The sequence below is a fragment of the Camellia sinensis genome, unplaced genomic scaffold (genome assembly GCF_055761805.1).
Source record: "Camellia sinensis isolate YWXY unplaced genomic scaffold, ASM5576180v1 Unanchor12, whole genome shotgun sequence".
In the NCBI taxonomy this organism is placed as follows: Eukaryota; Viridiplantae; Streptophyta; class Magnoliopsida; order Ericales; family Theaceae; genus Camellia; species Camellia sinensis.
The window spans coordinates 7,496,810-7,568,898 of record NW_028128998.1 but is presented as its reverse complement, the minus strand read 5'-3'; the positions used below and the strand labels follow the sequence as shown (position 1 = coordinate 7,568,898).

The 72,089-nt window shown below is 35.1% G+C and overlaps 1 protein-coding gene across 3 annotated transcripts; it reads left to right on the top strand.

Annotated features, from left to right (window-relative positions):
• Positions 1–38,960: 38,960 nt before the first annotated feature.
• LOC114259923 (uncharacterized) lies at positions 38,961–46,265 on the top strand. 3 transcript variants are annotated; one of them, XM_028199941.2, is made up of 7 exons: positions 38,961–39,178; positions 40,799–40,942; positions 42,662–42,729; positions 42,860–42,910; positions 43,031–43,090; positions 43,516–43,965; positions 45,814–46,265. In XM_028199941.2, the coding sequence occupies exons 1-7, from the start codon at positions 39,055–39,057 to the stop codon at positions 45,850–45,852; spliced, it is 936 nt and encodes a 311-aa protein (XP_028055742.2). In that variant the 5' UTR covers positions 38,961–39,054; the 3' UTR covers positions 45,853–46,265. The 3 variants fall into 3 exon arrangements, with proteins under 3 accessions (XP_028055742.2, XP_082767852.1, XP_028055743.2); XM_082911726.1 differs by lacking the exon at positions 45,814–46,265 and adding an exon at positions 45,148–45,495; XM_028199942.2 differs by lacking the exon at positions 45,814–46,265 and adding an exon at positions 45,064–45,495.
• Positions 46,266–72,089: the final 25,824 nt, after the last annotated feature.

Sequence of the window (72,089 nt, the reverse complement as noted above, 5' to 3'; positions counted from 1 at the left end):
TCCTCCAGATCTTCTTTTTGGTTCTTAAGGTTTATATCTGGGGATATTTTTTTTTTCTTTGATGTTTTGATTGAGTTTTCAACTCATGTTTTAAAGAGTGTACATCAAAGGTTTTGTTTGTTCTACAAAAGAGAGAGAGTTGTTCTTCGGTGGATTCTGAAGAATTCGAGCCTGAAGCTTTAGTGGATTCCGAGGTGGCTCATCGTAAAGACAATTCCGAGATGAAGACGGGTTGGAAGAGGCACATAGAGGTTGGTTCAATTAGGCGTGGATTCGCTAAGTAATTGAGAGTATACCTGTGTAATTCCTTTAAATCTTCTTAGTGGATTGTTTTGTGGTTGTTGCCCGTGGTTTTTTTATCACAGTTGGAGGTGTCCAATTGTGGTTTTTTCTACGTAAAATCGTTGTGTCTCTTTGTTTTGATTGTTTGATTGGGATTGTCATATTCTGCTTAAAATTGATACATAATCACAAATCAACATCTAGGGGATTTCTAGATTTTTCAGAAGGGAGGGAGGAAGAATTTTTAAACTTTTATTTATTATCTAAGTGTATCATAAATCATAATTTTATCTTAAATGATAATTTGTGAACAAATATATAAAAATATTAAGTTAATTATAAACTTAAATTAATAAAAAGTACTCAAATAATTGCATACATTGAACAATTTATTGGTTGCAAATAGAATCACTCTCGCTTTATAATTAAGCAGCCTCAGTATGAGGATGTTTGGGAAAACCTATATTTGCACATTTTTTTTTTATTTTTTATCTTTTTAAAAACACATCATCTTTTTATTTTTTTTATATATCATCGTGTCATATATATATATATATATATATATATATTAAAAATAGTATTTTTTTCCATACTTAGGTGGCACATTATAAGGGTTAATTTTTTTCTTAGAGAAGTGCGTCAGCATGTATTTTCTTAATTACATATAGAGTTCTATACAAATCTAAATCTAATTTAAATTATACTAATTTTACCTGTTTTATATAGACTTTATTTGACAAAAAAAAAAATCATATATTTTTCATGATAAATTGAAATAATCCACAAATCCAATACCAATTTTGAGTTTCATGTTTTTCTTTTTAATTCTTTCAAGGGTATTAGATTTTTTTTTTTAATTTTAAATTGCCTTTTTTTTTCCTTCTTATTTTTCTGTACATTATTCTATACCCAATAATAATTCTATATTATTTTATGTAACGCCCCCAAAATAATATAATAAATCCAACTCAAAAGTGGAGGAATAATAAAAATAAGGTACATTCATTCATTATAGTTCATTTACAAAAAATTAACACATGCGTTACACATTCACAAAAATTCATCCTGAATCTACAGCATGTGTTGAAATGTTAAGAGAATTAAAACTAAACATATAATCATATGCCCTATAGGCTTACATCTTTTCAAGTCATTGCTTAGTTATATAAAAGTGAGCCTAGCTTAGTACATTTAAAGCCCTTGGCTATACAAAATAATTACACAAAAGAAAGAAGCTCTTGCTCCCAAATGTCACTCCAATCTATTGCCTTTGTGGAGGCATATCCCCAACATCTGAAAATGGTTCCCAAGTAGGGTGAGGCAAAACCCAGTAGAAACATACTAACACAATATATGAGATTTAACAAGATACAAGTACAATGTCCATATATGACGCCTTTGACAAAACTTTCACATTTTATGTAATAGTAAAGTACCAAGTTCATATCTCATTCCAAGTACCAAGTTCGTATCTCATTCCATTTCCTTCAATACATTTCAATTCATGAGTTTATTTCATTATTTTTCAACAACCCAACTAAGACTACAACTCAGTGGTTATTTAATCAACATATTAACCACACAAAAACTTCAATTTGCCATTTTACAGAGATTTCGTTCGCGGGATCGGCACGTATGCATTCATAAGATTTTAGGACTTCACCCTGGACACTCCGGCCAATTTAATTTTCAATGGAGTCTATCCCCTATCTCCTCTCAAATAATGGAATACATCCCCTTTCTCCTCCCAAACATCATACATATACAATGTATTTCATTCATAGTCATATTCAATGATAGTGGTTAAGGGATTAGTTTCAACTCACTTAATCCACATGCAATGTCTAGAAGAATCATGATTATCCTCCACCGATAGCCCAAAGCAGATATTTCTAAATAGATATACAATCTCTATAACAAATAAATTATCAAATTTCCATAGGTGAGTGATTAAACAAATTCATCAATACTTTTCCCCAATTTCACATTTTTCATGCCAATTTCATTATTTATACAAAATAATTATTCATGACATTTTAGGGCAAGCTCCCCATTTTCCAAATATTAACCCAAAGGCCAAAATCCTCTATTTTAACACAAGATAACCTTATATCCAAACCCCATAATCATTTACGTAACACAACATAGAAATCCCTCTTTTCAATTTGAATCCAAATCCTAAGTTTACTTAAAATATCTCCAAATCTCACCATTTTCACACAACAACCTATAACTAAGTTAAAATCTATATTACGGTGTAGAGAGTCCCTACCTCAAGTGTAGAAGCCGAAAGGAAAAGTGAAGAAACCTCAAAGACGCCCAAACTCAACTTTATTTGGATCGAATGAGCGCCCACGGAATGCTCTATCTTTTTATCAAAGAGAGTAGCGTAGAGAGATCCCTAGATCTAGGTATATTTGAAGAGAGAAGTCGAATTTTAGATAGAAAGGGAGCTGGTCTAGGGTTTTTGAGTAAAAAGATATCAAAAAGTGATGTAAAAATGAGCTGCTGCAAATTGATATACACGAGGCTCGCTCGAGCGCAAGAGTTGTCTCTCGAGCGACCAGACACAATAAGTGTCCTCGCTTGAGCGCAGAATACAAACTTCCAGAAGTTTTACAGATAGAAGATCGTTGCTCAAGCGCAAAAGTTCTCGCTCAAGTGAACAATACCCTCCAGTATCTCTGCAGACTGAGAAAAATACTGGAAGATCACAAAGCTCGCTCGAGCAAAAGAAGCTTCGCTCGAGCGAAGAAGCCAAAATCTGGGCAATATCAATCTACACCAACTAGCAACTAACCTGTTCCAAACATGCCCAAGACATTCCAAAACTCAAACTCAAAGGGTGAAAGGAGGAAAAAGACATAATAACAATATGAAATTATGAGACCCGAGTCCGGAATACAACAAAGGTCGGGTCAAAACTGGAATCGCTATATTTTATATTATGGATTTGTCGTTTAAATTTTATAGTGATTCTATATATGAAATTATACTTCATTTTCTACATTATTTTATGCAATCACAACTCTTAAGTGGAAAAACCTACACAATAATCATACTCTCGAGGAACTTCTAAAGTTTGGATTTTCCACTTGAGTTACTTTTTGAATTGTTAAACAATAAGTTCTTTTATGTTTTGACATCATATTATAGATGATTAATCAGTTCACACATTGAGAAGTACCTATCGTTTAGATGTTTTGATTATTTTTTCTTTTTGAATTTAAATATTGTTATGTGATTCTTTCTTGGTTAGTCGTTGTCGAATTTCTTTTATATAGTTAATATTTTAATTTAATTAAGAGTGTTTATTTTACAATTTTATAATTTAATATATATATATATATATCATATAAAATCATTATATGATCATCAAACTTCAACATATTTATATTTAATTTTTTTAACAAATTTTATATAATTTCTATTTCTACATATTTTTATTTTCCAAATGATCATAAAAGAAAATTAAATAGTTGGAATTACTTTTAATTTTATATTACTAATTCTTCTTCTAATTTAATTATTATTTTTAATATCAAAATGAGTATTTATTTTACTATTTTATAATTTAATATATATCATATAAAATTATTATATGATAATTACACTTTTACAATATGATAGAACTAAAATTATCAAAATACACAAATAATTTAACTAAAATTAATATATATATATATATATATATATATCTAAGTTTTCAAGTAACAATTTGATAAAATGATAGCGCCAATATTATCAAAATAAATAATTAAAACTACACTTTAATTTTAATTTAAAATTAAAATTAAAATTATTTTTTTATAACACACATTATACCATCAAATATTTTTTTTTTTTTAAAAAATTAACACTTGTGTTGCATGGGTCAACTGCTAGTATATATATATATTATTAAAAGTGGTGTTTTTCCATATTTAGGTGGTACATTATAAGGGCTTGTGTTTTTTTTTTTCTTCTAAGAAAATCATGTCAACAGGTATTTTCTTAATTACAAATAGAGTTTTACACAAACCCAGACCTAATTTAAATCATACTAACTTTACTTATTTTATATGGACTTTATTTGACAAATATTTTTTTCCAAATATTTTTCATGGTAAATTAAAATAATCCACAAACTCAATACAAATTTTGCGTTTCACGTTTTTCTTTAAATCTTTCAAGGAAATTAAGATTTTTTTTAATGCTAAATTGCCTCTCTCTTTTTTCTTATTTTTTCATGTACTATTCCATACCCAATACTAATTCTATATTATTTTATATTATGGATTTGTTGTTTAAATTTTATAATGATTCTATATATGAAATTATACTTCATTTCCTACATTATTTTATATAATCACAACTCATATGATGAAAAACCTACACAACAATAATATTCTCGAGAAAGTTCTAAAGTTTGAATTTACTACTTGAGTTACTTTTTCAATTGTTAAACAATAAGTTCTTTTATATTTTGACATCATATTACAGATGATTGATCACTTCACATACTGAGATGTATCTATCGTTTGGATGTTTTATTATTATTTTCTTTTTTTGGTTTAGATGTTGTTATGTGATTCTTTCTTAGTTAGTCGTTATTGAATTTCTTTTATATAGTTGATATTTTAATTTAATTAAGAGCGTTTATTTTATAATCTTATAATTTAATATATATATATATATATATATTATTAAAAGTAACTTCTTTTTTTTTCCCATACTTAACTGGCACATTATAAGGCCTTCATTTTTTTTCAAGAGAGCCACATCACCATGTCTTTTCCATTTACATATAAAGTTTTACATAAACTCAATTTCAATTATAATAACTAATTTAATATGGATTCTATTTAAGAAATACTTATTTTTCACATATATACACATTCTAAAGTCTTTTTTTTTTTTTTTTTTTTGTTAAAACAACCACATCACTATACTTTTTTCCTTTTCATATAAAGTTTTACACAAACTTAATTTCAATTATAATAACTAATTTTATACGGATTATATTTGAGAAATACTTATTTTTCATATATATAATTTAAACTACTTTCCTAATAAATAGTTTTAAAATAGATATTAAAGAAAAATCAATACTCAACATAATTATAGTGATTCCGATTTTGTCCATGTTGTCTATTGTATTTCGGACTCAGGTTGGTATGGTTTAGAATGGTTATTCATATCTTGTTTCCTTTGTCTCCCCTTTTATTTTGGTTATTGGGTTGTAATTGTGCATTTGGAACAAGTTGGTTGCTTGTATTTCCAAACCTGTGATGCCCAAATTTTGGCTCTTGCGTTCGAGCGGGATTCACAAACTTTGCTCCTTTGCTCGAGCAGCCATTCTTGCGCTTGAGCGGGACTTGTAAACTCTTAGTATTTTTGCAGACCTGCAAATACTGGAAGAGTGCATCAGACGCTCGAGGGTCAAGTCTCACGCTCGAGTGAGGCCCTTCGTCTGCAAAACTTCTGGAGATGTGTGTCCCACGCTCGAGCGTAATTTCTCACACTCGATCAAAACTTTGTGTCTGACGCTCGAGCATCACTTTCCACGCTCGAGCGAACTGCGTATATAACAATCCGTGAAAATGTCTTTTTGAATCACTTTTTCATCTCTTTCTCCTTCTCTTTCTAAAACTTTCCAAAGACCTAGATCTACACATTCTCTCTCTAAAACTCATCTTCTCTCTTAGATTTCATCTAGATTCGTTGATCCTTTCACCTTGGTGCCTTGAGAAAAAGATAGAGCACCTTAGGAGCTCCGTTTTGATCCGGTTAGATTTCGATTTCAGCATCATTGAAGCTTAGTCCTCATTCCTTTGGTCTTCTAACTTGAGGTAGGGATCTTTCTACACCTTCATATGACCTTTAGCTTAGTTATTTGTCATTTGCGTAACAATGGTGTGATTTGGGGATGTTTTAGGCAAAAACCTAGGGTTTGGGTGTAAAATGGAAAGAGGCATTTTGGGTGAAGGTGAAATAAATGATTGTGGGGTTTGAAAATGATGCTGTGTTGTGTCTAATTTGATAATTTTGGCACTTGGTGTAACGCCCTCAAAATACATAATAGACATAATCCAAAACATGTATCAATGATCGCATGAATCAGAGCAAATAGTCCTTTAATTACATGAAGTTAATGATTACAAAAGAGTTTGACAGAAGTAAATGCCCTATTGGCTTACACCTTTCCAAGCCATAACTTGGTTACAACAAAAGTGAGCTTCGCTCATTACATCTTAAGCCCTTGGCTTTACAAAAATATACAATCAAAAGAGAAGCTCTTGCTTCGAAAACTTCTCCAACGCTATTGCCTTGGTGGAGGCATGCCATCATTACTTGAAAATGTTATTCCTAAGTAGGGTAAGCCACAGCCCAGTAGAAATCATCTAACACAGTATATGAAATTTAGCAAAGGTATAAGTGCAAGGAGTGTATATAATGTCTACGATGAAACATTCACAAATTTATATATTTGAAAGATACCATTTTCAAATCTTAACCCATTTTTCTTCGATTCATATTTCGTTCACTTATCTTTCTCAATTCATGCGTCAATTTCATAATTTCTTTAACAATCCAAACGAGGCCATAACTCAATGATTTTCAAATCATACAACACATATACATTAACACTTCAAACTTCCATTTCACGGATATTTCATCCACGGGCAGCTGTCAAACGGGATCCATGTAAATGTAGGCTATACAAGCACTACAATTGCCATTTTACGGATATTTCGTCCACGGGCTAAGCACCCATGTATATTTCGGGACTTTCACCCAATACACTCCGGCCAACTTAATTATAATAGAGTCCATCCCCTTTCTCCTCCCAAACAATCATCCATACATGTGCAATGTATTCAAACATATAATCAAACATGGAGTACATCCCATTTCCACTCTCAAACAAACATACATATACAATGTATATAAACACGGTCATATTCAATGACAACCATCAAAAGATTAGTTTCAATTCATCTAATCCTCATGCAATTTCTACAACAGTCAAAGCTATTCTCCACCGATAGCCCAATATAGTTATCTCTAGACAGATATTCAATCTCAAACAAATAGCTTATTCAAAATTTCCAAAAAAATGAGTTAATACATAACCGATCCCACCATTCACATGAATACCCTCTTAATTTCACATTTTCATTGTCAATTCCAATTATTTGTACAAGATAATAGTTTGACCCAATTAGGGCAATTTTCTCCTTTTTCCCAAATATTAGCCAAGAACCAAAATCATCAAATTAGACATAACACAACATCATTTTCAAACCCCATAAGCATTTATTTCACCTTCACCCAAAACCCCTCTTTCCATTTCATGCCCAAACCCTAGGTTTGTTTTAAACATCCCCAAATCACACCATTGTTACACAAGAGGCAAATAACTAAGCTAAATATCATATGAAGGTATAGAAAGATCCCTATCTAAAAGAGAAGACCAAGCAAAACAAGAGTGCAACCCCAAGAACGCCGAAACCCACTTCTATTTGGTTCAAAATGAAGATCTTGACGGGCTCTACCTTTTTCTCAAAGGCACTAGAGAGAAAAGATCAATAGATCTAGATGAAATCTAAGAGAGAATGTGAGTTTTAGAGAGAGAATGTGTAGATCTAGATTTTTGGGAAGTTTGAGAGAGAGAGAGAGAAGAAAAAATTATTCAAAATGTCATATTCTCGGATTGTTATACATGCAGTCCGCTCGAACATGGAAAACCCGGCTCGAGAGTCATACACAAGGTTCCGTTCGAGCGTGAAAAGTGGAACTCGAGCGTAGGATATGCACTTCTAGAAGTTTTGCAGACAAAGGGCCCCGTTCGAGCGTGATACTGGACGCTCGAGCATCCAATGCACATTTCCAGCATTTTGCAAACCTGCAAAAAGAAATATTAAGAGTTGACGAATCTCGCTTGAGCGCAAGAATGGCCACTCGAGTGGAGGAGCAAAATTTGTGAAGCCTGCTCAAGCGCAAGAATGGCTGCTCAAGCGGAGGAGCCAAAATTTGGGCAACTAAGGTTTGGAAAAATAAGCAACCAACCTGTCTCAAATGCACAACTACAACCTAATAACCAAAATAAAGGGGAAGACAAGGGAAAGGGATAAGAATAACTATTCAAAACTATACCAACCCGAGTCCAGAATACAACAAGTAATGGGTCAAAACCGGAATCGTTATAACCTCTCCCTCTTACAGAATTTCATCCCCAAAATTACAAATTAAGTTTACAAATATAGTTAAACCATTCCCAACAATATTATTCTTACAAATTCAATACCATGACCCATCTTTTAGTCATCCATTCTCATCGACTCGCTGCACAAGTCCCATATTAAAATGAAATTTACAATTTCCAAAACATTTACAATGCTTAACCAAAACCCGAATTTACATAGCATATACAATGCTTCCAAAAGTGATACAACATCCATAATATTCCATATTCTCAAAACATAAACAATGTTTGTAACAGCTCATGTTTCCAAAACGCTCATAACATATACAATGTTCTCTGTAACGCCCTCAAAATAATAACATTAACCCATCAATATAGACATGCATTGATATATAAAAGTTCCACATTCTTCTATTCATCAGAGTTTCATTACAAAAAGTATTACATGTTAACGACAAAAGCAAATGCCCTAAAGGCTTACAGCTTTCCAAGTTAACACTTGGTTACAACAAAAGAGTTCTAACTCATTTACACATTAAGCCCTTGGCTTGGATATACATGTAATGCATCAAAAGAAATATGACAACAAAAGTGTGTCCGCCTCTAGCCTCCCAAGCTATGTCCTCGGAAGTGGCATGCTACCTGTACCTGAAAATGATATTCCCATATAGGGTGAGCCACAGCCCAGTAGAAATACACTAAACCAAATATGAACAATGACTAAAAGATTAGCAGTTGATAGATGGCCAACATAGATACTTTTCCTTATCACACTTTGCGATTTCATGACATACAAGTCCATATTACAGTCCATTTTCCATTTCTTTTCAATTCTCAATTTATAACCACAGCTCAGAACCTGGCCAAACAACTCATATGAGACAGTAACTCATATCAAACACTTCCCATTTCATAATAGATAAGCATACTAGCTATATAACACACCAACAGATAAGCATACAAGCTATATCATCACTTCCACAGATATGCATATGAGCACTATCACACTTCCAATGACAAGCATATGAGCTCTGTCAATACATCACTAGATAAGCATATGAGCTCTATCTACAGAGTCCATTCCCTATCTCCTCGCAACAACATCCGGTTTAGAGGTCCATCCCCTATCTTCCCCTAAACCGCAGAGTACATCCCCTATCTCCTCCAACACAACACAATGCATATAAACAACAATTATACACATCATCACACAATACATAAATTTAATATACTCTTTCAATCGTCAATCTCAATGACACATTCCAGTGATTAGTTTCCGTTTGCCTAATCATCATGCATTGTCTACAACAATCAAGACTATCCTCCACCGATAGCCCAAAGCAGTTATTTCTATACAGAAAATAAATGTAACAATGGATATATAATCAACATTCCAACTAGGTGAGTAATAAATAATCCAACTACACCCTTTTATCCCATGACTTCCCAAATCAATTCCTCATTTCTCATAATTAATTATGCAAATTAATTAACCAATGTAATTAGGGCATTTTTCATAATTTACATTACAACCCTTAGGTTCCATTTTCATTAATGTCTTAACATTAATTTCACATTTTTCCATGCCAAACATGCATCTAGGTTTTATATAGTTAAAACCCCAACTCTTGTAAATTTACACAAAAGCCCCCAAACTTTCACAAATTACTAAACCAACCCCAACATCTCAAAATACTAAAATTTAAAGACAAAGCTCATAAAGAGGAGTAGGATATCCCTACCTCAAAGTTTGAGCTCCAATGGAGATGAAGACCAAAACCAAAAGGCTTCAAATTCTGAAATTTTCAGATTAAAATGTAGCCCTCGACGATCAACACAACTTTCGTAAAGACCAAAAGTGAGCAAACAACTCCTACTAGATCAAATCTAAGAGAGAAGGGCCAGTTTTAGAGTGAGAAGCTCTGAAAATGGCTTTTTGGAAAAGTAAGAGAGAGAAAAGATCTTGAAAAAGTGATACAAAAGTCGAATCTCGCTTTTAAATAAGAGTCGCCCCGCTCGAGCGTCAAACTCCCCGCTCGAGCGGCACTCACAGGCTCCCGCTCGAGCGGCCAATCCCCCTCTCAAGCTCCGGATGCACACTCTCAGCACTTTTGCAGACAGGTCTCCCGCTCGAGCGTCCAACTCCCCGCTCGAGCGGAACTCACACAATCCCGCTCGAGCGGCCAATCCCACGCTCGAGCGTCGAGCACTGCACAGGAAATACTGGATGGGTGAAACTCCCGCTCGAGCGCCAAAACCCCCGCTCGAGCAGACAGGTCAAAATCTGGGCAACTAGTTTTGGTTTCTAATCTCAACCAACCAGTAACAAACCTGCCCAACACATCCTATAACTCAAATACAAAGTAAGAAAGGATGTACACCAGGTAATAATCAACTACTATCATCCACGGACACATGTCCGGATCACTGTACAACAAGGGTAAACCCGGGATCGCTATATTCTCTATATTTTAAAACATATACAATGCTTATACTTTTCATCATCATAATCGAAATCTCAATACAAAATTACACATTAATAAATAAGTCCGGATATTTTTCTCAGACTTTTAATTCACGCTCCCAAGTTGCTTCCTCAACTCCGTGATGTTTCCACAAAACTTTAACTAAAGAAATTGTCTTCCCTCGCAAGACTTGGTCCCTCCTATCCAAGACTCTCACCGGTCTCTCCTTATACGGAGGCATCCTCATCTACCTCCAAGTCGGTCCAATCCAACACGTGCGATGGATCCGACTCATACTTCCGAAGCATACTAATATGAAACACGTCATGAACCCTGGAAAACTGTGGCGGCAACGCCAACCGATAAGCAGCCTTCCCAATCTGGTCAAGGATCTCAAAAGGGCTAATAAATCGAGCGAATAACTTCCCACTCTTCCCAAATCTCATCAAACCCCGCCTAGGTGATATTTTCAGGAACACATGGTCTTCCACCTCAAAAGACAAGGGTTTCCTTCTACGGTCGATGTAACTCTTTTGGCGACTTTGAGCCGTAACCAACCTCTTACGAATAAGTGCTACATTCTCCGTCGTTTCCCGAACTAACTCTTGGCCCAACAAAGGTGCATCGCCCACCTCGGCCCAACACACTGGAGACCTATAAGGTTGGCTATACAAGGCCTCAAATGGTGCCATGCCAATACTCGATTGGTAGCTATTGTTATAGGCAAACTCCACTAAGTGCAGGTGCCTCTCTCACAACCCTTTAAAATCAAGCACACAACCTCGAAGCATATCCTCAAGGATTTGAAGAGTAAGCTTGGACTGCCCGTCAGTCCGAGGATGATACGCAGTACTAAAGGTCAATCTTGTGCCCAAGGCACTCTGCAAACTCTACCAAAATTGAGCTGTGAAACACGGATCTCTATCCGAAACGATCATTATAGGGACCCCATGCAACCTCACTATGCCCCTAATATACAAGTCGGCAAGATGGTCTACTAAATCACTCACGCGCATAGGTATAAATTGCGTAGACTTGGTTAACCGGTCAACTACTACCCAAATGGCATCACTACCCCGTTGAGTCCTCGGAAAGCCCACAACAAAATCCATTGTGATATGCTCCCACTTCCACTCTGCTATAGGCAAGGGTTGCAACAAATCCGCTGGCCTCTGATGCTCGGTCTTCACTTGCTGACAAGTTAGGATATTCGACACAAACACTGCCACATCTTTCTTCATACCTCACCACCAAAACTGGCGACTCAGATCATGACACATCTTTGTGCCTCTCGGATGCATCGCAAGGCGTGAATAGTGAAACTCTCAGAGTACTTCTTCTCCGCAACACTCCGGCACAAATAAACGGTCCCGGTATCTCACACTCTGGTCAAGATATACACTCAAGCCCCGTACTATTTTCCCACTAGAGATTTTCTCCTTGATGGCTTCTACCACAAGATCACCCCTCTGCACTTCTAATGCTCGGTTCACAAGTATAGGTTGTGCAACCACAAAAAATAAGGCCGCAAATTCAACGGACTCACCAAGGTGTAAATCAAACTCTCCAAGAGTACCTAACATTTACCATTCCCGGATGGCGATACAGGCCACACTTCTAATAGACTTCTTACTCAAAGCATCAGCCACTGCATTGGCCTTCCCAGAATGATAATGTAACTCAAAATCATAATCCTCTATAAACTACATCCACCTCCTTAGTCTCAAATTCAAGTATTTCTGGGTAAATAAGTACTTCAGGCTCTTGTAATCAAAGAACACTTACAATTTCTCACCATACAGATAATGCCTCCAAATTTTCAAGGCAAATATCACTGCTGCTAACTCTAAGTCATGAGTAGGGTAGTTCCTCTCGTGTGTTTTCAACTGACGTGAGCCATAGGCTACTACCTTTCCCTCTTGCATCAAAACGCAACTCAAACCTTCCCATGAGGCATCGCAATACACAGAATAGCCTAAACTCCTCTCCGGGATAATTAAAACTAGGGCAGTGGTAAGTCTAACCTTAAGCTCTTGGAATGACTTCTCACAAGTCTCGTTCCACACAAACTTAACTTTCTTCCTCATCAGTCTAGTCAAAGGTGAGGCTAGCCTAGAGAAATCTTTCACAAATCTCTGATAATACCCAGCCAACCCTAGAAAACTATGAATCTCAAAAGCATTCTTAGACTGTGCCCAATCTTGCACTGCCTCTATCTGGATGAATCTACCGTCACCCCTTCCCCAAATACCACATGGCCTAAGAACTTAACTTATTTCAGCTAGAATTCACACTTCTCGAATTTAGCATACAACTTATGGGCTTTGAGCAATTCAAGCACTACCCGCAAGTGTTTCCCATGCTCCTCCTCAGAAGGTGAATAAATCAAAATGTCGTCCACAAAAACGACCACGAAACGATCTAGGAACTCATGAAAGATCCTATTCATCAAATCCATAAATATAGCTGGAGCATTGGTTAGCCCAAAAGGCATTACTAGGAACTCGTAATAGCCATACCGCATACGAAATGCCGTCTTTGGGATATCCTCCTCCCTTACCCTTAACTTATGGTAACCCGATCTCAGTTTTATCTTAGAGAAACAACAAGACCCTTTCAACTGATCAAACATGTCATCTATACGAGGCATTGGGTACTTATTTTTAACAGTAACCCGGTTCAACTTTCGGTAATCGATACAAAGTCGTCAGGCTCCATCTTTCTTCTTAGCAAAGAGGGTCAGCGTTCCCTAAGGTGATGTACTAGGGTGGATAAAACCCTTATCTAACACTTCCTGGAGTTGAACCTTCAACTCACTCAACTCAGCGGGTGCAAACCGATATAGTGCCATAGAAATCGGTGCCGTGCTAGGCACTAAATCAATAGAAAACTCAATCTCTCGATGGGGTAGCAAACTAGTAAGGTCTTCAGGAAAGACATCGGGGCATTCACAAACCACCCTTGGCAACTTAACCTAGCCTTCATCACATTCACTACTCAAAAAGCTAGCAAGAAGACAACTAAGCTCACTCCGCCCACGCGGATCATATACCGGTGATAAGACTCTATCCACCCAGTCCCCCAAGAAATGAAAACAATCCCCGATCAAGGTACATACAGTAACCCTCTGATGGTAGCAATCTATAATAGCCCGGTACGACGATAACCAATCCATACCCAAAATAACATCATAACTAGTCATGTCAAGCAATACAAATGCAAATGGAAGTCGACGACCAGTGACCTCTGTGTCACAACCCCGACACCCCTATTTCAAGATAACCTAACCACCAATAGGTGACTCTACACAAATAGGAGATGCTAACTGTGCCAACTTCGACCCTAAAACCGATGCAACTGTAGACGAGATAAAAGAATGGGATGCACCCGTATCAATCAATACATTAGCAACTAAATTGCAAAACAAAAAGGTACCTCTCACTACTAAAAGAGCAAGAACAAGGTCTAGCGTTGTGATAGCAAGCAAACGCCATGTTGGCCTCTAATCTACCTGCTCACCCCTCGAAGCATAAGCTTGCTGCACTGACTAAGCCAAAGAAGCTCCCTGATTGGCCCTCGAGGCCTGTGCTAACTGTGCTGACTGGTGACTCTGTGTCTGCCTCGAAGTAGACGCACCAGATATGCCACCACACTGTGGGCAAGACTTCTTTAGGTGCCCCGCCTAGCCACACTGATAGCAAGTGGGCGGCTGTCCTCTACCCTGACTTTGGCTCTGAGAACAAGCCGACGATGAAGCTGCTCGCTGCCCTCCTCCTCTTTGCAAGCAAGTTGGAGACTTGTGACCCAACTGGCCACATTTAAAGCAAGTCACATTTCCCTGACCACAGCTCCCAGAACACGAGCTAGGCACTGAAAAGGTAGACCTCGGTTAAACTCCCTGGGACTGCTGAGGGTTAGAATCCCTCTACCTCTTACCTTTCCCCTAATTGTCTTGACTTCTCCTGGAGCCCCTCATTCTTTCGTCTTCAACCTGCATGATAGTTTCAATGGGCCACCGTTTCCATAAGGCGCCCATAGTCTTTAATCATAGACCTGGCCACTCTGAACATGAGCCTGGTCCTTAACCGCTTCTCGAACTCTAAACAACGGCGCTCCCCAGTCGCTACCAACTCAGGTGCAAACCTAGAGAGGCTAGTAAATGTGGCCTCAAACTTGGCCACAGGCGTGTTCAACTGCTTGACGTGAGAAAATTGATCCCTCAACTTCTCCCTAACAGTGAGAGGCAAAAACTTATCCTGGAAGGCGATGACAAAGGCCTCTCAAGTCCCTCCAATGCGTCCCCGCACATACTTCCACCACAGACCCGCATCCTCTTTTAGCTGGAAAGACGCCAAGGTCACCCTCAACTGGTCGTCATCGATGCCAAGTGTAACACCTGCATCCTTTAATCCATTAGAGAGTGTATTTAATTCCTTTATTTTCATTTTTTTGGTAGTCTTTGGAGTTGTTGAATGTTGGTTTTGGAGGAATATAATCCGATTTAAACTTGTTAGGTTTATTTGTTTGCGCTTGTTCTTGTCAAAACGTTCCTTGGGAACTTAGAAATTCTATTCTAGGGTCGACACCAACCTTCCTAAGGGTCGACCCTTACTGTTGGTGAAGTTTCTGGAAGTGTTGCTGGAATTTAGGGTCAACACCAGCCTCTTGTTGCTGTCCACAAGAGTCAACACCAGTCTGGGAAGGGTCGACCCTTGTATATTGAAAAAACTAGGTATTAGTTGCTAGAATTTAGGGTCGACCCTTCCTGTCCAAGGGTCGACATCTTGCTCGCTACCAGCATTGTCTTTTCTTGTTGGAGGGCCGACACCACCACACCAGGGGTCAACCCTTGCGTGTTTATTTTTAGATTTGTGGGTCCGAGTGGGCCCTACCTTTGAAGGGGTTTGGGCCTATTATTTTATTAACCTTAGGGCTACTTTTCTACTACTATAAATAGACCCTAACCACTTCTCTCTCATTATTTTTCTTCTCCTTTCTCCTCAAGGTTGTGAGTTCTCTTCTCTCTCTCTAAAACTCAAACTTTTTCACTTAAATCTCTAGATCTACTCGCCTAAAGTGATCTTTTCACCTTGGTCCTTTGAGAAAGAGTGTAGATCTCGTCAAGGGCTTCATTTTGATCCGAATAGTTTGTGGTTTCATCGCCAGTGAATTTTGGATCGTTATCTCTTGCTTCAAGAGGTAAGGGTTTCTAGTTCTCTTTCAGCACCCTCATTTATAGATAGATTTGTGGTATTTTCTTTATATAAACACAAAAGTTTATATTTGTATGCATATTGTGACGAATCATGAGATTGGGGGTTAGGGTTTGAAGAGAGTTGGGTTTACTTGTTGGGTTGTGTTCTTGGGTCATGAGTTTGGGTGAAAAGTAATAGAAGAGTTGAAATAAAATATGTTTTTGTGAAAAGTTTTAATTTCTCTTAAAAACCCTAGTTTGGCTTATGAAGATAGATGATGGTTTTGTTTCAATTGATAGTAGAATCATTAAATGGAGGTTTTAAATTATACATGTATAAGTTTAATTGAAATTTTAAAGAATTTGAAAACTTATGTAAAAGTTGCGATTGAACCCCCTCAATGTTGATATTTTAAATTAAGTTATAATATGAAACCAAACTTGGGGAAAGAAATTACTAATGGTAACAATGATGTGAGAATTGTGATAAAATAATGAAGTGAATATTTAAGACTCTTATTGTATTATGTTGAATTGCATTGAGTTATGTTAAGACTCTTATTGTATTATGTTGAATTGCATTGAGTTATGTTAATTTGTATTAAGTCAAGGTTGGGTTAAGATGAGTGTGAGTAACAATAAATGAGAGATTGTGAAATATGACGATGTTACGTGAAGGAGTTGTATCAAAGAAATTAATGTTAGAGATTTAATTTATAGCCTCACATAGTAATTGATAATTGATGTGTTGTGAAAATTGATTTGGAAGACTTGATAATAATATGGAAGAGTAAAGAAGTAGTTTGAACCCAAGAATTATGAACACGTGAATGACTTGGTGGGTAATAGAAAAAGGTGGTGGAACATAATGTGTACTTGTTATGTAAATGGAATTTTAACTTATGGTGGATGCGTTTTGAACTAATGTGTTACGGGAATAATGGATGATGTGTTGGCTTTGCCCACTAATCACAATGACAGATGACTTGATAAAATTTATGGAATGTAATGTTGTTCCGGGGTCCGTTTCCTGCCGTATTTTGAGCTGGCAAAGCGTGGTGCTTGAAATAGGTTCCGCCTTCCTTCCGGAACAACACCTGGTAAAGCATGTGGTATGTTGGGATATGTAGAGGTTCCGCATTCCTTCCGGTTTGTGACCGGTAAAGCGTGAGGTTCCGCGTTCCTTCCGACTTGTGATTGGTAAAGCGTAAGGTTCTGCCTTCCTTCTGGCTTGTGATCGGTAAAGCGTGTGACTCATGGAGATGACTTGTTAATGGATCCGGTGTTTAATATGACATTGTTTAAAAGAATGGAAAATGAAATGGTAATTGGATTAGAGGTTGGTGATGATGGACTCGCCAGATTGCTTGTGACTATAAGGGAAAAATCATGAGTTTTGTTTTGTAAATAATTGAGACATTGTGTTAAAAAGGGTTCGTTATTCTTGTGTTATGTTTGAACTCTAATTGATAATGCAAATGCGGATGTGATGTAGTTTTGATATGTTGGATTTTAATTGATAATGCAAATGTAGATGTGATGTAAATGTTATTGAATATAGAGGAGATTTGGATTTCTACATTGAGGAGTTACAACAAATATGAATAGATTGGTGAGAATAGCGTGTATGTGGGATGCTTTGGAGTATTAAGGGAACTTGAACTTGAGGTTATGGAGTTTTAATAAATGTAATGAGTAGAAAGGGAAAATGGAATTAAAAAGAGGAATATTATAATGGAAATTAAATGAGGAATATTTTAGAATTGGTTAATAAATTTAAAATGATGTTGTTCCTTAAACATATTTGTTTTCAAAAATGATTTATGGTTTTCTAACGTAAGGGATAGTTTTTGATGGTCGAAGGTTTTTCCTTAAATGTTCAAATAAATTTCAAGAAAAAGACAAGCTATTTATGATATTTTAAAGTTACAAAATGTCACCGTACTATATGGTATCACCTTGCATACATGATCATTTCTATCTATAGGATGATTATTGTTTTAGAACTATGAGATTCCTACTGGGCAATTGTGCTCACCCCTTGTTCTTTTATTTTTTTTTACAGGAAGAGAATTTGGATTGATTGGTTGAAGGATTAGGAAGTTCATCTATCTCGTGTGTGATCTCATTGTACTTTGATGTTTGTAATTATTTAATCGTAACTCTGTAGCGGGAGCTTGGCATGTATTATTATTATTATTATTGTATTCATTATGAGAGAGACATGCACTATTATGTTTCTATTACTCAAGGATAATAGATATTTGTAAAAAAAAAAAAATTTGACCTAATTTACAGGCTTTTGGTAATGTTTTTGAGTAATTAAAATTAGGGCGTGACACCAAGCATCTCGAACGTCTTCACTATCTATTCAAGCCACTCATCTGTCTTCAGTGGCTCCTTTGGGTCACCCAAAAACTCATCCGGATTCGACTGGAAAAACTCCTTTTTCAGAAAGAAAGGCCCTGCCTCAGCTACCTAGGCCTGGACTTGATTCTCAGCTCTGAGAATGTCCATCGATTCCCTCAATGCTCCGACCATTTCGTGGGCTAAGGCGCCTATGCCCTGTTGACCTACTGGCTCGGCCACATTAGCCTGACCAACCCCCTCTTCCTGTGCCAGAATTTCATCCGGTATGGGCACCTCGTGCCTCCTAGGCCTACCACGCCTACCTTCATGACCACGTCCTGACATCCTAATGAAGGTAACAAAGAGGTTAGCACATTCACAAATGTACCGAAGCCAACTCACTCGCGTCCTAACACATTGGACAATAGTAATTCACTCCACATAAGCACATAATCACGTAAACACATACGAATTTCATTTCCGGATAATGACCGTCCCGCGGCGTTGCTAGATTTCTAATTAGAAATAGCAGTGATCAAATGTCTTTCTAATAGGACTCCTAGAATCCGGTAGACCCAATCAACATCCTAGAAATTTAATCTCATACCCAAATAATCACATAAGCACATATCGTCCATACTTAAGTCTCTAACAAACGAGACAAACCCATTGTGGTACTAATCACTTCTCACGTACCCAAAGTATTCAAACCCGGTATACTCTGATACCAAGTTGTAACGCCCCCAAAATACACAATAGATATAATCCAAAACATGTATCAATGATTGCATGAATCAGAGCAAATAGTCATTTCATTATATGAAGTTAATGATTACAAAAGAGTTTGACAGAAGTAAATGCCCTATTGGCTTATACCTTTTCAACCCTTAACTTGGTTACAACAAAAGTGAGCTTCTCTCATTACATCTTAAGCCCTTGGCTTTACAAAAACATATAATCAAAAAAGAAGCTCTTGCTTCGAAAACTTCTCCAACACTATTGCTTTGGTGGAGACATGCCATCATTACCTGAAAATGTTATTCCCAAGTAAGGTGAGCCACAACCCAGTAGAAATCATCTAATACAATATATGAAATTTAGCAAAGGCATAAGTACAAGGAGTGTATACAATGTCTACGATGAAACATCCACGAATTTTATATATTTGAAAGATACCATTTTCAAATCTTAACCCATTTTTCTTTGATTCATATTCCGTTCACTTATCTTTCTCAATTCATGAGTCAATTTCATAATTTCTTTAACAATCCAAACGAGGCCACAACACAATGATTTTCAAATCATACAACACATATACATTAACACTTCAAACTTCCAATTCACAAATATTTCGTCCGCGGGCAGCCGTCAAATGGGACCGATGTAAACGTAGGCTATACAAGCACTACAATTGCCATTTTATGGATATTTCGTCCGCGGGCTAAGCACCCATGTATAATTTCGGGACTTTCACCCAAGACACTCCGACCAACTTAATTATAATGGAGTCCATCCCCTTTCTCCTTCCAAACAATCATCCATACATGTGCAATGTATTTAAACATATAATCAAACATGGAGCACATCCCCTTTCCACTCCCAAACAAACATACATATACAATGTATATAAGCACGGTCATATTCAGTGACAACCATCAAAAGATTAGTTTCAATTCACCTAATCCTCATGCAATTTCTACAACAGTCAAAGCTATCATCCACGATAGCTTAATATAGTTACCTCTAGAAAGATATTCAATCTCAAATAGATAGTTTATTCAGAATTTCCAAAAAAATGAGTCAATACATAACTGATCCCACCATTCACATAAATATCCTCTCAATTTCACATTTTCATTGTCAATTCCAATTATTTGTACAAGATAATAGTTTGACCAAATTAGGGCAATTTTCTCATTTTTCTCAAATATTAGCTAATTATCAAAATCATCAAATTAGACATAACACAACATCATTTTCAAACCCCACAAGCATTTATTTCACCTTCACCCAAAGCCTCTCTTTCCATTTCATGCCCAAACCCTAGGTTTGTTTTAAACATCCCCAAATCACACCATTGTTACACAAGAGACAAATAACTAAGCTAAATATCATATGAAGGTGTAGAAAAATCCCTACCTCAAAGAGAAGACCAAGCAAAGCAAGAGTGGAACCCCAAGAACGCCGAAACCCACTTTTATTTGGTTCAAAATGAAGATCTTGACGAGCTCTACCTATTTCTCAAAGGCACAGGGAGAAAAGATCAATGGATCTAGATGAAATCTAAAAGAGAAGGTGAGTTTTAGAGAGAGAATGTGTAGATCTAGATTTTTGAGAAGTTTTAGAGAGAGAGAGAGAAGAAAAAATTATTCAAAATGTCATCTTCTCGGACTGTTATACATGTGTGGACTCGCCCTTTTTCCGCGCTCCGGCCTTTCGGAAAGGGTTTGAAAAGAAGGTCTCATAGTTCAGACTCTACCTGTGGTTCTAAATCTAGTCTCACCAGTGCATTGTGAAACTGATAAACACCAAAAAGCCCAATCCGGCAAATCATTTTGGAAAATTGATTTTAGATCAAATAATGCCAAAACTTGACTGCTTTGTCAGATTACAGAGTCGCCACCTAAATATTTTATTTTTGGAGAAATTTAGGAAACCCTAACTCATGCCAAAGGCCACGTGTTCGTCATCACCAAAGTTGCCTCGGCTTGGGAACTTAGGTACGAGAGGGAAAAGTCCTGAAATGAGCAACCCCGCTCGCTCGATCAAAGATCGGCATCTACTAAGCATGATATGGTGTTTTATAAACAAATGTGTTCTTATTCCGGTTATTTAGCTAACATTATTATGTGACACACACATAAGCAAGTATAGACTAAATTGCAAGAATTGGAACAAATCAAGTCAAGTTTATTTTCGAAAATGGTTTGAATTTGCCACCCTCAAGTGGGCTTAAAAATGCGGATTTGGCACCTCTAGTGGGCTTAAAACATGATTTGCCACTTCGCAAAGTGGGCTTAAAACTTACATTTGTTAAATCGTTCTAATTCAAACAACAAAACCCTCATCCACAGGCATTCATGCAATTTATCACGTAAGCACATAGCCTCATGGTAAGCATGCGAAACATGGCAACACGGCAATCACACTTATGCAAGCATGTTAAAGCGTAAAACTTACCAAGTACTCCAAGCCAAAACAAAAACTAGTTAGAAAGATGCGCAATCCTAACTATACAAAATGCCTAATGCAACACATGTAATATGCAATTAACAGGCTCGGCTATTTAACATGTTATTTGCAACACTTTGATAGCATGCTTTGAAACACGTATTCAAAGAAGTATTGAAATTACGATGCAGTTTGAATGATGCACCAAGCCTCGGTGCATGCAAGACAAATGTATGAATGCAAGCATGCAATATGCTAATCAAAACACGTCCCTAATCTAACCATCGAAAGCGATTAAATAAAAGGGAGGAAGACGTGGGGTTGGAAGACATGCACAAACGCACGCACACTTATTACAACATTATGCCTTCACGAAGGAGGATCCGAATGAATAAGCTAAGCTAATTATTACAACACAAAACTAATTAACTATTCTAGCTAATCAAATATTATAATCCAAATTAAGCTAATTAATTACAACACTTGTATGAATGAATTAGCTACAACTAACTAATTAAACAAAGCAAGTAAATGGCCTCAAGGGCGAGGGACTCATGCATGCTTGGTTGGTTTCCTCCTGAAAATCCACCGCCTTGCCATCGGACACCTCTGTTTGCACTTGCTTGAACACCAACAGTGCTGCCAACTTCCAAAAAATCTCTACTCCAATTCAAGAACACACTTGTGTAAAATTTCATTTCTGGTCGGTCAACTACCAATGGTGGCTGCCGGCTACTACTGGTGGTCGGTAGGCTGCTACTGGTAGCCGGTCAACCGCTACTGGTGGCCGGTCAGCCACCCCTTCCCTAAACTTCTCTTTTTTGCTGCAACAAAGAGTAAACAGAGGCAAAACAGTGTATTCTCAAGGAGTGTATGTATTGTTACTCTTCTTATCATCACATAAGCTCAAAGGAGTGTAGCTCTTGGCTCTTAAGCCATCAACCAAGCATTTTCATGCATGATGGCCAAAGAACTAAGCTTGTACAAGCTTAATGAGTGCAAAACAAGACTCAATCAAAACCACAATCCTATCATGTATGATCAAGGTAGTGGTGACCAAGAAAAGTGACACGTTTCATCACTTTGAGTATAAAACGTCTCATTTTTCTCGTGTTCGAATTAACATCCGATCTGAACACATGGAATGCAACACAAAGATGCTTAATCTTGCCTCTTTTACTTTGTTCATTTTGTTTACACATTTTAGCTTACCAATCCATTCTTTAATTGATTAGTCCAAAAGGTGAGTGTCCTCTAATGGAAAGAAGGCTTAAACCACAAGTACCTTGAGCATGAAAGAGGCCTCATGCTGTCGGTAATGAACTCCCGAAGGAATTAAACCATTAGGCATGAGGGTCTCAATTCCACACTCAAGCCAACAAGGGGTTCAAAGCCACTTTCAAAACAAATGAAAGAATGAAGAATAGAGGGAGATTGTAGAGATTTCAGTGCTGAAATGGAGTGCAAAAAGACACTAAAACATACAAGCAACCCATGCAATTCAAGCTAAAAAACCTAAAACATTAAACTAGTGAAGAAAATTGCACTACAACCATACAATACAAGCCTCAAAGGACCAAACCGGCTCAAAACAAAGCTAAAACTAGTCAAAACAGTAGCAAAAACATGCAAGAAATAAGCTAAGTTAAGCCACAAAAACATGTTACCATGTGAAGCTAACTAGGCATGCAAGTAAGACACAAGGAGGGGAGGCTAAACCCTCCACTTTTGGACTTCAAAACATTTTTTCCACTACTAAAATAATTATGAATTTCAGTGGTTTAAAGGCCCAAAAAGTTTGATTTGAGTATGCTAAAAGATGGCACAAAAGGCTTCACAATTAATCAACAAGAATGGTGGACTATCCCTTAACACAAAATAGCCTCAAACCACCATTTTTAAATCATAAAATCAGAGTTTTTTGTAGTTGAAAACCAACTCAAAAACAGTGTAAAAAGATGGCAAAACAAGTTGTCAAAACAAAGCTTACAATGTGAGTCTTATACCTCTTGAAGTATAGCACTAAACAGGCACAATTTCTGGCTCAAACATCCTTCCAAAGCTTAAATTAGACCCCAAAGAACCTCAGCTCAAAGGTGAGAGTGTTTGGTTAAGGCTTGGTATACAAAGGTGAAGAGAGACAAGGCTTTAAGGCACAAAACAAGAGGAGAGAAGGAGAAATTTGATCCAAATTTTTCTAACCCTCCAAAATGGGGAAGGACACCCCCTATATATGGAAAATCAAGATTAAAGCTTGAATTCATCCCTCCATACACGTGTATGGAGATGCACTTCAGTGAACAACAGCTGGCAAACAAATATCTGAAAAATGAGAAAAATGACCGCCGGCCATCACTAGTGGCCGACCGGCCACCACTGATGGCCAGCAGGCACAAGCCATGGCCGATGGACTGTGGGGATGGCCGACAGGCCACTCTCTCCTCCAAACTTGAAACAACAAACTCTTAGTCCACGACCAAACACAAAACAGACAAGTTTAGAGACTCAAAGGCAAGGCACTCAACCGAGAACTTTAGGCACTCAAAACGAACACAAACATACAAAACCATCGAGTGTTCAAGCGATGATATCCAAGTCTTGAGGACGGCCAAAAATAGGATGTCTACAACACGCAGTCCGCTCGAGAATGGAAAGCCCCGCTCGAGAGTCAGACACAAGGTTCTGTTTGAGCGTGAAAAGTGGCGCTTGAGCGAAGGATACGCACTTCCAAAAGCTTTGCAGACAAAGGGCCCCGCTCGAGCGTGAGACTGAATGCTGGAGTGTCCAATGCACACTTATAGCATTTTGCAGACCTGCAAAAAGAAATATTGAGAGTTAACGAATCCCGCTCGAGCGCAAGAATGGCCGCTCGAGTGGAGGAGCAAAATTTGTGAAGCTCGCTCGTGCGCAAGAATGGCCTCTCAAGCGAAGGAGCCAAAATCTGGGCAACAAAAGTTTAAAAAAACAAGTAACCAACTTGTCTTAAACGCACAACTACATCCCGATAACCAAAATAAAGGAGAAGACAAGGAAAATGGATAAGAATAACTATTCAAAACCATACTAACCCGAGTCTGAAATACAACAATTAATGGGTCAAAACCGGAATCATTACACTTGGTTAATATTTGGAAAAAATTGGGGAGTTTGTCCTAATTGGATCAAACTATTATTTTGTATAAATAATTGAAGTTGACATTGAAAATGTGAGATTAGAAGGGTGTTAGTATGAATGGTGAGATTGGTTATGTATTATCTCATTATTTGGAAATTTTGAATGAATTATCTGTCATGAGATTGTATATCTGTTTAGAAATATCTGTATTGGGCTATCGATAGAGCATAGCTTTGCTTGTTGTAGAAATTATATGTTGATTAGGTGAACTGAAATTAGTCCATGGTTGGTTGTCATTGAATATGACTATGTTTGTATACATTACATATGTATGATTATTTGGGAGTGGAAAAGGGATGTGCTCCACGTATGATTATGTGTTTAAATATATTGCATATGTATGAATGATTGTTTGAGAGGAGAAAGGGGATAGACTCCATTATAATTAAGGTGGTCGAAGTGTCTTGGGTGAAAGACCCGAAATTATACATGGGTGTCGAACCCACGGACGAAATATCCGTAAAATAACAATTGCAGTGCTTATATAGCCTATGTTTACATAGGTCCCGTTTGACGGTTTTCCGTGGACGAAATATCCGTGAAATGACAGTTTGAAGTGTTTGTATGTTGATGATGTGATTGTTGAACCTTCAAGTTGTGGTCTTATTTGGATTGTTAAAGAAATTATGAAATTGACTCATGAATTGAGACAAATAAATGAATTGGAGGAAAATCGGATAATGATTTGAGATTTGACGTCTTATGAGAATATAAATCGTGGATGTTTTAATCATAGACATTGTATACAGTCCTTGTACTTATACCTTTGTTAAATTTCATGTACTGTGTTAAATGATTCCTACTGGACTGTGACTTATCCTATTTGGAAATTACATATTCAGGTGTCGGTGACTTGCCTCCACCAAGGCAATAGCTTGGAAGGACATTTTGGGAGTAACAGCTTTCTTTATTTGAATTGTATATTTTTGTAAAGCCAAAATGTGTATGAGCTAGTCTCTCTTTTGTTGTACCCAAGTCAATGCTTGGAAAAGTGTGAGCCAATAAGGCATTTATTTACATGAACTCTTTTGTAATACCAAATCTATGTAATGAAAGGATTATTTACTCTGATTTATGATGTTATTTATAAACATTCTAGGATGTATTTATTGCATATTTTGGGGGCATTACAATAATTAATCTTTTTTTTTCTTAATCTAACCGCAACATACTTATATTTAATTTAAATTTATTTTTTTATAACTTCCATTCCTACTTTTTTATTTTTATTTTTTTATTTCTAACTGAATAAAATAAATAAATAATTAGAATCACTTTTAATTGTATGTTACTATTTTTTTTCCAATTTAATTATTATTATTAATGTTAAATTGAGTGTTTATTTTACTATGTTATAATTGAATATCATATAAAATTATTATATATTTATTTTAGTTACACATTTATAATACGATAGGGCTAAGATTATTAAACACACATAAATAATTGAAATAAAATTATTATATATATTTGTTTAAATAACACTTTTATAAAATGATAATGTTATGATTATCAAAATAAATAATTACAATCATTTTTTAATTTTAAATGCTTTTTTTTCTCCAATTTAATCATTGTTTTTAATATTAAAATAAATATTTTTATTTTATTATATTGAAATTAAGTACAAAAGTATCATATATATATATATATATATATATATATATATTTAAACTACAGTTTCATAGCTTAACAAAACAAAAATTGCATGGCATATTTCATAATATATTTTTTAAATAGTTCTATGTATATATTATTTTTTTGTAATGCATACATTGCAACATATTTCTAAAAATAATATATATAGGCATATATGAATAATTTAATTTAATTTTATAAATTATTATTTAAAAAGAAAAAAATTTAATTCGCACATCGTACAGGTTAACTACTAGTAATATCATTATATGATAATCCAATTATAACATATTTACATTTAATTTTTTGAATAAATTTTATGTAATTTCTATTTCTACGTATTTTTATCTTCCAAATAATTATAAAACAAAAATAAATAGTTAGAATTAATTTTAATTTTATGTTACTAATTCTTCTTCTCATTTAACTATTATTTTTAATATCAAAATGTGTATTTATTTTAACATTTTATAATTTAATATATATTATACAAAATTATTATATGATATTTATACTTTTATAATATGATAGAACTAAAATTATCAAAATACACAAATAATTTAACTAAAATTAATATATATGTATATATATATATATATATATAAGTATTCAAGTAACAATTTTATAGAACGATACCACCAAAATTATCAAAATAAATAAATAAAATCATGCTGTAATTTTAATTTTAAAATTAAAATTAAAATTATTCATTTATAAAATATTATACCATTAAATATTTTTTTGAATTTCTTAATTACATATATAATTCTACACAAATCAAACTTAATTTAAATTATACTAACTTTATCTATTTTCTATTTTATATGGACTCTATTTGATAAATATTTATTTTTCATAAATTTTTCATAGTAAATTGAGATAATCCACAAATCCTTACAAATTTTGCTTATCATTTGTTTCTTAATTCCTTCAAGGGTATTAGGATTTTTTTTTTTTAAATGTTAAATTGTCTTCTTTTTTTTTCTTCTTATTTTTTCATGCATTATTCTATACCCAATATCAATTCTTTATTATTCTATATTATGGATTTATCATTTAAATTTTATAGTGATTTTATATATGAAATTATACTTCATTTCTTACATTATTTTATATAATCACAACTTACAGGAGGAAAAACCGGCACAATAATGATATTCTCGAGGAATATCCAAAGTTTAGATTTACTGCTTGACTTTGAATAATAATTTTTTTAATGTTTTGATATCATATTACAAATGATTAATCACTTCACAAACTAAGATGTATTTATCCTTTAGATATTTTCATTATTTTTTCTTTTTGTGTTTAGATATTGTTATGTGATTCTTTCTTAGTTATTCCTTATTGAATTTCTTTCACATAGTTGATATTTTAATTTAATTAAGACTATTTATTTTTCAATCTTATAATTTAATATAAATTGTGAAAGGTAGATTTTTTCTCTACAGGGAAAGTGAGATGAAGTGTTCATTCCTTTACTCTGCACAGAGAAACCAACTCGTTAGTGATCACTACCAACCAAGGATGGTCGAGAGGACCCTCCAACGGTTAAGTTAGAATGATGACCAGTTGTGTGTGCCAATTTTCGACCACACTGCCAACTTAGTACTCAACTGGAGAACACCGACAGAATAGGTTAAGCCCGAACGACCTGCAACAGAAAGAAGAGATTCCGGCGGTGGCTTGTCCACCCAGGGACACTCTGACGATCAAGTCCGTACTCAATATCTCTCAAAGATAACCAATAGTGCTTAACTCACTAAACAGAATATCAAAAGCATCAAGGACATCCCTTAGACCCATGAGGGTGCCTCTCTTTTATAGCCAACATAATCCTAGTCCCAATAGAAGCCTAGCTCCAATGGACTTAGAATTACTGCTAATCTTGGACTCCCAGTAGAATTAGAATAAACTCTCTAAGAGTCTCATCTTTATCCAAACTGAAGTCTTCTCCCATTCTAGGACTCTTGTCCCTTATCCGCTTTATCTCAGATTCCGGTATTGCCGCAGAATACCTCGGCAAACATGATCTGCCCACGTAGCACCTCGGCTAACAACCTCGGCCACGTGGACTACCCAAAAAATATGTCCCCACAACTGCCCCTGGGTTTTATTACCTTGGCAAACTGAGGTGATAGAACCTATATTATCTCTTTCATCTGGCACGTCGGCTAAGCTTGCTTCATCATTTTATTGCTGAAGTCAGAACTCGTCGGCTCAATATGACCTAAACCTATAGTCTGCTTTCATCAAGGCTTTGGAACCAACAACAAAATTCGTTCAAGTTTCTCAGCCGAAACTGTCCTTCTAGCCGAGGTATTTGTTTCATTAAACCAAGAACTTCAAGAGTTTTCTTCATGCGTATGAGCTGGCACGTACAATTTTTTCAACCGTTTCTGACACGCATTTTTCCTCTACTGAGTTATGTCTGATACGCGTCATTAAGTCGCCTTGCATCTGCGTATTTTGATCAAAATCTCTTCACTCTCTCCGTCTTTTCACTTCTGTATCTTCGTTTTTATTTAAACTTTCTCTTTCAAATCCTCTATTGCTGCTTTTGCGAAGCTGTCTGCAACCAGTTTCACTCTCCCCTCTGGCTAGGCTTTTGCTGCACTTCCTTGCTTACGGCCACCGTCTGATCCCGATGAACTTTACTTCGGCTTCATTGCTTTACTCATTCATGTCTTTTGATCATTTAACCTGTATCTTGAATTTCACCATGTACTGAACATGTACTGTCTTTATACCTTGTACTTTTTTTTTTTTTGGTTACTTATACAATTTATTCTTCAATGTCAAGCTGAAGTGCCTTCTTTCCTTTTCTGAATGCATTTTTTAATTTCTTCTTTCAAGTGTTTTGAATGTTTGCCCTTTTCTTAATGCCTTGTATGATTCCATACTTAGAATACGATTTGCATGTCTTCAACATACACCTTAACTGTGCAATCTCCCCAGGTTAACATACCTTGGACAAAACTTCCGACCTTGCTTATCTCGGTCTCGGTTTAACACTTGAAAACATTGTAACAAATATTTTCACAAGTGTTGCTTTTACTTCTTAAGACTTCTATCTTCCATTATCTTCCAAGTCTTTGTAACATAGTTACCTGGGCACGTGTATAAATACTTCTTTTACTCATAACCTTGGATTTAACTTCAACTTGTAAATTTTCTCAAAATTTCAACAAGTGTTAAATCAATCTTCTTTCTCGGTTTAACTTCAACTTGTAAATTTTCTCAAAATTTCAACAAGTGTTAAATCAATCTTCTTTCTCGGTTTAACTTCAACTTGTAAATTCTCTCAGAATTTCAACAAGTGTTAAACACGATCTCGGTTTAACTTTAACTTGTAAGCATCATCTCACTTGTAAACTTTTCTCAAGTTTCAACAAGTGTTAAACATCATCTCTGTTTAACTTCAACTTGTAAACTTTTCTCAAGTTTCAACAAGTGTTAAACGTCATCTCGGTTTAACTTCAACTTGTAAACTTTTCTCAAGTTTCAACAAGTGTTAAACATAATCTCGGTTTAACTTCAACTTGTAAACTTTTCTCAAGTTTCAACAAGTGTTAAACATCATCTCAGTTTAACTTCAACTTGTAAACTTTTCTCAAGTTTCAACAAGTGTTAAGCATCATCTCGGTTTATGAACTTCTAACTCCCAAGCATCATTCTTCAGTCCTTTGCCCCCTAATGTGAACTTAAGTTCCACTTGGGTTCTCATTAGGCACGTGGCTTTGACCTTGATATTGCTCTATGGGGAGGGGATCTGCCCCCTACATGGCTTCCACATACTCCTTTGTAGAAAAAAGTCTTTAACTCAGGCTGTGCTTTTCTCTTCTTGGATTTAATCATCTAGGCCGAGATGTTGCCTTCTGGAATCTGGGATCTGCTCACTTTAGACTGAGCTCTTCTTTTCTCGGACCTAATCATCTAGGCTAAGATTTTGCCTTCTGGAATCTGGGATCTGCTCACTTTTAGACTGAGCTCTTCTTTTCTCGGACCTAATCATCTAGGCCGAGATTGCATCTTCTGGGATTCTCCATCGCCGACCTCCCGCAAAGGCCGGTGAGAATGTCCCTTGGTCTCGCCATGTTGAGGGATTGCAGGAATTGTTTTCTACCCCCTTTTCTGGGCGTCTTTCTTGGCCGCTAGAATCGGCATATCTTGTAGCGAGAACAGTGGCTGCACGACGTTGTTCTGCATCAGGAAATTGACGACCGTTTGCAGGTCCGCCAATTTGTCCGCCATTCCCTTTATCTTGTCGTCCCTCCGCAGGCATTTTATCCTTCCATACCTAGAGGTCGTCCTCGTTGAAATACCCGCTCCGGTCCGTTTTCTTTGGTTCGTCGCTCTCCTGGCCGACGTCATTTCCTTCGTGATTCTTATCATGAGTCTCTTCGTTGCAATTGACTTCTTCGACGTCAGAGTCAATATGTTTTCCATTCTTAGTAGGGGTGTTGTCCTCAACCTTCTCTTTCTGTTCGTCATTGGCCAGCTATTCTCCTTTCTTTCCCACAGACGGCGCCAAATTATGTGTGTCAATTTTCGACCACACTGCCAACTTAGTACTCAACTAGAGAACACCGGTAGAATAGGTTAAGCTCGAATGACCTGCAACAGAAAGAAGAGATTCCGTCGGTGGCTCGTCCACTTGGGGGCACTCCGACGATCAAGTCAGTACTCAATATCTCTCAAAGATAACCAATAGTGTTTAACTCACTAGACAGAATATCAAAAGCATCAAGGACATCCCTTAGACCCATGAGGGTGCCTCTCTTTTATAGACAACATAATCCTAGTCCCAATAGAAGCCTAGCTCCAATGGACTTAGGATTACTGCTAATCTTGTACTCCCAGTAGAATTAGGATAAGCTCTCTAAGAGTCTTATCTTTACCCAAACTGAAGTCTTCTCCCATTCTAGGACTCTTGTCCCTTATCCGCTTTATCTCGGATTCCGGTATTGCCGCAGAATACCTCGGCAAACATGATCTGCCCACGTAGCACCTCGGCTAACAACCTCGGCCACGTGGACTACCCAAAAAATATGTCCCCACACCAGTCATATAGTATTTTGTTAAGAAGAAAGACTTGTTTTTCTTCTGTGTTACCTCTTTTGCTTTTCCTTGTTCCCTCTTTTATAGTGTTATTGTCTTGGGCCTTGGCCACTGGATTAGCATCTTCAGTCTCGTTTGTCTGGCCTTTCAATAGTGAGACTGGAGTAGGATGGCTGTGGGTCCCACCCACAACACGTTTGGTGTTGATTTGGGAGGTCGACTTACTAGTGTAAGCATGTCACGCACCGAAAATTTACACAATAAAGACTCACCAACTTCCATTGTTTAAAGTAAACGTAAGTAAATCACAAGATTAACATCATCATCAAATCTCCAACATTTGTATTCATTAATGATCACGAGATTTACAAAAGAATGTTCCACACGCGGTTATATATTCAACATTCCTAGAATATGAATTTATAGCATTTAGTAAGGAAGTTTAGCACGAATTAATGCCCTCAAAGGCTACAAATTCCAAGGCTTAAGCCTAATTACACAAAAGTGGTTTCAAACCCGTACACACATAAAGCCCTTGGCTTGTCAAAAATAATTACAACAAAAGAAAAGAGCCTTGTGCTCTCAAAACATAACTCCACACCTTTAACATAGCAGGATCATCACATTATTTCCAGCACAAAATCCCATAGAGGTGAGCACAATGCCTAATAGGAAAACCTTAACAAAGTATATACATTTTATGCAATCTCATGAGATGAATGCATATGCCAAACCATGTTTAAAAACATATATCTTTATTTTTTGAAAACTTTTGTGCACAATGCAATCTTGAAAATTGAACAATTCAATCATTTATGATTCAGGTAATCTCTAGGTTGGTATCTGCAAATAGGCATAACAAATGCTACCAAATCCCCACTTTACTGGTAGCTAATCGGACGGCACGTGCAGTGGTGGAGCCATAAAATTAAATTAGAAGGGGCACTTATTAATTACAATATCGAAAATTTTTACCAAAATATTTTACACAAGTTTTTACGATTGATTTCGAGAAACATAAAAAAAAAATAATGTTATTTGTCACTAGTGTATTATGGACAATATAAAAAAATGTGGATATAAGTCTTAAAATAAATTATATAATGATAAAAAAATTTATACAAAATTTGATTAAAAATTCAATATAATGGTAATACCACGTTATTATTAATATGTGATATCACCAACTAATAGTACATAAACACATAGAGAGTGAACCTCACATGTCAAATGTAACTAACAATCCAATAAATTTCATATCTTTATAGTGAGATTACTTATACTTGCATGTCAATAATAATGACATCACCGTTACATTTAAAATTTTTCATAGATGATATGGTTTATAGTAGTCTTTTCATTTTCAATTAAAATAACCATTATTGTTTTCATAATTTTTAAAATGTCATTAACATTTCACTCTAATAATATTTTGGTAATTTTTTTTTATTTAAAATAGTTTCTTTATGTTTGCAAAATTTAAAAAAAAAAAATTGCAAAATCTAAGGGGGCACGTGACCCCCCGGGCCTTCATTTCCTCTGCCACTGAGCACGTGATACCTCCTCTACCCGTGTTTTCGGTCATTTGCCATGGATACTCAGGCCAACTTAACTAATACCAACTACACCCTCTATCTGGACTTATCAATGTATTTACCCTAGAAACAAATCAATATGATATTGTTTCACAAAACAATTCATTTCCCAAAACAATACCTTTTTCCAATACAATGTTCAGAATCAATAGTATCCATGACAAAAATGAAATGACTATGCAAATGCCCAATGCAATAATAAGGTTCCATGTAGACATCTCAACAATGCCAATTCGAAAGGGTGATAATAATTAAATCACGTGACAATGCTATACAATTCTATATCAAAGCCTTGGAATTTCTCAATTATCCACACAATCCTCCATTGTGATCAAATTCCACATCTCTCATCAATATAACATTATAGTATTTTTTTTTCCCCAAGAGACAATATAACAATAACATTATTCATGAAGGCTTCTCATGTTGATCATCATTTGTAGCATTTATTCTTCCACAATACCAACAACAAGCTCAAACTTTTCAATTTCTACAATTTCTCATGAAATCTCTTCATTTGACACAACTATAGAATTTCCTCCATCATTTCCTCATATGGTAAATTATCAAGCATCAATTGCCAATCTCACAACTTTTTTCCAAAATTCTCAAATTCTAGAGTTTTATCAAAACAAGGTTTTTGTTTCATTTTCGAAAAGATTTTTCCAAAACCACACCCACATCTTATAACATACTCATATTCTTAAGAGTTTTGGGAAAAATAAATGAAATCAACTCCATTCATAAACTAGGGTTCCACAACCCAAATTCATCACTCAAAACATGTATAAACTTGCAAAAATGTATATATAACTCAATGATTATCCATACCTCAAGTTTTGGAGATGAAGATGATGAAACCTTAGAAATCAAAGTCGACAAAAACACGATCCGCTCGGTTATAAACGTAGCCCTCGCCGCTCTCTTCGATTTGGTGTAAAAAGCCCTCTCAAGTTCTTGGTAGAACTTGCTAAATCTTAGAGAGAATATTGAAATTTGGTGTGTTTGTAGAGAAAAGGGAGAGCAAATATGGATATAGAGAGAGCGAGAGTTGAAAAGTGGTCAAAACGCCTCCCTTTGGATCAGTTTTGAGAAAAAGGGCATGGAAATCGAGACTGATGTGCCGAAATTTGCACGAGCAGAATCCCAAATCCGCACGAGTTGTTTGGCATTGCTCTTCACGAGCAGAATGATCTAGGGACAGCGCAAAAATTTCACCTAAATCCACTTGAGTGGTTCCTAATTTCGCACGAGCAGAAATTTTGCCCGTAAAACCCCCTCCACTGAGTGGTTCTGCTCGAGCGGTTCCACCAATCCGCACAAGCAGTTTTGCCAGGCAACCCAAAAAATAATTTTACACCCTAAGGCAAGTTCTAACCTCCAAAGTTCAAAATTTTCAACTCGAAAACATTAAGAGGGGTTAAGTAAGAGTAGAAGGAAATTTCAACTACTTAAAACTATGAATGAAACACCAAAAGAAGTACATATTATTCCACTTGTAGCACCTGTATCCTTCAAAGCTTTTGGGAAGTGTATTTGAATCCTTTATTTTATTTTGGAAATCTTTGGTGTTGTTGTATCTTGATTTTGGAGGAGTACGAATCGATTTAAATACGTCGGAATTGTTCGTTCACGCTTGTTTACGTTGAAAAATTGTTTGGGAACTTAGAAATTCTATTCTAGAGTTGACACCAGCCCTCCTAAGGGTCGACCCTTACCTATTGGTGAAGTTTCTGTATGTGTTGCTGGAATTTAGGGTCGACACCAGCCTTAGTGGTGTCGACACCTGCTTCTTGTTGCTGTCTACAAGGCTCAACACCAGTCTGGGAAGGGTCGACCCTTGTATGTTGCTGAATCTGGGAGTTGCTTGCTGGAATTTGGTGTCGACACCAGTCTGGGAAAGGTCGACATCTTGCCTGTTGCACTCTTTGCTTTTCTGTCTGAAGGATCGACACCTCTGCTGAAAGGGTCAACCCCTGCGAGTTTTTTTTTTTCCAGATTTCAGTCCGGTTTAGGCGCTACTTTTTTAGGGATTTTGACTTGATCTTTTGGGTTTACTTTGGGAGTTCATTTTACTTTGACCAAGCATTATAAATAGGTCCCTCACTCAACCTTTTCTTTACTTTTCTTCTCTTTTTCCCTCTCCAAACTGTGAGTTAGTCTCTCCCTCTCTAAAATCACTTTTGCTTAAAGATCTTTAGATCTACTCACTTGGAAGCATCTCCTTGCCTTGCTCCTTTGAGATTAAGTGTAGAGCTTGTCAAGAGCTTCGTTTTGATCGGGGCAAGTTGTTGTTTCGTCGCCGTCGACTTTTGGGCTTTTTTCCCGTCTCTCTCTTCTAAGCTTGACATAGGGATCTTTTCTGCACTTTCATATATATTTAGCTTAGTTATTTGTATCTTGTGTAACAATGAGGTGATTTGGGAGTTTTTAAGGCAAACCTAGGGTTTGGGCATAAAATGGAATGAGGGGTTTTTGGGTGAAGGTGAAATAAATGCTTGAGGGGTTTGAAAATGATGTTGTATTGTGTATGATTTGATGATTTTGGCACTTGGCTAATATTTGGGAAAAATTGAGGATTTGCCTTAATTGAATCAAATTATTATTTTGTATAAATAATGGAAATTGACATTGAAAATGTGAAATTAAAAGGGTGTTGATATGAATGGTGGGATTGGTTTTGTGTTACTCCATTCTTTGGTAGTTTCGAATGAACTATCTGTTATGAGATTTTATATCTGTTTTGAAATAATTGTATTGGGTTATTGGTGGAGGATAGCTATCATTGTTGTAGAAATTGCATGTGAATTAGGTGAATTAAAACTAATCACTTGTACTTGTCATTGAATATGACTATATTTATATACATTGTATATATATGGTTATTTGGGAGTGGAAAGAGGATGTACTCCATTATTTGAGCTTGTGATTAAATACATTGCATATGTAAGAATGATTGTTTTGGAGAAGAAAGGGGATTGACTCTATTACAATTAAGTTAGCCGGAGTATCTGGGGTGAAAGTCCCGAAATTATACATGGGTGCCTAGCCCCGCAGACGAAATATTCGTAAAATGGCAATTGTAGTACTTGTATAGCCTATGTTTACATGGGTTCCGTTTGACGGCTGCCTGCGGACGAAATATTCGTGAAAGAATACATGGGTCTCGTTTGACGGTTGCCCGCAGACGAAATATCCGTGAAAGAAAAGTTTGAAGTGCTTACATGTTGATAATGTGGTTCTAGAACTAATAAGTTGTAATCTCATTTGGGTTATTGAAAAATGACGAAATTAGCTTATGTAATTAAATGAAATGAAAGGAAATGGCTTAATGATTGAGTTTGGAAATTGAAGACCATACAAAAATGTGGATGCCTTTATCTTTGACGTTGTATATGCATAGTGTACTTATACCTTTGCTAAATTCCATACACTGTGTTAGATTATTTGTACTGGGATGTGGCTCACCCTACTTGGGCATAACATTTTCAGGTAATGATGGCATGCTTCCACCAAGGTAATAGCGTCGGAGAAACTTTTGGAAGCAAAGGCTTCTTGTTTTGATTGTATATTTTTTGTAAAGCCAAGAGCTTAAGATGTAATGAGCAAAGCTCACTTTCGATCATAACCAAGATATGTCTTGGAAAGATAAAAGCCCATAAGGCATTTAATTTTCTGTTATTAATTTACATTATACGTTGTAGATTCAGAATGAACGTTTATGAATGTATAATGCATGTAATCCCTTTTATAATACGAATTCTGTTATGTGAAGGTGTACTGATTATGTTATATTCATTTCTCTTATGAGTTGGGTTATTTGTATTATTTTGAGGGCGTCACACCACTACATAAAACAATTCAAACCCGAGACATCACAGAGCGGCTTAGTAATTCTGCTCGGTAGGGGGATTATCTTGGCTAAGAAAAGTGTGGAATTAGGAAAATAGTAAGTAGATTGGGTCTACCTGGTTGTCCACCTGGACATCCTCCTGGACGTCCGGCCGGTTGACCGGAACAATTTTTTTTTCTTTAGCAATTGCAACTTGTTATTTTTAAAAAATAAATTATATTTGTTTTAGATATTTTTTTAATATAGAAATTATTTTTGTTAGATTTTTTATAAGAATAATTTAACAATCCTATCACTAACCATCTTCAACATTATATTATCAAAACAAACACAATTTCACCTAATCTCCTCACTAACAATTCACACATTAATAATTTCTTCACTAACTATCCCCTTACTGACAATCTCATCCAATTTAATTCGCCAAACAAACGTGGCCTTAATGTAAGGGCTCTGCTAACTACCAGACTTTGGTCAGACAAGTGGCCAGGTTGTTTTGATCCTTTATCGTTGGATCATCTTGCTGTGCGCGTCAAACAAAGTTGCCAATTGCTCCCTCCGTTCGATTAAGATCATCAGATGGTTGTGTCGTTTGGGTTAGCTGAACCTATGCCCCTATCTCTGACAATTGCGGTTCTCACTGTTGATTATGAATAGATCTAAGGGCATCCCTGCATTCTGCAGATTTTCTTCTAGAAGGCGATTTTACTTAGACTTTGGTTACGTAACACTGTCTTTTCGTCTTATGGACCTATCGATGATCTAAGCTTTTCTCTCGATTCGTTCTATTGGGCTAGGCTTGGACTTGGGCTTGAGTTTAGACTTTGGGCCAATGTTTTTACCTCTGGACTTTCGGTCAATGTTTTTATCCCTCCACACACACATACATATATATTGTATAAAACAATTATATGATAATTCAACTAACTCTCCACATATATATCATCTAAAATTATTATATGATAATCAAACTATAACATATTTATATTTAATTTTTTAATAAATTTTATATAATTTATATTTCTACATATTTTTATTTTCCAAATGAATATAAAAAGAAAATTAAGTAGTTAGAGTTATTTTTAATTTTATGTTACTAATTCTTCTTCTAATTTAAATATTACTTTTAATATCAAAATGAGTATTTATTTTATTATTTTATAATTTAATATATATCATACAAAATTATTATATGATAATTACACTTTTATAATACAATATAATTAAAATTATCAAAATATATAAATAATTTAACTAAAATTAATATATATATATATATATATATATATAAATATTTAAGTAACAATTTTATAGAACGATAGCGGCAAATATTATCAAAATAAATAATTAAAATCATACTTTAATTTGGATTTTAAATTTAAATTCAAACTATTATATAATACACATTATACCATTAAATATATTTTTTATAAAAATAATACGTGCATTATACGAATCATTTGCTAATTTTTTTTTATTTATCAAATGTCAAAAAAAAAAACTATCACTTTGCTTGGTTTAAGTTTTCTAAAAATATTTTTCAAAAAATTTTACTTTCTTATTTTTTGTATTTTTTTTGTTTTCATTGAATTTTTTAAATATTTTAAGCAATTTTTTTAATTTTTAGACACACCTAACATAAATATATTTTAAAAATATAATTTTTGTGAATTTTTTTAAAAAAGATTTACTAAATACCAAAAATTCAAAAAATACGAAAATTTAATACATTTTTCGTATTTATATATATATATATATTAATTTTTAAAAATATTTTTTCACAAATATTTTAATTTTTAAATACATCTAAATATATAAAAAAATATTTAAAATTTTAAAAATATCAACTAAAAATTAAAAAATCCAATTCTCAAAAAATTTAATTTAAAAAACTTAAATCAAACCACTACGTCCTTCATTTTGTTGATCACAAACGTCCCCAAAAAATTTAATTTAAAAAACTCAAATCAAACCCACTACGTCCTTCATTTTGTTGATCACAAACGTCCCCAACAAATGAATATGGACGAATTTATAATTCAATACGTTTTGAAAGAGAGAGAACGAGAGAGAGAGAGAGAGAATGGAAAGGAGAAACAATGGCATGTACAGGAACCAGTGTCTGACGATGCACCAACCATGGGCTTCACTGCTCGTTCATGGCATTAAGCGCATCGAAGGCAGGTCTTGGCCTGCCCCTATTAGAGGTTTGTAACAAACCCCAAAACCCACTCTTAAACCCCTTCTCTCTCAATTCTTCAAAAACCTAACCCTAACCCTAATTTTCACTTTGTTTTCTCTGCTATATTCAGTTGTTTTTTTGATGTTTAACCTGTTTGGTTGCTGAGAAGGAAAAACACTTCAAAACCCCTTTGTCTCTATTCTTCACAATCCTAATAATGATCACTTTGTTTAACCTGTTTGGTTTCTGTGAGAACTTTCGGAATTGAACTGCTTTTGTGTGCGTGTATATGTATATATGAGTTGGCTTGGTTCTAAATCATTCCATTAATAGCCGAAGTTACAATCATGCTCTGTCGCTCCTGCTATGATCTGGTGGCTTGTTGGGTTTTTTCATTGGTTTGATCTTTTGCCAAAATATTGTATTTTAACTAATTATTAATAAAATTACTGTAGTTTTTAAAATAATTTCGCAAATACGGATTTTTAATTGAAATATTGTTTTGTGCAACTTTGCCAGCATATGTTGAATCTGCTATTTCACTCTTAGTACTAAATTTAATTCTTGGATATGCTAGAATGGCTGAAGGAGAGGGGTTCAGTTTATGTATAAGTGTATGTATATGCTCAACCTTTTATTTCAACTTCACCATGCTAGTTAAGTTGTCGACATGAAGTTTGGCCGACTCAGCACAAAATCGTAACTTGAAATTGCGACTTGAAGTTGTGATTTCAAAAAGTGCTGCATTTTGGTAAATTATTTCAAAAGTACAAGATTTTTATAAATAGTTAACTAAAACACAATATTGAGGGTGAAGAAAATTTATTGAATCTGTTTAGTGGAAAGCAGGGATAATGTGCTATTCTTTGGTTGAAAGGTGTATAGCTATTAGTATTGGAAAGTTGGAATATATCCTTGACATCCTGAATTCCTAGTAGTGTATGGTTTTAACTAGTTCTTATGAATCTTAAAATATTTTAGCACAACTTTTGAAAACATCAATGTTGACACTCCAGTTTATTCAGTTGTGATTCTTGGGTTTTCTTATAAGCAGTTTTTTTGTTTTGTTTTTTCAATTTTTATTTTATAACTTGGAGGCTAGTTTCCTGACCAAAAGACAAGACCACTTTTAGTATCTTTTTAGGTTTCCAAATTGGGTAAAAAGATTTAATTTTCAACCTAACTTGGTTGCTGGGTCTATATCCACATTGATCATGGTGACAATAGGTGGGAATTTTGCTTTATACTGCGTAGTTGTTCTTGAGGAGAAACATTCCACTTACATTAGTCAGCAACACTCATTTGTTTCTAATTTTTGAGACCTAAAAGTGAGGGAAGTTACATTAAATTCGATAAATGTCAAGAAAACAAGCAGCTCTTTTATGTTCTATAAACATTTAATTTGATTAAAATCCTATATAAACACATGTATGATAGGTGAGCACGTAGATAGTGCTGGGTTAGTATCTGGATTGTGGAATTCATTAAATGGATTACTATATTGTAGTTATCAGACAGATACAACTTATATTGTCACTCAATTTAGTAAATCATTTAATTATTCAATTTGCACCTAAAAGCACATTACCCTCTTTTTCCTCTTATTGAAGTTATTTTTAAGTGTGGTAAATCTTGTATCTTGAAGGCCGTCTTTGGATCCATGCTGCTGGTAAGGTTCCAGACGATGCTACCATTAAAGCAATGGAGGACTTCTACAGAGAAATATATGCTGTGAATGGGATTACGGATCTGAAGTTTCCACAGCATTATCCGGTTTCAAGACTTCTTGGTATTCAGATTTTGGAATTTCTGCTATCACATGACTCTATGATTCTTGATATTTTCCTTTTTTGTTTTTTTTGTTTTTTTCTGTTACTTTTGTATTGTTTTTAATTTTAAAGGCTCACATTTAAAATAGTTCTTGATGCATAGTAAGGTTTGTTTTTCCATCTAAATTGATTTGCAAGAGACTATCTTTTGTTAGAGGTAGCCAGAGAAAACATCAAATTTGATATACTTTTTTGTCTCTATATTTTTATCTGTCTGTAATGAATAATTCAGGCAAACTACTTACACTTTCAGTTGGATTTGTTCATTTCATATGATTGAATTGCCAAATGATGTTGGTAGTTAGATGTTAGCATCTTTGTGGGAGTTTATGTAATAAGTAGACTTGGATGAGTTGAGTAGTGTAATTGCCTTACATTGGTAACCTCAAAACAATATGAATTGTAGATTGGCTTTGTGTCCGACTTGGTATCTCCATTTCAACAAAAGATGCTATAATAGTAGTTTCTAGTAGTTAGATGATAAATTAATATTTCCATTGATGTGAAATTTTTTTTAATGGGCAATAAAATTTCTGTTAATAGCTTAAAAGGGAAAATACGAGACTAGGTGGAGGACAAGATGTCCACCAAAAATGTAAAAATCAATCAAAAGTTTACAAATCACACACAACCCTCTAGCTCCTACTAATCAAAAAAGAAAGGAATCACACTTAGGCTGTGTTTGGTTCATGGATTTGGAGAGAGATTTGGAAAAGGAAAGAGAAAAGGTAGGTGAAATGTGAATAAAATACACATACGTTTCACATAGTTGCACACGCCTTTTTCTCTTTCTTTTCTTTTTTTTTTTTTTTCCAAATCCCTTCCCAAATCTATGAACCAAACACAACCATAAAAAAGAAGAGAATGAAGGTGAAAAGGAATATACTTAACAAATCTTATCACATTCCTTCTATATCCCCAAATTTATCTTTAAAAAATCTAATGTTCCTGTTTGATCAAATCTCCCAAATTATAGCAAAATTAACACAATCCCAAAGAACTTGAGCTTCCGCTTTGGATCCAAATCTCCTACAATCAATAAGAAGCACTTGTATAGAAGAGGGAGGAGCCACCACTCCACATCCACCATATAAAACAAATTACGCTACAATGATAAAGTCACAGGACAATGCATAAAAAGATGTCAATGCTTTCTTCATCCCTTCTATACTAAGTGCACCATTGAGGGAGCAAAAAAGTAATTAGGTCTCCTTATTTGAAACAAATCATTAGTATTGATCTTATTATGGGACGAAGACGAAGACCATAGACACACTCCTACTTTAATACACAAACATTCCAAATCACTTGAGTAGGATGAAACTATATCTTTGATCACCTTAGGACATCTTGATGCCTTTTAAACTGTTTTTATCAGCTTCCTCATCTGCCTTGACCACCTTTTTCACATGAAGAGAGATGTTGATGCAGAGCATACAATGAAGAACAAGGGCAATTGGGAACAAAGAAAATAGATCACATTGAGCATAAAAGGCTCTTTTGTCCAGTGAATCGTAAAAGTTTGAAAAGATCTTTATAGCTGTAATTTTTCTGATTATTTCTTTATTAGATTGTAAAATCAAGATATTTAAATGTTTTTTGTAGTAAAAATTATCTATGTATTTATAGATGTATCAGAAATATTCTTACAAACTTGAATGTTTTTGTCCATAATACAGGTTGCATTGAAGTGGTTGGTTGTCTTAGATGCGAGGAACTAGCATGTTGGAAAGAGGTGCCTGAAGGGGTGGGCAACCAAACATTTTTCCTTTTTGTTTTTCCGTTTCAATATGATGATTATTAAACAATTGCTATGATAAAGTTTACATTTACCTCAGGGCCATTTTGAGTTGATGTAGGCCATTTCTTCGTTACAGGTGAGGCTGGAAGGGCTGACAAATTTTTGCTGGCTCTGTGAAGAGCCACAAGTAGGTGGTTTTGTACTGTTGTGTACTCTTAGTTCTAAATTTCTTTACCAATAATTGTACATCAAATGCATACTGTTCTGCACATTGACCATGCTGATTGGATTATTTCCCTCAATGTAGAAATTGGTTGTCCCAATGGAGATGCGCGGATATCATGGTGTCTATAACTTGGAAAGAAAGGTATTTGTGGAGCTAAAAATTAGGTGTCTGTGTTTGTCCATATGCACATTCAAGTGATCACTTTTGTGCTCATTTATACTGTTGCTTGGTAGAATTTTAAGATCCACGATTTGGTATGAGTTTCAAACAAAACGATTTGATTTGTGCAATTGAATATTTAATTTAGTGAGTATTATGATTCAATTGTGTTTCACTACGATTCATCGCGATTCACAATGATTCAATTGATTCAGTTTTGTTTCCATAATGTTGAAACGACATCATTTTCACAAAATAAGAAAGATATCAACTAATTGTATTGATGATTTTATTTGTATATGCATATATAATTTTGTTTTATTAATCAAGTGAATATTACGATTCACAATTCACAATTTTAGCAAAATGATTCATGATTCGATTGACAATTTGACGACAATACACAGATATACGAGGCTGCTGTGGGAGGTCTTGTTCCAGTTGAAAGTCCACTACCTGTGAAGTTCCAACTTCCGAATCCACGTGATCCTTTTTCCTTGAAGCCTGGATCGATTTCTGTGTGCTTCCCAGATTCTAAAGCATCTGAAGTGGAGAAATCATCAAGTCTCAATGCAGCCATAGCTGGTGCATGTGCAGCAGCATCACAGTACTCAAAGAAGGGTCAGAATTTAGAAACCAATGCCTTCAAGAATCGACATGTAGTAGAGCATTTTACTAGACCACGTCAACTGAATAGCAACTCTTTGGTTGTGCATAAGATGGCTGCTGATGAGGTGGGCACTCTGGTATGTCATAACAATGAGCCCAACAGTCACTCCGAGCATGAAGGAACTAGCAATAGCCACAAACAGTTTTCTCATGCTAAACTAAGCCATCATCCTGGGCCTTCTTCTAAGGTTTGTAATCTTTTCTCTAGCGTTATAGTAAATTCTTATGATCTCTCCAAGAATTTCCTAACAGTCTGTTTGGATCAAGTGATTTGGTGAGAAATTATAAGAAATGAAAAAAAGAGAACTGTTTTCTCATGTGTGGTATATAAGTTTGGTGAGAAATGATGAGAAGTGGTGCAAAATGAAGAGAAAAAGAACCCTTATTTAATAGGTTTCATTTCTCGTCAAAAGTGGTGAGATTTGGTGAGAAACAAATTGATTGCTAGTGTATTTTTTATTTTTTTAAATTTTTTATTTTTTTATAATATTGAGATTGCCCATTAAAATACAAAGGAAGATTTTCGTTATCATTTGGTGGACTGGGGACGGATTTGTCAACCGAAAAAGGCAGGGGTTGGGGGTCTTGGTGACTTTCAACAGAGCTATGTTGGGTAAGTGGCTGTGGCGCTTTGCTTGGGAACCAAAGCAGCTATGGAGACGGGTGGTGGTTGGTAAGTATGGGTTGGTTAGGGGGGACTGGGGGTCAGGGGATGTGATTGGTTCCCATGGTTGTGGTTTATGGAAAGGTATTTGGTTGGAGAGGGTGGAGTTTTGGGACAGGGTGGGATTCCGGATGGGTTATGGGATGAGGGTGCGCTCCTGGAAGGATAGGTGGTGTGGCGAGGCTTTGCTGGAGGATCATTGTCCTTTGATTTTTGGCATTGTGGGGGATCAGGAAGCTATGGTGGCATCTTATTTGGGGGGTGGGGATGTGGTGGTTTGGGATATTCACTTGCGGCGGTCGATTCAAGATTGGGAGGTTGATCAATTGATGGAGTTATGGGGTATTTATATTGGTTGGGTTGGGTGTGACTGGGGTGGGGGAGAATGTCTTGGGGTGGAATGTTGTGGGGGCAAAGGGGCTCTGTTCTGTTTCGTTCTTTTACAGGGTTCTGGTGGGGGAGGTGGAGAGGGATTTTCCTTGGAAGAGCATTTGGGTGTCGGGGGTTCCTTCTAAGATTTCTTTCTTTATGTGGACGGTGGTCTTAGGTTAGAATCTTGCGATTGATAATTTGGTGCGGCATGGTTATATTTTAGTGAATCGGTCTTGCTTGTTTTGTGCAGATGCAGAGTTTGTGAATCATTTTTTTTGGCATTGTCCTGTGGCTAGTTGTTTGTGGGGACTTATTTGCTCTGGTTTAGCTGCAGAGGGTGATGGATATGTTGTGGAGCTAGTGTGGAGCTCGGGTCGGTCGCTGTCGGCAACTTTTGTGGTCATTATTGCCTCTTTGTTTGATGTGGCTAGTTTGGTTAGAGCATAATAGGCCAACTTTTCAAGAGGTTCATCATAATGTTCTTAGCTTGAGAATCATCTTCTTATAGTTTTGTATAGTTAGATGGAGAGGAAGTTTGATTCGGATTTGTTTGTTTTTTTAGATTTTTTAAATGATATCATTGATTAGGAGTTGGTAACTTTCCCTTTGGAGTTTTGTATTTTTTGCATCATCTTGATGCTCTTTTAATAAAGTCTATTTATTTATCCAAAAAAAAAAAAAAGAACTCTCACCTATATCCCTCTATTAAATACTTTGCCTCTTACTCATCCAAACATGATAATGAGAAAACACAATAATTTCTTTTCTTTTCTCACCACACAATCCAAACGGAGTGTAAGTGCAGTATTAGGAAATGTGCTTTTTTAAAAATTCCTTGAATAGGACATTAATCAGGGGGAAAAAAACATTCCTCCCCCCCCCCCCCCCCCCTTTCATGGGCCCATAATAACTTCATAGGTCTAACTCTAATTTTCAATTTCTGGAATTTGATATGCATTTTGAATTACGCAACTTACTGACTCTACCAATGAATATTCAGATATTTGCTGCGGCTGTGAAAGGGCTAAGGCCTGCATGAATTCTCTGTTGATTATTCTCTGAAGAACAAGAATTTAAGATGAAACAATAGTTTGGGTTTCACTGGGTTGCTTGTTTTTGTACATAGAGATAAAAGTGCAGCTCTTTCAAGCAGTTGGAGGACCATGTTGTATGTTTGCCTTCCTTTCTTTCCTCCAATGTGCTATAGAGCATTCATTCATTGGTGTCCCAGTTCTGGAGCTTGACATCAGCGAATTATATTTCTTTCATAAAATAACTGTAAACTACTTAGATTGTTTTGTTGTAGAAGGAATTATAATAAAGTGTTAAAAACTATTATGGTTTAGCTGCATTCATACTGGACAACTGAATTAATTTTCAGTGGTGTTACTCCTATGTGGGGTAGTTAGTTAAAATTAACCTAATATAAAAGCACCTAAAGCACTTACTGTAGTTCAGTGTCCTGATTTTCTGCTGTTTCTTTATTGCCCCTAAACTGCTTTGATCTTACCGTGCTTGCACCCCCATGAAGTTGCCTCTTAAGGTGTGATGGTTTTCCCATGTTTGCCCCAAATATTTACAAGTTGTGCAGCTGTAAAGGAGGCCATCTGGTTGTGTGTTAGCTATTGAATCTATTTGTTCACCGACTTCCTGTTTGGTGGATGACCAGTTGCAGCATATTGTGGTTTGTGAGTATAATGCTCCCTAAGAAGCTACCTCAAGTCGAAGGGTCCTGTCCAAGAAAAGGTTTGCTACTATTCAATGTTCACCCTTTTGTATGTTTATATTATATGCGTTCTTCATTGCTATGTCTATTTGTTTATGGTTGTGGATTTTGGATTTATACAGTATTTGTTTGATAGTATGACCATGAGAGAAAACTATACTGTTTGTGTTCTGCGTTCTGTTGGTATTTGGGAATGCGGAATGCCATCCTAGAAGAAACCAATCTTTTGTTTGCCCACTGTCTCCTTGGCATGATTGGTTCCCTGTTGGAACTGTTTCCCTTATGTGGAAACCATCACCTGTGTCTTGGGCAGGGTTGAGCAAGTCCTCCACTTGAAACTGAGAATGTATTTTAATCAGACACTGAAAAATCGTAATTACAGTTTTATAACAGGAGAGATTGCTAAACCTAGAATGGAGCTAGGATATGTTGATGTTGTAGATGATTATGTTTGCAACAAAATAACGGTTTCAAATAAAAATTATGCATGGTGCAGAAGGCTCGCACGGTGCTCCAATTTTTTATTCAACAAGAAATATGATCGGGTTGATATTTGTCATTCATAGATTTGATTTTGTTATCCATCCTAGGAGTCTCTGAAGAAAACTAGGAGTAGGAGGTTGTAGGGGAAAGTGAATTATTTTTCATGTCGATAATTATGGTGGTTCTGCCATGGTTGAGAATGATGATGTAATAAATTGTCTCTGTGACTCCAGTGATTTGTGTAGCCCTTTTTTATGGATAGTTTATGACTTTCATGGATGAACAATATTTTTTAGTGGATAATTTTTATGGTTTAATTAGTTAGAATATTCATTACTCTGAAGAGGAAAATGCTACAATCCAGCAGTGTCTTTGAAAATATTTAATCACTATGGTGGTATTTGTTATTTTTTTGACCTTTCATGGTTATACAAGAAAGTAAAGGGCTCACTAACAAAAAGTAACCTTTTTTAGCATTTACCAAGCTGATCAGGGCTTTTTTTTTTCTTTTGTTTTTGTGAAATAACTTTATCCTAAGAAGCTGCTAAAACAAAATCCTTTCCAAATCGGCCCTATGACACGGGCAAACTGAACACATTTCAATCAAACAAATTCGAGATTCACTACAAAAAAATTAGAGTTTTAAAGACTAAAATTTTGGGATAAAATTATTTTTTAGAGACTAAATAATTTTGTTATAAAAAGTGTCGTCATCATATTTTTAGCAATAAAAATTAGACATTAGTGATGAATTATTATTCTTTTGGGATTAAACTTTTTGTGTTAAAACATAAATCATTTTGAAATAATATTATTTTGTCCGTAGAAGTTTATTTATTACGGACATTTTCAAAATTTTGTTGTTAAAAGTCTTGTTTTTGATTTTTCAGGATGATTTTTTAGCACCTATCTTTATGACGATGGCAATTGGTTCTTAAATGTCTTTTGTAACAAAAGTTTTACTTTTAGAGATTAAAATATTTTGGTCCTTAAAACTCTTATATGTTGTAGTGATTAATGATCGTAAAAACAAGTGTAAAGCTCTTATCATGCAAATCTTAATTTAAGTGTTTTTTTTTTAATTTTTTTATAATAATAATCTTTTCTGTTTCTGATAGTGTATATTGTACCGACAATGAAATGGCACAAAACAATCACTATAGTGTTTAAGGGTTGCTATTTGCTTTGCGAGCAAATAAATTGAACTTCAAGTAGGCAATCAATATATTTAGGTTCATGTATGGACAATAGTTTACGACTCCTTCCCTCTTTGTATGTGTAAATATTTATTTGTATATATGTAAACTGTTCTTTTTTATACAATGCTTCTCTTTTCTTTTCTTTTCTTTTCTTTTTTCCCTAACTAGTCCAGATGCAAAGTGATTGATTGGGAATGGTAGGAATTGGTATTGTCCAACTGGGGCTTGACACTGTAACCTAATATGCCTCTTTTTCGCTTTGTCAAAACTCCAGTAAGGATTCTTCTAACCTTTACGGTCCGGGGCACTGAATACAACTTTTTAAAAATTTTTGCGCTTCACATTTTTGCTGTCTGGTATAACTGTCATTTTTATTTCCAGTATTATCTTATAGGTTAAGCCTGATATAGCCTGCTGGAAAAATAATAATTTTTTTGGTGATTTCAATGCAATATTAAAGTGGGTGCCAATTCTCAATTGAGATGGAGTAAAGTGAGTTTAGATTCTTTGTAGTGAGATCTTTACACCACAAAAACAATAATAAAAAATCATTAAGATTTGAATAAGAAATTGACTCATTAAGTTGATTTCATGAAAGAGATGTTGAAAAAAATGGCTGCAGAATTATATACATTACACATGTTTATAAAATGGGTGTAACTCTTCTATAATGATGATGGATTAAAGCCATCAAATGGGAGTTCTGCAAAATTAAGTCTTGCCATCAATTGAGAGTTTTGCAAAATTAAATCTCTTGCATTTGTTGCAAGAGCTTTTTCCTCTCTCCTTCCATGTATATAAAAGGAGACCCTCTCCTTCATTCATCAACACAAGAAATTTTTGCTATTTTTGTGTTCAGAATTTTTCCTCTAAGTTTTATATTCTTCCTAGTGAGAGAGTGCTGCCTTAGTTTTGTTCGCCGAGGCTATGCAGTTGGTGCTTTTGTTGTAGCTGGTTCAACTGTCATATTCTGAGAGACAGACGTCGAACAACCTCCAGCATCCAACCGGTGAGGTAGCAAATGTGTTATAAGGAAACTATCTAGTGCATGCTTTGATTTGCCTTTTGTTGCTATTTTATTTTTATGTATTTTTCTTTTTCTATTTGTAATTTCTAGCATGATGTTGTAGTCTATAATTGCAAATATAAAATATGAATTTATTTGTTCTATGTGATCCCACAATTTATACAACATAGCCTTCATGTTTAATTTATGTATTACATTTCCGTTAATCCTAGCCAGATCATTTAAGCACACAATGTCAAAAATAATGTCCTACAAATTTTAAAAATCGTTTCCTTTATGAGGGATATTGTGTGTGGTCTGAAGAGTGTTCCACTCCATGATCATTTAAAGCACACAATGTCCAAATAATGGTTGACATGTTATTTTACAAATTCACGACCCTTATTATGTATTGTGTGTAGCTTGGTGAGCATTTCACTATGTGATCATTAATGCATACAATGCTAGAATAATGACTGACATAACATATTCAAAAATCAAGACCCTTCTACGGTCTTGTGTGTAGTCTCATGAGTGTTTTGCTCTGTGATTATTAAGCACACAATGCCCAAATTATGGTTGAAAGGAAGTCTTTCCCCACTTCTTTATTTTCAGACAGATTAATTTGAAGTTTGTTCAAGCTCATGCTTTTCAAGCCATTGATCACACTCATTTTCTTCAATCTTCTTTGTTTGAGGATTTGAAGAAATTCATTAATGCTGTGTTTGGTTTGAGGATTCAGGGAGGGATTTGAAAAAGAGAAGAGAAAAGATGTGTGAAACTATGTGAAAATAGACATGTTTTATTCACATTTCACCAACCTTTTTCATTTTCCTTTCCAAATCCCTTTCCAAATCTCCCAACCAAACAAAACATAAGTGGTTCGGTACAAGCAGCAACTATTTCAACTGTTTGATTGCAATCATTTTTAGAGATTGAATCAGAGTGCAATTGGTGTAAGCCACATAAGTTTGTATCTACATTTTGAAAATTAATAAAATTGAATTTTGTGCGTCTTTTATTTATTTTTTATTGCAAGACACGAAATGTGCTTATAAATTTCTGGCATGCGTAGTGGGACGTCTTTGCCACTCATCTTTCTCCAAAATCAAGTTCATAGATTCTCATCTCATTGAGTACAATGGCTTCCAAAAATACTTAAATCGCTCAAGCCCACCAAAAGTGATATGGAGTCGGTGGCCAGTTTTACTGGGCGTCAGTTTCACTCCTTAGCATTGCGTAGAAACTTGAATCCAGTTTTTGTTGGAATAAGTTTCCAAACACTAGGCCAAGAATGGACTTGGAATGGTGCAAAAAACCCTTTTTACTATATTCGTATTAGTCATTAATTATTTCTAAATTTTATATTCGCACCACTTTTAGGTTTTTTTCTTTTTTGAAAATATTAAGCGGCCACCTAAATCTCTGAAAAAAATTCCACCCCCTACATCTATAAAACATGAATCAAAGTATACAATTTAAAATTTTAAACAATTATAACAAAAGAAAATAGTTTCCATTATAAGTCCTAGCATATAGAGAAAAGGAGAGAGGAGTTAGTAAATTATTTTATCACATTCACACACACACACCAACCAAAAAAAAATTGTTTGAAATTTTAAGGCACATTTATTCATAAATATCTCTTCACCTATTTATATTCCACTTAATCTAAATTATTTTCTTATATTCTAACAAGTTGTACAAGTAACATAGTTATCAAATTATCCCTAATAATAATAGGATGGAATATGCATTAATGTTTACATTGACAGTGTGCCAATGTGGTCAATGTGAACATTCACACAATCAAATTTATTTAATGTGAATGTTCATATCATGGGAGTGTTAATGTTCACAATATTAAATTTATTTATTTATTTTTATTTTATAAAGTTACATATTCAAATGAGATCTTATTTGATAAATCTCGTTAACTAGATTTTAAAAATATAAATTTCATAATATATATATATATATATGTACAACAAAAATTATGAAGTTTAATACACAAAAAGTACAAAATAGTGCACACCAAGTTGCAGGTTCAAAAAATATTTGTAAGGATAAAATTGTCTTTAAAATTTCTTAAATATGATAATTAAGATTTGGTGAACCAAATGTCCAAATAATAGAATTTATTAGAATATAAGAATATGTTATGGACTAATTAAGATACAAAGATTTGAAAGAGAATTTTTTAATAAATTCCTCAATTAATTTTATCATAGATGATACATTTTTTTTTTTGATCAACAAAAGATAAATTTTATTGATGAACCAAAAGATAATTACATCAATAAAGAGAGCGATGAGTGCAAAGAGCATCAAAACGAAACAAACCAGTCCCAACTAGGTTGGCACCGATAAGTCCGCCCTATCATTTGCTAGCACACCATCAAAAGTTTGAGAGAATCCAACGGCAAAAAGAAAACAACTAACCGAAAACAACACAGTGAGGCAAGAGACATGCATCAACAAGGCATTCAATCATTCCCCTGAAATACCAGTTGCCAAAAACACTTGTTTTCCACCCCTCCCCCAGCCCACCAATGCAGCATTACTTCAATTGACCCAACACTGTTGTATCTACTACTCAAACCTTAGAACAGCAGGAACTCCATTCAGATGTAGGCCTCAACAACTAACTGAGCCCAAAAGACAGCAGTCCTTGTATAGCAGCATAGTTCACCACAGAGAATTGCATCTTTTATCAGTAGCCCATCTTCACCAAAACATAGCAAAACTACCAAACATTTCACCATCAGCAAGCCAACAGCAGGATTCAATCAACTCTGCATCAGCCCCGAATTTGATTAGAAAGCAGCAGCCCCATAACACCAAGCTTATGCCAAAGTTAGCAGCAAGATAGACACCACAGCAGTTCAGATCAAATCTGTGCAGAGATAGAAAGCAGAAATACCAGCAGCAGAACAAAATGACTTCCACAGCTCAACACCTCTACTACTTCACCCCAGAAGTTTACTTAAAACACCTACTAATCTCACTGCCATATCAATATACACCCAGAGCACCTGTATTAGATTCTAAGATTACACACCCCTACCCCCCAAACACCTACGTACTTGGGGCAGATTCTCAACCACATCATGAACAGAGTATTGCGACAGACTTGTATTAGATCTTATCCATAGGGCAATTCTAGTTTTGATCAGTTCACAGACATCCATTAAGTAGTGCTACTTGCCATTGACAATACAATCATTCCTCAGAGTCCATATTGACCAAAACACAGCGAATGGAATTACATTCTAAAGTTTAGTTTCAAGTTTACCCCATTTGAACCCTCTCCACCACTCCAACACACATCTAGCATTCTCAAGAATCACCCTTTGCATACCCCACCAGGACATAATATTCGACCAAATTTTCCAAGCAAACATGCACTGGAGCAACACATGACAATCTGTTTCAACAGCACAGCCACAGAACACACACTTTATGGTTGCATCCTAACTGAGGCACCCTATACGTTGAAGGAATGCTCTAGACTTGATTTTACCCTTCCAAACAAGCCATCCGAAAAGCTGCACTTTTGGAGGAGATAAATTCTGCCAAATCCACCTAACATCCTCCGACCCTTAAGCTGCATCATTCCTGCTATATACTGATTGTACAGTGAACATTCCTGCAGACGAGGCTTTCCAAACTAAGGAATCAACACTATCTGTTAAAATTGGCTCATGAGCAATGAAGTACGCTCTAAGTCTTTCCAACTCATCTTCCTCCTAAGCCCTTAGACCTCTTCTGAACCTAAAGCTCCACCCAGCTGAATTGTTTCTCCTGTCAATCATCTGATTAAGATTAGCCTCTTTGTCATCTGACAGCTCAAATAACTTGGGAAACTCAACCCTCAAACTACAATTAGATGCCCAATGATCCTCCCAAAAACTAGTTCTCCTCCCATTTCCAACTTTGATGACAGAATTCTCCATGAAGAAGTTAAATAAATTGGGACTGATGTATTCTAAACTAAGAATATCACCCCATATTCTTGAACACTGAATGCCATCCACCAAAAAAGGTCTCCATCTCCCACCAAAGTTGCTGTACTTGCTAGTCACAACATCTTTCCACAATGCTTGATCCTCACCACCATATCTCCACCACCATTTTGCTAAGAGACATTCATTAACATCTCTCAGCCTTCTAATACCCAAACCACCACACCATTTCTTTTTAGTGATCTCGTCCCAACGCACCATATGAAGCTTCTTTTTTGTTTCCAGGCCTCCCCATAAGAACTTGGCTTGGATTCTATCTAGCAACTTAGCTACACCCACAGGGACTTTAAATAAAGATAAGTAATACATTGGTAATGAAGTTAACACTGACTTGATCATAGTTAACCGACCCCCAAAAGAGAGTGTCTTTCTCTTCCAAGAAGCTAACTTAGACTTGAATTTATTGATCACTGGCAACCATGTAGTCTTCTTTTTTGGACTAGCCCTAAGAGGCAACCCAAGATATATTAAAGGTAACTTTTGACCTTGACAGTTCAGTCTCTCAACGAAATCAGCCACCACCTCATTTTGTACCCCCACCCCACATACCTTACTTTTATGGAAGTTAATCCTTAATCCAAACAGCACTTCGAAACATCTCAAAATTCGTTTAACATTCAGAATTTCTTGCTCTTCAGCCTCGCAAAGCACAGTAGTATCATCTGCGAATTGTCGGTGGGTTACATTGATCCTCCTAGTGCCTATAACAACTCCTTTGATTAGCCCCAAATATTTTGCCCTTTGGAATAACATATTAAGACCTTCAGCCACAATGATAAGGAGAAACAGCGACAGTGGATCCCCTTGTCTGAGTCCGTTTTCAGGACAGAATTTAGATGTAGGTGAGCCATTCACCAAGATTGAAACTCTAGATGATTGCAAACATTCCTTTATCCACCTTGTCCACTTGTTTTGAAAACCAAAGTTGGACAACATTTCGAACAAACACTCCCAATTTACTGAGTCGAAAGCTTTTTCAAAATCCAATTTCAAAATCATCCCTTTCTGCTTCTTCTTCCACCAATCCACAATTTCATTAGATATTAACACCCCATCCAAAATGTTCCGTCCCCCAATGAATGCAGTTTGGGAATCTCCAATTATCCTTGGTAGCACCTTTTTCAACCTTGATGCTAGAACCTTAGAAAGAATCTTATAAACGGAACCAATAAGGCTAATTGGCCTATAATCCGAAATACCCTCCGGACAATCTTTCTTAGGAATTATGTTGTAAAATAACTAACTTTAATAGATAAATTATGTACAGTTGTCATATTTGGCAACTCAAAGTCCATAAAAAAAAAATATAGGATTTATACTATATATAAGTTATGACATTTTTGGTATTGATTATTATAAATGTCATTTTATATCATTTTCAGTCGTAACCTTAAAAAAAAGAAGTCATAACTTATGTATAACAAAAAACCTAAGTCATAACTAATACCACAATAGATAATAAGTCATAATAAAAGTTCACAAAACATAAAGAAGGTCACCCAAAAGGTCATAATAAAAGATCATAAAACATAAAGAAGGTCACCCAAAAGGAGTCTGTATTATAAAATTTCAGTACTTGTGCGTGTATATATATATATATATATTATGTTATTTTTTATGCAAAAAATATCCAGAATAATACGTCTATAAATCAAAATCATTCCAATTTTAAACCTACATCATCCAGCTCATTTTTAGAATGACTGACCCGATAAACTTTCATGGTTTAGCATTTTTCTTTTCTTCTATTTTCTGCTATAGAATGTATGCTTTTGACATTAAGGTTCACTACTTGACAAGGTTAAGTTGACATGAAGATGTTTACTTGTAACTAACATGATATGTTATTCGAAAATCATTTTTTATTTTTATTTTTATAAATACAAATATAATCCTATAATTAATGGGGTAAATTATATTTTGCCCCTTTTATATTTGGTCACTTTCTCACTTTGGCCACTAAAATTTATTTTTTCTCACTTTGACCCTTTATACTTCAAGTTTTTCTCAATTTACTTCTAAAACTAATTTCTGTTCAAAATTAGACAGAAAATGTCATAATAACTGTCACATAATATAAAAATACATTATTATATTGTGATTTAAGTTTTTGTCAGAAATGTAAATTATATATAATAAAACATTTTTTATGTTTCATGACTGTAGATGTGTCATTTATGTCTAATTTTTAACATAAATTAGTTTTAGGAGTAAACTAAAAAAAAGTTAAAACATGGAGGGCCAAAATGAAGAAAAATAAATTTTAACGACCAAAGGGCAAAGTGTAATTTACCCTAATTAATATCAAGTCATGACTCAGTGGATATCATTTCTTGTATTCAACTTTTTGCATTTAATTCCCCCCCCCCCCCCAAAAGATGGTGCATTTGTTTATTTTATATGTTTTACATCTCTAAGAAGAAGGCAAATACGATGGTACACACTTCTGGAGGGGTGTGGATCATGTACATCTTGTTATATGTTTTTGTAGTGTGTTAAGTATTTTCGTGCTAAGAAAGTTATGATTTCTCGTGGTGAAAGTCATGAACGTTTGTAGTGTGTGTTTTATTACTTTGTGATAAAAGTTATGAATGAAAAATCCATAGTGTGCACCTCTAAAGTAAAAATTATGAACTATGTGGTTTTGTTAACAACACTGTGATTATATTATGAATTATATGGTGCAAATGATATGATTATTACAAATCATTTTAGTGAGAAAAATTATGACTTACTATGATATTTGTTATGAAATGTTGTGATTATGTTATATATATAGAATACATATGATATACATATTTTTAAGGATGCACACCATAAGAGTTGCTCTTTTCATATTAGCATCTCTAGCAAACATAGCTAAACTAGCTATCCAAAATTGCACTTTACTACTTTAGCTGGCCACTTTCAAAAACATACATTCCAACAAACTCTCTACTTTAACTATATTCATAATTCTAATCTCTTGGTTTTATTTAGAATTATTTGATGCCTTGAAAAACAGAAAGCAAGTAAACAAGTAGGCAACCAAAGCAAAGCAGCAGATCAGACAACTGAACCATGGCTGGACAACAAAGCAAGAAAAGAGCTTTGGGCGGTCGACCACTTGGTGGGAATTTTGCTCACTTTAGTGCCAAAATGAGAAATGAAGGAAGGATAATTTATTACAAAATTGAAAGCCCCATGAACAGTGCCTCGCTTGTCCTGGGTGTTACTATAGCTCTAAACCATTTTAGCGAGACTTGGGCGAGTTTGCTGAAGGAGTGTTTTTTGCTTCCAAGCTAGCTTCTATGGCTGAAAAGTGAAAAAAAAAACGAGGCTGCTGGAGATGCACAAGGGAAGCAATGTTGTTTTAGCTATGTTGTTTTTGCATTGTTTTAATTACTATTGAGCATGAAAATTTAATAAACTATAAATCAATCCAATCTAGACCAAACCCTGTGGTTTGGTATGGTTTTCTCAATGTACCGTCCAATCCTAGTTTTTAAAATAGGAAACTGTATTTCATGGTTTGGTTCATGATTTTATAGTTATGGTTCTAGTTTGGAACAAAGAACTGTTTACATATGTACATATATATAATTTGTTATTTATGATAGACATTCAAGTATTTTATTAAACTCTCATAAATATATTCATTCATAAGTTGTCAACCCTCTGCTCTTGTAAGTGTATTATTGTATAATGGCAGAACTAGTTCTAAACAATTATTAAATTAGTTTGTTTGTAAAATGATGATATATTGCTTGATGTTTGGACATGTTGTAATAATGTTGTCAATGATGACAAGGTTTATAAAACCTGTGGTTCCAAACTGAACTGAATTGTGTTTTCATGGTTCGGTTCCAAGATTTGCATAGTTTGATTTGATTCTAAATTTTATGAAAGCATAAGTAATAGTTTAGTCTTTATTTACTTTAAAATCGAACTAAACCGAACCAAACTCACTCCTAGTTTTAATTGCTGAGAAACTCAAATCAAAACCCGTAAATGGCTAAAGTTCTTCTACAGAGCCAAGATTGAAGAATTTATAAAAATTAAGGTAAATTACATTGGTAGTCTCTATAGTTTGCCTCTTGTGTCATTTTAATCAATGTATTTTTCATTTGCTCGATTTTGACCCTGAATTATAGATTTTGTTTCATTTGATCTAATAGATAACACGGTTCTAGGTCGAGGTTAGAAAGCAATCAAACGGGGAAAAGGAGAGGGAGGTGTTGGACTGGGGTTGAGGAATAAGGAGGCCGAGGATGAATAGAGAGTCTATTGCCGCTGCTCGCCACCTCTACAAATTGTTTGGAACCGCCACAATGAGGCTTTTGCTTGTCTTTATTCTTGAATCTCTTCCCTAATTCTTCAAATTCGATTTTAATTTCTTTGGTTTTAATTTTGATGTTGACGGTGATGTTGTTTGGTGCTGTTGGGGGTGTTTGTTGGTATTGTTTGGCTGTTATGGGTGTTTAGTGTTTGGCAGTGGGCGGTGGGGGGGGTTGTGTTTGATGGTGGTGATAGTGGCGGTGGGTGGAGGAGGTGCATGGTGGTAGTGGCAGTGGTAGTGGTAGTGGTGGTGATAATGGATGTATCTTTGCAGTGTGTGAGGATGAGAATGAAGATGGAAGTGGAAGGGAGTTGAATTATCCATTTTGTCCTTAGAAAATGGTCACATGTGGTGCACATGACCATTTTCTATAAAAAAAAAAAATGTAATAATTGTTATCTATTTGACTAAAATGAGACAATATTTAAACTTTAGAGTCAAAGTCAAGAAAATTATAAATATAGAGACTAAAATGATATAAAGGGCTTGCTTGAGATGATCTAAATAAGTGTACTTTTTGATTTTTTATGAAATATGAGTTATGTATGAGTTGTGTTTAAAGTGATGTACCTTAAATAAGATGATGTGACTTAAATAGGATAGTGACTTTTTGACTTTTTAAATTTTTTAATTTATGCCAAACAAGGCCAAAGAACAAACTATAAGGATTATTGACGTAATTTATCTTAAAAATTATCGAACAATAAGTACCAAATATTTTTTAAGGTTTGAATATACACACATACAAATTTTTCAGAGTATAAAAAATTAGCTACAATTCTTTACCATAATGTAGGAATGGGATCGGAATTAGACAATATGCTCTCACATAAGGATAAGATCGACTTTATTTTTAATATAAAAAATTAAGGGAGTGTTTGAAGTTGGTTTTTTTTAGTGATTTTTTAGTTATTTTTTTTTAATAAATTTTTTAAAAACTTAAAAAAAAAAAAAAACTTCATACTTTTAGGTTTACTCGATTAGATGGAAATGAACATTTTAGTTTTTTTAATTTTTTAATGAAATCAATTTTTAGATTTTTTTAAAAAACTTTTTGAATTCATCTACTCAAGATGGATTTGAAAAGTAAAAAAAAAAATTGATGTAACTTTGAAAGAAAATTATTAAAGATAAAAAAAATTAGGACATAAATTTCGACAGAAAAGATCACCCAAAAAAAAAAAAAAAAAACCATTAAAAAGGCAAGTTGAATACATTAATTATAAATGTTTTTTCATACGGTTAAAAAGAATTGTTTTCAAATATCTTGACTTTTTTGATCTCGTAAAAAAATCAAAACCAAAAAATTATATTATAAAAATCAAATCCCGAACAAACCAAAAAGTTGTATTATAAAAATCAAATCCCGAACAATATCTTACTTTATTCTTTTTTTAAAACTCAACTCCCAATTAAGATCTTAGCAAGTCAAAATAAAAAATTGAGATATAAAGTTATGGTTGGTCAAGCCAATATATCTATATTGATAAGTAAGTCAAAAATTAATTTTTTAATTTTTTTAAAAAATATATATAAAAAAATAAAGAATTTATGTGAGTTAAAAAAATTTAAAAATTAACCTTTAATCCATATGCCAAAGTAGGCCTTAAATTATATATAGATATATAGTTGTAAAAATTATTGCTGTAATATAATTAGGCAATACCACTACATCTACACAAATATTGTCCCCCCGACTTGCCCCCAATGATGTGGCTGAAGTTGTAAAAAATAGAAGGAAAATGTTCAAGAGCTCTAAATTAGGAGCTCTAGAGAAGCTTTAATTTGTCTTCTTTCTCATGATGATTTGTCTTTTTCTCTCTTTTTTTTTTTTTAAATTTGCCCCTGCCAACTGTGTAGAGCTCAATTTAGAGCTCTACACCTAGTGATCTCTATTACAGCCCAAAACAGAATCCCAATTGCTCCAAAAGGTGCATTTGTTTCACGCACCAAAACACAAATAAAAAAAGCCTACATTTCTTTCTCTGGGATTTTTGGTGAAAAGCCTCTCTCATTGGACATTTTTTGTGTGACGCTCACATAATAAAATACTGATTTCAAAAGTCTATGAAATTAAAAAATATGATGAAAAGATAGGAATAGTTTTGCATATATATATGGGCAATAGTAAGAAATTGAGTTGTTTGTCTCTATTGTTCTTTTTCTTCGTTAAAAAATTGTCGAAGTTCAAAACCCTTCTTCAAAAACTGTCAATTGAAGCAAAAATTGAAGCATAATGAGAGATTTTCAAGTGCCATTGTTAAATGTTTTGAAATTATTGAACGATTTCATCATTTTCTACCGATCGTTACTTCTGAATCTCTCTCTCTCTCTCTCTCCCTTCAACTCCACCGTCGATGGTTGTTTATCGCCTCCACCATCTCTATCATCAGTCGATATCGCTCATCCTCACCGTTGGCCGGCAACCACAATTTTTACCGTCAACCATCACTATCTCAGATTTGATGTCTACAAACTCATGTTTGTGATCAATAACTTTAGATATGAGATAAAATTACCTCCTATATGTCAAAAAAAAATGATAAATTGAATATTACAATAAAAAAATCGAGTGTTTTTTTTGTATGTTTGTTTGTTTGTTTATAGATTTAAAGTAAAATTCAACTATAATTCATTTATTTAGTATGTACTCTATTTTCATAATAGTAAAATTTTACTCTAATTAATGAAAATAAAGTTTGATTGCTGATTTGCTTAATGATTGTAAAATTTTACTTTGAATCATAGTAAAATTTAGTCTGATTCAAAGTAAAATTTTACTCTGAATGACGCTGCAATTTCTCCTTACTTTGATAATAATAGTAAAATTTTACTGTTTACGTCAATTTTGATGATACTTTGTTTATTTTTTTAAGGAATTTCATAGTAACCTGGATCTTGTTTGATAGATCTTGAAGAAAGAATTCTAAAAATACTAATTTGATTAAAAACCAACATCTAGATCAAAAGTTATATCATTTTAAAGTTTAAAGATAAAAAGGGCACATATGTTGGTATAGATTGGATATGTTTTACAATAGAACTCATACGAAATCTATATTGTTTTTGACAATAACATTTTATTGTCTTTCAAAGTAAAATTTTACTCAAAACCTTCACTTTTACTGAATAAGGTCCATTACAAATTCTTTTATATGAAACTAATCAAGAACATTAAAATATATATATTAAAGTGTCAAATTGGATTACAAAGCAACTCAGTAAATTCAATAGACAACCATGCAACAACATAGTAAAAATGGATTGTTATTGCAAAAGTAAAACATTATTTTCATACTTTTATTACAAAATAATAATGTCCTTTATGACAATGTCTCCTTATAAGTCTTCTTGCTATGACCGTACTTTTTGTATTTACAATACTATACTCTTCTTATGTTCTCACCCCTAAATGGAATCTAATTCTTTATTGGCCTATCGGATAACTTCTTACAATTTGGATGAAAGACAACAAGATCATCTACAACTATCTGTAGTCTTTGTATCGACAATACCAATTGGAATAAGGAATTTTTTTTTTAAAGAGAAAACATTTTACAATTAGTAAGTATAATACACAAAAGGCCAAAAAAGTAAAACGGTAAAATGTTACTATAATTAAAAGTAAAAGTTTACTCTGAAAATAAGTAAAATGTTACTCTGAAATTAAATAAAATTTTACTTTGTAAGACACTGACAGTAGTATCTACCTTGATCCCTATCCTTCGTTGTAGTTGATAACAATGTGCCCTTATATTTGCCATTTAGGAAAGTATCATCAACAAACAATAGAAATCGGTTAAATCCTTCAATGTGCAGTTTGATACAACCTTCAGCACAATGGTATGAACACCATACTTGCATAACAACATAAGAGGTGGAACCGTTTTTCAAATCTACAATCAGTTGATAGTAAAAATTTACTATCAATCAAAGTAAAATTTTACTGTCACTACAAGTCAAAAAACAAATAACAGAAGTACACAGTATCAGAGTAAAACTTTACTGTCATTCTATCAAAAAATAAAATACAGAATACATAACACCAGAGTAAAATTTTATCAACCAAAAACAGAGTACATATTAGAGTAAAATTTTACTTTCATTCTATCAAACAAAAATAGAGCACATACCAGAGTAAAAATTTACTCTCATTTTATCAAACAAAAACAAAACACATACCAGAGTAAAGTTTTACTTTCATTCTGTCAAACAAAAACAGAGCACATAGTACCAGAGTAAAATTTTACTCTCATTCTATCAAACAAAATCAGATCATACACAATAAAAATAAATCAAAAAAAAAAAAAAAAACTAATCAACAAATCAAAAAACCTAATTGAACTCGAACAATAATCAAACACGTGATCGAAGTAAAGTCTCTAGCCTTGTTTGGTTTGTATTTAAGAAACATATTTTGAGATAAAAAATACGAAAATTTGTTTGGTTTGATTTTTTTTCAAAAGATGTTTTGAAAAATTATTTTGAGAGAGGATTTTGAAAAAAATGATTGATTTGATGTGTATGAGAGAGAGATTTGTTTGGAAAATTTGTAACCAAACAAGCTTTGAAAAAAAATTTTGGAAAAATTTGTTTGGTTTGATTATTTTTAAAAATTTATTTGTAGAGAATTTTTTCTAAAATTTTTTAAGAAACACAAACCAAACAAGGCCTCTAAAACTCAATCAACATTTACAAATCTCAATGAAACTCTCAAAATCTGATAAAAATTTGTACAGATTTGAAATGTAATCTCTCGTTTAATTGAGTGTATTGATCGTCGGCAGCGAGATTGTCTATTGTTGACCAAGGGCAAGATCTCCAGATTTGGAGATTGTCTTCATTGATTTCGCACATCGTGTTCACTAATTTTGCAAATCGTCTTCACAGAGCTCAAATTTTCAAATATATGATATCTATAAACAAGGGCAATATTGTCTAAAAAAAAAACAGACAAATTATAAAATGTTCTTATTAAGGCACGCGTCTCCTACTCTGAGGCTTTTTGAAAGAAAATTTATTGAGTTGTTCTTTACACTAAAAAAAGCCTAAAATGGGTGATTTCACCAAAAATCCCTTGTTGTTTTATCTCTTGCAATAGCCAAAGTCACTAATAATTCGTTTGGTTTAATTTTAAAATTATGTTTTAAGTGTAGAGATATATTTTGAAAACTAAAATTTTAAAATAAGTTTTAAAAAGAAAAAATTTAGGCCATATTTGGCATGTGAGGTTGGAGTTATTGTAATCATAAAAAGATAAAAATAAGTTAGAAAATCAATAAGACAAATGTTACATTCAAACTAAAATTATTTCACTTTTTCTCTCATAAAAGTTAAAAAAATCAAAAAGCACATTCCAAACGAGAGCTTAGGCTAAAATAACTAAAAATCCGATCCACTTCCTAAACGAAAGCTTAATTGGTTGAGTTTTGAAAAGTGTTTTTAAATTATTTTGGATTTTTTTAAATGTTTTAAAAAAATTATTTTATTTTTTTAGGATAAATATTTTTTATTGTAAATATTTATTTATTTATTTATTTTTAATGTGTGTTGTATTTATTATATTTGCGTGTTTTATTTTTTTAAATATTTAAAAATTAAAAAAATTATTTTTTTTAATTTAAATATATAAATTTTATTTTAAATTTAAATATTTAATTTTTTAATTTTTTTTTGAATTTAAAATGTTTTTGAATTGCCCATATATATCTAAATCATAACAAATTATTTGGTCAACACCTAAAAAAATACGAAAATATCTTTCTTCAAAAATAAAAATAAAAAATAATTTTAAAGAACAAAATAATTTTTTTTGAAATATTTTTTAATTTTAAAAATAGAATTTTAAAGAGAATTTTAAATTTTGAATTTTGAAAAAAAATTTGAATTAAATATTTGATTATAAGGGATTGTCAGGGATGTTCTAAATAAGTGTATTTTTTTATCTTTTTATAAAATTTGGATTAGATTTGAAGTGATGTGAGAGAGAGGTGATGCGACTTAAATAAGATGATGTGACTTAAATAAAATAGTAACTTTTTAACTTTTTATCTATTTTAAAACACTCCAAACAAGACCTAAATTTTAAAACATTTTTATAATTTTTTAATTATAATCATGATTCTAAAATTAAACCAAGCTGCCTTTATTTTTGTTACAAGTTTTAACACACTTTCTTAGTTCAAATGCCCTTTTATTTTGTAATAAAACATCCAAAAACTTAATTGCAAAATAGATCCATACCCATTAATAAGTAATTATGAATCTAAAAAAAAAAAAAATCATATTCATTTATCCTTTGCATTCCTAATTTGATTTACCCAAAAGAAAAGAGGACACAACGAGCACGAATTTGAGTGATTTGCATTAGCCTACACCTCCATTAGGCGATGGACTCTAATTATCCTTCCAACCCTATCAAGAAAACTTTGTAGCCACAAACCCAAACCAACAAGACACCCAAACAAAACAAGAGTTCGATGCTTCAGTTCGAAAAACAATTCGCCGCCGTTGGTGTACCGGAGGGAGTTCGCCGATCATTCTCATTACCGTTTGTCATCGGTCATCTCGTCGCCGTTTTTCGGTCATCCCCTCTGGCTCTCAACCTAGATTTGAAAGGCTGAGAGGTAGAAAGAGAAAAAGAGAAGAAGAGGGCTTTGTTTTGTTAGGGAAAATATATAATTCTCCACAAGTAAATCAATCAATGAGAATAAAAACTTGTTAGAAATGGCGCCCATGTGGCATAACCATTTCAATGCTTTGAATTTATAACTGTAACTCCTGCATTAATGGGGTTTGTAACTCCTGCATTAATGTGGTGTGTAACTCCTGCATTAATGGGGATTGTAACTCCTGCCTTTATTGCAGAGGTTAATGGTGCATTAATGACCAGCCATAAAGGCTGGAGGCTTTTTCTCTCTCCCCTATACATGTATAAATTGAGACCCTCTTGTCAAGTCTAAAACACACAGAAATTTCCCATATTCTGACTCTCTCCAAAAAACAACGATCAAAGCCGTTTGCACTGTGATTTGTGTGGGTGATATTCACTGTTGTAATATCACCCCACTGCTGGGTTGACTGATCAGATTCAGGAAGCACGTGATTTACCCGCGAGATCTTTTCTATTCAGACTCTGCAGGAAAGGTATGACCATAATTTTTATCCCGCTGCGTTATACTGCTAACTTATATTGGTATCAGAGCATAGTTGGGTATTTTCGTGTTTTCTTAATCATGTATATATATGTACACATTATATAGCATGAATTGTTTGTAAATTTACATGAAGATGCTATTGTATGGAATTTATCATGCTTTGTATATGCCTTAAGTAGTGGGAGATTGATTGATTATTTTTTGCGCATGGAATTAAATTAAATTTTGATAATTATCACTAGAGGCGCAAAAGATGATTACGAGCATAGCAAATTTTCGATCTTGAGACATGTGTAAAATTATCATTATTTAATTTAGATTCTTTTTTGCTGCAAAATAAATTTTTTTTTTTTGTGTTGCTATCATTAATATCCCCTGCGCATTTGTTTACTCTATATGTAGAAATGGCTGCTAAGACAGTGGTGGCAGACTTAACTAAGGGAGAGAAATTGGATGCCGACAATTATGACATATGGCGCGGTAAGATCCAATACCTCCTCAATGAGCAAGAAGTGTTGACCACACTTGAACAAGTGATGGTTGAGCCAGAGCAGGGCAATACAGCTCAATATCGTCGTGATCTTGAAGCCTTTCAGACTTGGCGTAACAAAGATCGGTGTGCACGCTTTACTATGTTGAGCAGTATGCACAACGACTTGATTAGTGAGTTTGAGCATTGCCCGACTACATTTGAGATGTGGGAAGCTCTCAAGCAAAAGTTTGGTATCACCTCTTTGGCAAAGCTACGTGGGCTGACTATGAAGTTTGACTCATATCAGAAAAAGGCGCATCACTTGATGAAGCAGCATTTGAGGGTCATGTCAGCCATGATACGTGAGCTTGCGGTTGCTGGGCACAATTTGACTCAAGAGCAGCAAGTACAAGCTGTGATTCGCTCTCTGCCAAATTCTTGGGAGCAGATGAAGCAGAACATGATGCATAATGAGAGTATGAAAACATTCGAAGACATATCGCGTCATTTGGAGCTAGAGGCTGAGCGCCTTGAGGCGGCTAAATCTGATGGTTCTGCTATGGTGGTTGAGTCAAGCTCACGTAGGACTTCTCAGTTCAAACGTGGAAAAGTAAAAGGTGCCCCTAAGGAGCAAGCAGCAGCTGCGCTTAAGCCCAATGGCGCTAGAAATTTCAAGCGTAGGGGCACGAGAGGTGGTAAGAAGGCAAAGGCTAAATTGACATGCTTTAACTGTAACAAAGAAGGACACTTCGCTCGGGATTGCCCTGAGCAGAAGAAGGTACTCACTTACTTAATTTCTCGCATTCAATGCTTTGTGTCTAGTCAAGCATTAATTGCTCATTCTCCTCATTTTTGGGTTGTAGACTCCGGAGCAACAGACCATATCGTGAGGGACAGAGTAGGGTTCGTTGAGTATCGCCGAGTACCTGCTGGGAGCAGAAAAGTTTACTTGGGGAACGAGTCCAGTGTGGAGGTGCTTGGCATTGGCACATTCAAGCTGGAAATGCGACGAGGGCGCACCTTGTATCTTCATGATGTTCTTTATGCTCCGGATATTCGGCGAAACTTAGTTTCAGTTATTAGCATGATGAGCCTTGGTTTTAGTTTTTGTTTTGAGAATAATGGTGTTAGCAGTTATTTGGGAACAATTTTTTTATGGTTTTGGTTATCTTTCAAATGGTTTTTTAGTTTTGGATGTGGATGATTCTAGTCTTAATAAAAATGCCAATGGCTCTGTTTCTAATATTGCATTTTTTTGTGATAATGATTCTATGAGATGGCATGCCAGATTAGGCCACATAGGGCAAGATAGGATGACTAGATTGGCTAGAGAAGGTCTTTTAGGCCCACTCGCTAGAGTCACTTTGCCCACTTGTGAGCATTGTCTTGCTGGTAAGGTAACAAGGAAACCATTTGGGAAAGCCATAAGGGCATCAGTCCTATTGCAACTTATTCATTTTGATATATGTGGACCAATGAATGTGAGGGCAAGACATGGAGCCCCTTATTTCATCACATTTATAGATGATTGCACGCATTTTGGTCATGTTTATTTGATTTCTCACAAGTCAGAAGCATTGGATTGCTTTAGACGGTATGTTCATGAGGTTGAGAATCAATTAGACAGGAGCATTAAGGCTCTAAGGACTGACCGAGGACGTGAGTATCTATCTGAGCAATTTAAAGTGCTCTGTGAGGAAAAAGGAGTCATCAGGCAATTGACAATTCCTAAGACTCCGTAGCAAAATGGTGTAGCGGAGAGAAGGAATCGCACATTGCTTGACATGGTTAGATCAATGATGGCGCAAGCTAATCTTCCCATTTCTTATTGGGGAGATGCTTTATTGACTGCTGCCTACGTCCTTAATCGTGTGCCCTCCAAATCAGTTCCTTCCACCCCATATGAGATGTGGACTGGCAAAAAGCCTGATTTAGGCAATTTGCGGCCTTGGGGTTCAGCAGCTTACATACATAACGCTTCTCATAAGTTTGGGAAGTTGGGCCCTAGAGGAAAGAAGTGTATCTTCATTCGCTATAGTGAGCATTCTAAGGCTATGTGTTTGTTGGGGAGCATCCAGATGGAAGTGTGACTGAAATTGAGTCACGAGATGTGGATTTCCTAGAGGAGGATTTCCCTAGCAGAGGTGAGGTAACTAGAGAAGTAGAACTCTATGAGATGAAGGATCTACTTGAAGGCACACCTAGTAGCCTAGTAGGGAATGATGAGATAATTCCTCAAGCTCCTAGGAACAGTGGGAGCGATCTACCTGCCAATGGATTAGATCCAATGGATGAGGATTCTCAGGATTCTCAACTACGTAGAAGCAAACATGGAGCTATACCCCGTCGTTGTTTTGAAATTGAAGGGGAAGCATTCATGATTGCTCCGAGTGATGAGATAGAGCCTAAGAATCTCAAAGAGGCTCTCTCATCCCCTGCTAGTAAAGAATGGAGTACTGCAATAGATGAAGAAATAGAGTCTATGAAGAAAAATCATGTCTGGGACTTGGTTGATTTGTTGCCAGGGCGCAAGAGTATTGGGAACAAATGAGTTCTCAAAATCAAGCGCAAGGCGGATGGTTCCATAGAAAGGTATAAGGCTCGCCTAGTGGCGAAAGGTTACACCCAACGAGAGGGTGTGAACTATAAGGAAACTTTTTCACCAGTTGTAAGGTTTGCCTCTATTCGCCTAATCCTGGCCATAGTAGCTCAGTTGGACTCAGAGCTATATCAGATGGACGTTAAGACTGCATTTCTCAATGGAGAATTGGATGAAGAGATCTATATGGATCAACCAGAAGGCTTTGTGGTAGTAGGTCAGGAGTGCAAAGTTTGCAAGCTTCAACGATCTATTTATGGCTTAAAGCAATCATCCAGACAGTGGAATCTGAGATTTCATCGAGCCATTGTTTCTAATGGGTTTACGATGATTGATGAAGATCACTGTGTATACGTTAAGTGGTCCAAGGATATTTTTGTGATATTGTCATTATATGTAGATGACATATTAATGGCTGGAAATGACAAGGAGATGATTGTCGCCACTAAAAGGTGGTTGTTCTCTACATTTGAGATGAAGGACATGGGTGAGGCAAGCTATGTGCTCGGTGTTAAGATCCTTAGGGATCGCACTAGGAGACTTCTTGGTTTGTCTCAAGAGACTTACATTAAGACTATCCTAGAGCGATTCCAGATGCAGAGCTGCAAACCCATTGACACTCTTGTTGCAAAAGGCGAGAGCCTAAGCCTTGATATGGGTCCTAAGACTCAAGAAGAGAGTGAAAAGATGGCCCATGTTCCCTATGCAAATGTTGTTAGAAGCTTGATGTATGCTATGATGTGTATGCGTCCTGACATTTGTTATGCGGTCGGATTGGTAAGTCGTTACTAATCCAACCCAGGACCAGCTCATTGGAAAGCAGTTAAGAGGATATTACGATATCTTAGAGGGACTGCAGATTACACACTTAGATGAGCATAAGTCTACTTCAGGATATGCTTTCATGCTTAGCGATGGTGCTATTTCTTGGAGCAGTAAGAAACAATGCTGTATCGCCTTATCGACAATGGAGGCTGAGTTTGTGGCTTGTTCATCTGCCGTTCAGGAAGCCGTGTGGTTGAGGAGATTCCTTCAGCATTTGGATGTTGTCACACACACTTCAGACCCTGTGACTATCCATTGTGACAGCATGGCTGCACTCGCTTACGCTAAGGATCCTAAATACCACGGCAGAACCAAACACATTGATGTGAGGTTCAACTTTATCAGAGACATTTTGGCACAGAAAGAAGTGCTCCTGGAGCACATCCCTACGAGTCTTATGGTTGCGGACCCTCTGACTAAGCCCATTGCTAGAGATGTTTATTTTACTCATGTTAGGGCTTTAGGACTACGTAGGTGGTGATATGTTTTTTTTTTGTGTATCCAGTTGAACTCATATTTTTTGGGGATATTTATGCCATTAGTATTCATATTTGTTTCTATTACACATTTATGTTTACTACCTTTTGCAATGGCTTGTGAAATAGCATACACAAAATAATTAAATTGATGTTAGCAGGCAATATTGGCTCACTCACACGAGCAATCGCCCTTAGCGCTAGGTAGCGAGTAAGGATGAGACTAGTGGCTTATTGTATTTGGAGCAATTAGAAAAGCCAAAATTATCCACTAGCTATGTCGCCTTGGTTGGAGCCAAGATGAGGTCTTGTTAGAGACCGACCATGGATATGAGAGTACCCACTTTTTCCATGATATGCCTGTTATGGATAGCCAGATGCGAGATGTCATTTGATGCCTGAGAGGCGAGCAAATAGAGAATTCGAGTTAGACGCTAGGAAGCAACTTGTGCGCTTAAGGGCGACTAGACTAAGATCTGTATAGTGTGTGAGTTTAACATCACTCTTTGGAAGAGTTACTCCACTATAACGTGCATTCATACTGCATGTGCTTATCGACCCGTTAGCGAGGTGAAAGAATGGATCCCTGCTTCTTCACCGTGTGAGTCCTAAAAGTCATTTTTCCCTAAATGACTTCACTTTGTGCCTTTTGTGACCTTTGACTATGTCATAAGATGAGGAGTTGATGTTCAGCTACTTTGGTATGTTGTCTGCGGTCATGTATGATTCGACTTTAAGGGACATTACTGGAAAAGCGGTCAATTGCAAATTGAATGATATAAGGGTGAAGGGAAGATCATCTAGTTCTACATCTCTGCTCTATATTCACTGTCGACAACTCACATCGCTCTTTATAGGATGCTGATTGGGTGTGAATATAATGCGGGACCTAGGAGAGTCAAACATGCTCTTTGAGGGATTAGAGATGTTTTTGGATTGATGTAGCTAGATGGGTCTGGGTACATGAGACACTATTTCTGTTTTTTTTGGGTTGATGTCTCTATGCTGACTCATATTGAGTTTCTAGTATAGAACTCCCACATGCAGGTGTTCTCAGCGGTCGCACGGTGTATTGGCTAGTATGAGACTGTTCATTTTTTGGAGAGATTGAGATAGAGATGCGGCAGTGTCATGCCAACTCATATGCGAGTGGGAGATGTTGGAAATGGGCGCCCATGTGGCATGACCATTTCAATGCTTTGAATTTATAACTGTAACTCCTGCATTAATGGGGTTTGTATCTCCTGCATTAATGGGGATTGTAACTCCTGCCTTCATTGCAGAGGTTAATGGTGCATTAATGACCAGCCATAAAGGCTGGAGGCTTTTCCTCTCTCCCCTATACATGTATAAATTGAGACCCTCCTGTCAAGTCTAAAACACACAGAAATTTCCCATATTCTGACTCTCTCCCAAAAACAACGATCAAAGCCGTTGGCACTGTGATTTGTGTGGGTGATATTCACTGTTGTAATATCACCCCACTGCTGGGTTGACTGATCAGATTCAGGAAGCACGTGATTTACCCACGAGATCTTTTCTATTCAGACTCTGCAGGAAAGGTATGACCATAATTTTTATCCCGCTGCGTTATACTGCTGATTTACAAAACTAATGCGAAAAAATTAAATCAAAAGCAACACAAAATTTTTTACATGGTTCCCTCAATGTGAGGTACATCCACGGGATCGAAATCCGATTCCACTATCAACCAAATAGTTTCCAAACGATTACAAACGAGACACGAATAGTCTCACAAAATCACCCTTAGGTGAATTCCAAATAATCACAAATAAACAAGAGGAAAGGCCTCACCAAATAGATGAACAGAATTATCTTTGAAACAGAGTTGAAGAAGACCCAAAATAATAACCTAAATCAACTTCACCAAAGCACCTTGCCGAAGATGCATTGAAAAGTTCCGAAGCACCAATGAACTAAGCAAATCAACCCGCACGGTTACCGAGAATGAACCAAAACATGTAGTTGCTGTTGCTTTGCTTTTGTGAAAACAATATATATGTATTCAAGCCACTGCCATATGCTACACACACCAAAACACACAAAAACAATATATATATATATATATATATATTGTTAAATCTTGACTTTGTTTTATTAAACCCCAGTTGTTACCAAATTGAAATTGGGTCTCTAAAAGATTAGATATAATATATTAAAATATATTATACGCAAACCAAACCAAATTAAAATTATTTTTTCAAAACCAATTGGATCTCAAACTCCAATAAGGAGATATACCCCAACAATTCTCCCCCTATCGACTTAGGTGGAGACATCAACCATACCCGCCAAAGTTCGATACTTCAATTGTTTGTCTCTTGACAAAGTCTTTGTTAACATATCTGAAATATTATCATCCGTGTGAACCTTTTCGAGTTACAACAATTTCGAATCTAACACATCATGAATCCAATCCTATCTTACATCAATGTGTTTCGATCTCGAATGAAAAATAGAATTTTTACTCAAATGAATAGCATTTTGACTATCACAATAAAGCACATACTTTTCTTGCTTCAAATCCAACTTTTGCAAAAATTTCTTCAACCATAACTCTTCTTTGCAAGCTTCCGTAATGGCAATAAATTCAGCTTCGGTAGTTGAGAGAGCAACACATTTTTGTAATTTAGATTGCCATGCCACAACTCCCCCTGCAAATGTCATCAAATACCCCGAAGTAGATTTCCTAGAATCAACATCATCGGCTATGTCAGAATCCGTGAACCCATCAAGCATCAGCTTACCATCCCCAAAACACAAACACACCTTCGAAGTCCCTCGAAGATACCTCAGAATCCATTTTACCGCTGCCTAATGTTCTTTACCCAGATTAGAGAGAAACTGACTCATTACGCCAACGGCGTGAGCAATATCCGGCCTTGTACAAACCATGACGTATATCATGGAACCAACTGCTGAAGCATAAGGAATTTTCAACATCTCTTCTTTGTCTTTCTCATTTGTAG

What these genes read in the sequence shown, in the direction of transcription:
- LOC114259923 (XM_028199941.2), top strand. Translation starts at nt 39,055, where the DNA reads ATGGAAAGGAGAAACAATGGCATGTACAGGAACCAGTGTCTGACGATG. An exon ending in GGAAAGAGGTGCCTGAAGGG is followed by an intron (nt 42,730 to 42,859) that starts GTGGGCAACCAA and finishes TCTTCGTTACAG; the next exon opens with GTGAGGCTGGAAGGGCTGAC. An exon ending in GGCTCTGTGAAGAGCCACAA is followed by an intron (nt 42,911 to 43,030) that starts GTAGGTGGTTTT and finishes CCCTCAATGTAG; the next exon opens with AAATTGGTTGTCCCAATGGA.